Raw genomic sequence first — 72089 nt, 5'->3', positions numbered from 1 at the left:
CTATTACAGGATTAGAAATGGAAAACCAATTAACGAAAGGTACATGGACCATATTCTTTGAGCTTGGTCTTTCTGCAATAGTTCAATTCTGTAAAATTATTTGTCTAACTTCAAATCGGCTCATACAGTAAGCTGTGAAACCTTCTTGTCATGCAATATTTGTTAAAAAGGACTTATTCATTCTTCTGTGTATTTGAAGTACTAAGACCTGACTGTGGAAATGAGTAGATGAAGTGAAAATCTCAAGTTTAAAGCAAAACTCTGTTAAAAGTGCTGTTAAATGCAGGATTGCATATAAACAATGAAATGCTGGTTATGTTTAAAAGGGATTGATATGTTGGTGCTTTATTGTTTGTGTTTGTATTAATGGATGCAATGTTTGAGTCAAGGGAGCTCATTTGTAGTAAAGCTGCTCATCCTCCCTCATACCAAAAGCTGAGGATTTACCTCCCAGTTTTCTCTAATGAAACATAGCACATGACCTGAGCCTGCAGCACAGCCCACACTGCACACCACTGACCAATGCAGCCAATGTCATATTTAACTCTTAAGACAAATCTCTGCTTTTCAGCTTTGACAATATTTATCCAAAAATACACAGTGAACTAAAGCATACAAACCATGAGAAACACTGCATATCAATGAGTTTATCTACCATTGACTAATGTTCAATTCAGGATAGAGACAAACCTCTTTTTTTACAGCCTGGACCAACTTTACCCATAAAGGAGTGGGTAACAAGAACAATATTACAAAACATAATGAATAAAATGATCAAAAACACTATACGCAGACTTTTGTCCTTCATTAGAGCCTTTTACCTAGAACTGCTCATCATTGTGCGTGAGTTGAATTAGTCACCCTGAACACTCTTCATATTATGAATCTAAATTACCCTGCCTTTTGTTTCCTGCCAAGAATAGTAAATGATTTCTGAACGATTTATCAGTCCTACACTGCAGACCTCATATTTATCATCTGGCAATTTTAATATTATCACAATTCCTGGCTGGAAGGATGGGGCTTCAGAGAAGAGAATGAACTTGTAAAGGTCTCTTGCATTTGCGTCACAAAGCCCAGTTTTCAAGTTGCTAGAGCTGAAAGGGAATCATGGGATTGGAGTGAGTTGTGGAGTTGATCAATAGCTCCTTATGTAGTCGCATAGATAGAAATCAAAAGCTGGGCTCTGTTGCACACTGCTGCTTGCTCCCTAAAATGCTTTGCTGTAAACAGGTATTGATTTGAGACTGGGCCTGTTGGTGGCATTAGAAAACAGTTTCTGTCTTCAGAACATCTCCATTTTCATATATTGCCATACTTTAGGCTTACGGATGGCTTTTTGTAAGCCTTGACAATTAAGAGGCTTTAGCATAATGTAATATCTTTACATAACTTGAAATCTCTGCTGTCCCACCCCCTTTAAAACATTCAGCTAGGCAGAATTTACAACTACAACCTGCCATGTGTAAATGGATGAGAATTCTATTCATTAATCCCTGCCTAATTGGGATTCTTGCTCACTTGATCTCTGCAACAACTTGCTTTGTTTGTGCTTTGATATTGCTGTAGCCAGTGGCTGTTTTTCATTGATTGTCTCAACAGCAGTCCCCCAATAAGATCTGAAAATTGTGAGCCCTGTGCTGTTTTAGTTGTAAAGATCAGCCCCTGCCTTTGAAATGGACAGAAAAATGGCAAGATGCAAGTGGGAAATTTGTTTGCAGATGTGGAACATAGAAAAAGAATGTAAAATATGTCATTAAAAAAAATTAACTACATTTTTGATACAATGCTACTATTCATGGATCCAAATCAATCATATTTAGTAATATACTGCTCTAATACCATTAATGACCTTTGTTTAGAACATTTTGAATTTGAAGATATCTTAGTAGGGTTGCAAAGGGGTGGAACATTTCCGATAAATTTTCAGTAAATTACCGGTATCTTTCCATGGGAGCTTTAGCTTGGGATCTTCCAAAATGGGAAATATTCGAACATGTAAATTTATAAATGCTTAATTCTTTCATTGAACAATCAAAAGTTAAATCAAAAAACTAGCAAAAGAACTCATGCCCCCCATGTTCAAATAAATAATTAGTATTTATTCTTGGTTACAGAGACTCATTAAAGCAAAAAATATAGGTAGCTAGCCTATACTAGCTTTGGTAAGCTAGCCTGCTAGCCTTGGTAAACTAGTCTATTAAATTAAATTGTTCATTAAGCTTTTCTAATTTACCATATAGCAAGCAACTGTCCATTGAAAAACTTGCATCTCCATTTTGGTACATTTTTAGTTTACTACATAATTTGAACAGCAGCTGTGCTCCGCTTTGTGTGAAAATTTCATGACAAATAGACCAGTAGACATGTTCCAAAATAGCCTGGCTTAAACATTTTTTACATTGATTACCACTGAAATTTAACAAAGTTTTGCCTTTCTCCTGTAATTTTACTGTTTTTGGAGATAAGTTTTTATTGGACAGTGATGATATACAAACATTTCCTAGTGAAATTATGTCAGAGGAGAAAAAAAAGCAAACAAGCAAACATCCAAACTTTAGTGTAATTAGTCAACTGAATAATCCACCAAGCAAAAATATCCAGCCAGCAGCGTTCTGTGGGTAGCATCTTGTGATTACTAATGACAAGAGGATGACCATCAGTAACAGTAGCTCATCTTTTGCTACAGACCCTCTGCAAGGTGGACCAACAAGTTAGTTGTGTCTAATATATTGGAAACCAGTGTCTAAAATCCAGTACTGCTGTCTGTTAAACTCCAAACAGTGCAACGCACACTAACATAACACCCACCACCACTTAAGTGTCTGTGCACTGCTGAGAATGATCCACTACCCAGATAGGCCTAATACCTGCAGTGTGGTTGTCCTGGGAAGGTCCTGATTATCGAAGTTGCATTGTGCTAATGAAGCATGCAGAGCAACAGATGGTCTCCAATTAAATAGTCTCTTTTTAAATCTGCTTCTTAGTGAGTTAGTGTGGCTGAAAAAATGGACAATGAATGCAGAAACAAAAAGGTGGTGTTATTGTTATGGCTGATTGATGGATGTATAGGTGCATGCCTGCATTACTGGCATATTTTGTATGTTCTGTTCATATATTCAAGTGCACATTTTATGTGACTTTTATTGGCTTTATCGAAAAGTTATAATTTATGAATATTCCTAGTAACAATGTTGCTCTCTGAAACCCCTGACCTTGTGAAAAACATTGCTGTTTCCTCAACTATTAATCAACAACTCCCTTTCCTCTTTCTTATCCATAACATTTTAAAGCTAAACATGTAATGTTAGCAGAATAAATTGCATTATGTGCTCTGATAGTATCAAATCTTAAGTCTTCACATTTTTAATTTAGCTTGTGTGTTGACACAGATCACTATCTCCTATCACTTGTCTCTTATCTGAGTGACGGAATGGAATTTTGCTGGCGTATATAGGTGATTCTCCAGGAACCTATCTGTCATAGTCTGGAAATGCCTTATCTGTCATCAGCTGGGACTTTATTCATTTTTAACAGCTTTCACCCATGTACAGATTTATGGCCATTTTGTCCTTGCACAAAGCCTCCTGCTTCTCTTCCAGTTGAGTGGAAGCTGCACTTGAAGTGCAGGATGTTTAATGCTTGCTCTCCTGGAGCCCATCAGCTTTGCGATGGGGCTGGGTTTAATCTAGGTTCAGATTAAACTACACCCAGGGGTGTCTCTGCAAGAAATAATCATTACCCCCCGCCCCCCCTTATGATTATCGCTTAACATTCATATGGAACAGAGTTAAAATTCTCTACCCAACATAGTCTGATGATAACGTCAAAGTTTGAGGCTTGGTTGGGAGGGACCCCACAGAAAAAACAAAAACGACAAAAAAAAAAAAGAAAAGAAAAAAGAAACAAGCCTCCAACCTCTGCTGGAATCGTTAAAAAATGCAACAGGAATATTTTCACTTTGAGCTAATTTGTGGGTGTTTATGCATCGGCTAAAAAAGAACTGCCTTCAATTGCAGGCAAGGATCTGGAAATTAATAATCCCATTTCTTATTTTCACCCCTACCACATATTTTACAGTGTTACCTTAAGTTTAGAGGTCAAAATCAGAGGTCTATTGTTGGACTTTAGTTAAATGTAGGGCAACATATTTTTAAAAGTGTTTAACAAATATATATTTTCAGTAATTCCTACGTGTGATTATGAATAGGGCTGTCAGGAACAGGAAAATTTAACTGATTATTTGTCATACAAGTCATTGCGATTAACGATTTGTCTGTTTTATTTTTTAATTTTTTTTTTACACCCCCAGTATTTTAGTAGGCCTCTATGCTTAATGATAGCATAATGTACATACACTAATATGGTAAAGAACGTTGGTTTATTGAACATTTTATTCATAAAAATATGTAAAGATATTTGCACCTTGTCCTGTTTTTAAATTAAAATTGTATGTTTGAAAATGATATTTGCAAATTCTCAAAATAAGCAAAAAATCATGTCAACTGTACTATGTCTTAAACATCTATTCTTTACTGGCTTGGCATATTCTGGGCAAGGAATACTAAGGCTACATTCACACAGCAGGTAAACAGGCCCAGTCATACGTGGCACGGATGTGTCATTCATGTGGCTGTGTGAACAGCACAAATCACATTGAATCTGACAATTCATATCAGGCCACTGTGGAAATTTGACTCTGTCTGGAAGACCAGGTCGGAATTTATGTGACTTTTACGTCACTCCGGCTGCTGAGAATAATCTCCAGACTACGATCCAAAGCATTTTTTTCATTTTAGTTTGAGGCGTTTAGGGGGTGGAAATGACCATGTCAAAGGATTTCCATTTTGTAAAAAAAAAAAATACTGGGAAACGAAAAACGTGTGAACCTCCTGAAACCAGGTTCCTATCTCTCATTTCTGTCTCCTGGAAATATTAAACTCATTATGTATGTGCTCGTCGTCTGCTCTTTTGAGACTTGTGTTCGTGAGAGACCCCTGAAATTTGCGCTTAGAGTGAAGGAAAAATCAGTTCAGTCAGTCTTTAATACTCTGTTTTTAACATAGAACTCATTTGGAATAAAAAAAGGGAGGTTCTTTGACGCAGTGCTGCAGTAAAACACCAGTCTGGTCCTTGTTCTTTGTGTGTGCGGCTCAGTTTAGGAGCGTGATCTGTTCACACTGATGTCAGATATAGGTCATTTTATATAGACATTGTGAACATCAGAACAAATATCTGATTTGGTCACAAAATCAAAGTTGGTACACTTTTACCTGTTGTTTGAACGTAGCGTAGCAGCTGCCGGGAAGAATCTGTTTTCTTTCCAAGTTCAGCGAACTGCGGTGGTGGATCTGCAGATCATTTTGTTAGTTTTATTGGCACCTTTTACAATCACCGTTTAATAACAAATCCGACTGTTGTTGCAGTGTGCCACATAGTGTACTTGATACTTGCAGTTGCTTACATAAAACACATACTCTGGTAGATGGTGTATCAAAAAAAAAAAAAATAATAATAATAATAAATGCTGCCAACAGAAGTATAAGCAGGAGCCTAAAGCTCCTTACTCATTTGTCTCACCATTTGTTTAGAAATACACGTAATTGATATACTGTTTGTTGGGATTGTAATAAAATATAATATGATCATGGTCAGCGCAAATCATCAAGGTTAGCTCAAATAATCGCGATCATGCGGTTATGTAATAATCGTGACAGGTCTAATTATGAAGCTCTTTTCTGCAAACATATTTATTTACATACAAAAGGGGAGGTATAAAAGACCTAAAAGGCTATAAAAGGTATAAATGGGCCTTAATATGATACAATCATTATCATAGTCTTTAAAGGAGAAACTACGTATTTGTGGGTCGGTTGTGCAGACATTTTGCTGGTGATTCACAAAGCAGTCATTTCTTTTTAATCAATTTATTTTAAACATCTGGATTTATAAAGGATTCACTTTAGCGATGGAGGCTTAGCTCCAGGCCTTTGCAAGTAGGTAACAATGCATGAGAATATTTCCTGCAGCCAGAGAGTAATGTTTTGTTTTTGTTTTCAGGAGGGAAAGGAATCCTTATCATGGATTTCCTGGAGAAAAACTGTTTCTGAAAGGCGGTGCTGCACAGCAGATAAGGAGTTTAAAGATGATGAATACAACAATGATGCTCAATTTCATGCTAAAGTGGGGACACAAAGCCAGACTGCTAATTTAGCCACTGATAGCAGCCGGCAGCAGCGGACGAAAAAACCCTCCAAGATTAATAGCCTGTCAGAACAAGTGGAAGCCAATAACATGGATCACTGAAATCAAAAGTTACTGGTTTGTGTTGCAAGTGCTAGATAAATATGTTCATGGTAGTGGACCAAATGTTTGGACGAATACTTGAAATCAGGCTTTCTACAAGCAATGTGGAAATACGGCTTGTATCCTAGAGTGCAATGTTAAAAACACTGAAGTGAAAATAGCATGTGTAATGATGGAATATAAAAACACTAATTTCACACAATGGGTTTAGAAGAGGGGTGGGGTTAGGCATTTCACTAAAGGAGCCAGATTCCTCCTGCTTCACATGCCGTAATATCAACTACTACAGGATTAGCAGAAACCAAAAGCCAGATGCACCCTATTCCACATTATCCTGATCAAACTGGCAGTATTCCCAGATGAACCTGTGCCAGGCCTATAATCTAGCCCTTATTAACACCTGTAGTATGTACAGAGAGGGACCGTTTTGATTATTTTTGTTCTGAAATGTGTGCATGTTTTTTTGGATTTGATTGTGTTTTTAAAGGAAAAGTATGTCAGATTTGGCTTTTGTCTCTCCTGGGCACCCCCTGTTTTGCTGGGTTTAGTTTATGTTTGCAGCACTGTCATGAAGTCAAATCTCTCACATCCATTTCTGGCTCACTCTCACTCAGCTTCTGAGTCAAGGGATATTCACATGGGTCACAACTGGCTCCTGGGGCTTCCACACCCTCTCCCTGTCACACAGACTAACAGTTACCCAATGAAATGAATGAGCAATAATAATGCCAGTTTTACAATATGCAAAAAATTGCTTGCATTTCCAGCTTATTTAGATGAGTCTGTTAACTTTTGAAGCTTAGGAAGTGTTTACAATTGAATAAAACAGTATAAAGACATATTGCTCATAATTCACTGACCCATGTATTACAAAAATAAAATGTAACTGTTTACATTTCCTACTTGAGCAATTACAACTACACAGTAACTGACAAAGTTATCAGAATTGATGTCTAACCCTAAGTACCAACATGTTATTGCTTACTAGTCCAACAAGAAGAAAGTGTCTGTCTTGTATTCTCATGTCCCTATCAGCTTCCTCCACTGAGGTACCGCTGCATAGTTTTTTTGGAGAGCAATGAGAAAAGCGCTCGGGATGTCAAGATACCAGAAATGTGTATGTTGGTACCAAAACCATTAAAATTCCACAATTTTGATACCTTGACAAAAAATTTAAAATAAACCAATGAAACAAATGCTTTTATTAAAATATTTTTTTTTCCAGCAATTTAGTTTTTTTCCATTTGTTTTATTTATTCTTGTTTACAAACAAGTACTCTACCACTATAAATGCCGGACATATTGGAAGGTGGGACCTTCACTCTGATTGGCTGTAGAGCTACTAGGCTCCCTCACACCCCTCCTGTATTTAAAAGGTCTCAGTGGGAGAAAGGCAGCTAGTGAAAGAAATAACCTTGAAAACACATTTATTGTCTTGATTATTGTTGTTGAGCTTGTGGCTGCGAAATAAACCCGTTTAGTTGTCTCTCGTTCTGTGTGGGTCATCTTAGTCGCTGAAACTGAATGTGCTCTGCTGAAGTATGAGTTTTTGTCCCTTCTCCTTGGTTGCGCATCGCTATAACTTGGCCCCTGGTTGGTCTACAGAATTTACTGATATGTCATTGGAAAACAGCAAGCCTAAGCTACACAGGGATCATGTTTTAATTTTACTTTTTGTAAACCTTTTGCCAGTACTCATTACACAAGCCTGAGGGTTACCTACGAACAGTTTGATGGAAAGAGTCAAATTTGGTCTCATTCTGAAGGGACCAGACTAAGGTAAGCGCTGGTATGCTTTCTGGGTTTTGTGATGCAGCAGTTTTGTTTGGTCGAATGTCTTAAACACTAAGTATTTCCACACGTAAATTTTTTTTTAAAACCACTCGTAATGAGCCTGCCAACACCGTTCCTTGTGGTGGTGTTTTATCTTTCTCTGCTTATTAGTGTGTAGGCTTATTATGGTGACCTTGTGTGGTTTGGGAGATCTGTGAAGTTTTCAGTAACTCCGGTACCACAAGAACAGTATAATTTTCAGAATTTTGGTATCAATTTGGTACTGAAGTATCGGCTCTTTCGACATCTCTAAAAGGTGCTATTGTCCTTGTTATAAGTTGGAGGAGCATCGCAATCTTTTTGAAGCAGTAATTTTATGGTAAAATACTACAAAATGTTCCTTTTTAAAGTCTAATTTCCATATCAAACAACTTCTATGGTTAACCAACACTCCAATATTGTGTGAAAGTTTAGCCTCTTTATCGATCCTCCACAGGTACCTTTTCCATTTAGCCACAACATGGACCCATATGTTGAAAATATATTGATGCTTATATACTAATTGCTCAATAGTGGATTTTTTAAAGATGTGAATCTATTCAAAAAGTAGAAAGGGGCTTTTTGATATAAAACATCTTTAACACTGCACTGTAATTCTGCAATCCTGCTCTGTTCACTTTTGTGGTCTGACAGCTTACCTCACAGACTTGTAATTATACATTATTCCTTTTTGTTGCACTCAAGAAAGACCTTGGCCTTTTGAGAATCCTTTTAGAAAGGAAAAGGTGAAGGTATATGCTTAGAGATAATGTCACTTTTACATTTCACTTCAAATGCAGCCATGCTTTAGCCACAGCTAAACTCACCATTATTAAATTGTTCATTACAGTCATAATGAGAAAAGTAGAATAGTTTGGAAGTTATGTAATTTACAGAATAATTCTAAATAAACAAATGTTAATATTTTTACCTCTTATTTGTGCTTCTATGGCAGTGTTTAGTTATGTTTCACATCATAATAAGGATGTGCATTCCAAACTATTTTTTATATTCAAGTACCCATTAATAAGCAGATAACCAAAAGGAGATCCTAAGGTCCAAAGCATGCAAAAATAAGAACTGCCCATCCTCTTTCCTGCAGTAGGGGTGTAAATGCTTTTTTTTAAATCATGTTGTTTTGTGAGCCCTACAGATACTGCTCACTGTGATCGTCTTATGCAGCATTGTTTTTGTAAACAATTCAATAAACTTTTCAGTTTCCACTCATGTATGTAATGAAAAATTATTATATAAGATGCTGGGTAGGTCAGTCAAGACATTAAGTTTCATTTTTGTGGCATTTGCTCTCTTCGTATAGCCTCTCTGCTATTTATAGTTTTTACCACTCTTGTCTCCACATTGCTCAACCTTCTACAATGTTGAGGGTACTGCTTGGTGATATGAGCACAAAACAATATCATGATTAATTGTACATTTTATTTAGATTACGATTAATGAACGATTATTTTGTTTATGTTTGTTATTTTTGACCCTCATAGTTCAGTGGCGAGGCTTGTGCTGTAAATATGCTCCAGAGTTAAAGCTGGGATATTTTTTCTAATGTTGCTGGGAGCTTGTTCCTCTCTTATTTTCTGAGTACTGTTTATATTTGGTGTGTGATTGTGCTTTGATCATTGAAACTGTTTTTTCCCAGTGTTTACATTTGACTTCTTTTTGTGTAGTGTCATCTTAATTATAGACAAAACACAGCACGTCCAACCCATGCTGTGTTTTATTTTGGTACGAGCTGCTCAAGTTGCTTGGTTGGCCTCGGCATTTAGGTTGCTTCCTTGTGGCAGATGGGGGCAAAATCACGTGCCTACAGCTTGGTAACGTGGTTTTAAAGAGACTGTACATGAACACACATTGGGAACATAATAGAGTAAAAACAGTTGATATAATTGATATAGACAGGATTGACGATTAGAAGTTCTGAATGTCGATTTCGATTAATTGCCCAGCCCTCGTTGAGGGGCAGGGTATCTCCCTGCCATTTTTGTGATAAGTTGTGAATGTATTTTAGAATGAGGAAACCACATTTTTGAGGTCAGCAAGTAAACATCATCACTGACATATGCTTAGCTGTGCTTTGTCCTTCTGCTGCCTCAAGTACCTCTGCAGAATGTTTTAGTTTTAAACAACTGACGATTAAATTTTCATTTTTGTAAGTATTGTAAGCAAGTTTGGTGCTACACAGATTGCACACCACCTTATTGTTTTGTAAGTCAAAGTGCTGCCAGCCCCGTTTTTATGTTAAAATGTGAATAAGGTAGAGCTCGGTGAAATGGCCAGAAATGTTAACACAATGCATTTTTTTTCGATATTGATCAATCTCGATATTTATCACAACCTGGAATAGAAATGAAGGTTTGTTGAGCTCTATTACCCTAAGTTTATCATCGATATCGAGCAAAAATGAATCATGAAACAAATCAATATTGTTTTATTGCCCAGAACTAGATTATGGTAATATTTTTATCAACAGTATCCAGTCGAATTAGTATATGTATATGTTATGTGAACATAATGGGTAGAAGATATGAAGCTAAAACTAGAAATACAATACTAAATATATTACCCGAGTACAGTTTGTCAGTCTGAGAGCGAGACCAAGATGATATGTATGTTATACTAATTGAAAAAGGGACCACGCTTCAGAAAACATCTTGAAAATTAGTTATCAAAACAACTTAGAATTCTCAGTTTTTTAGTGTATTTGTTTCTTTTTTTTTAATATTGATGTTATTAACAAGAAGCCAATTAATATAGTGCCTTATTGTTAAATATGTGGCAGGTGTTTCAGTAATCTGCCACTGAAAGTGTGCTCTTAGAATTTTCATCACTGCTGTTTTAAGCTGATATTTAAACCTGTGCCATCAAATGCTACAGTTGAATGTCACAAAGCAAAGTATAACATTTTGCTAGCCTCGTTATTACTTACACGAGATACTGGGAAGAATATTATATAATACACTTCAATGGACATAATGCACAGCTCCATGACCTGTGAACTAGAGGACCATTCAGCTCTCTGCTGAAGGCTGTGGCTTACCTGAGGAGAGGAGGGGGAAAAAAAGAGATGAGTTATAGCTCATGAATTCACATGAATTATAGAACAGTGACCTCTCTTCATCTTTAGCAATAGCCACACACTTTGACGAGAATGAGGTCCCTCTGGGCCTTCAACCAAGTTCTGAAATACACACACACACACACAGGGAGAGAGGGAGATCTAAGAAATTATATAGTACTCTAGAATCCTGCAAAGATGTATTTAGCCTTGATAAAATGGTCCACTTGATGTAATGAAAATAAATGCACTGGTGTTGGTGAGTTTACTTCCATCTGTAGATGAAAGTATCTATTCGACCACATGATCTCTCTGTAAGAAAAAGGGCATGTACTTTACCGTCAACTTAAACGTGTCCCTCTTTCCTGACTTTCAGGAGCTCTTAATCGACACATTAATGGTGTAAATCTACTTATCTCCAAGAATTAAATCTGTAATATTTCAGTGGTCAATGCACATCTATCATAGGAGAAAGGCCTAAACTTAAACTAGAAATTGTGGAAATCCTCAATTCTCTTTGCCTGTTGTGCTTTGTACTTGGATTTTGAAACTCAGCTATAAATTACAGGCTTAACATATCAATTCCTAGACCCAGGCAGTGAAAACACATGCATGCTAGGGTACTAGGATGAGTGAGCATACAGCTGGCCCTGTGAGGCAGTCCTCCCCAATGCCCCATTAGTGGTTGGGGTTTAGGTGCGTTTCTCAAGGGATTGAGAGAGGAGGACAGTGCTGTTCATTCACTCCAGCCAGATGTCGAGTAGATCAACCTTCCTCTTGGCTGCCTCATTTAGGTGTGATCCATATTTTTTTTTCTTTCTTTCTGTAAAATATTCAATATAATAATGAAATTAATCAAAAGGAACTAAAGAAACCTGAGGCAGAAACAGTTGATGTTACCGTTATTTGCACTAAGAATATTTTTAGTAAAATTTTATTAGCTCAATAAAATAATTTTTACTAACTAATCTATTGTCTCTCCCCCACCCCCTTAAAATGATGCTCATCTTTCAATGATATTTCTGGCACTCTGATACACACCAAAGAGATAATGATCGTATTAAACTTAACTTAACAGCTGTATGCAATAATGTTTATATTCCTGTTTTGATGATGAATAAGCTGCACAACAGTAATAGCTTTGAAAACTGAAAGCCAAAGTCATTTTTTCCAAACCTTCTCGTTGTCTTGAATTGCTGCGGACGGTTTGAAATATGCTACTGTCCACTCTAAGCCTAAAATAATACTTTTTTTGTAGCTTGTCATCCACCCTGCAGTAGGTGGTACAACTGTTTTTCACTGCCAGTCCGTTCATCAAATCACAAACAAACCCAGAGGAATCCAATTAGCTGATAATACCATGCAAATACAACAAACAAGGATGACGGTTGGAGAGCCAAATGAATCTTGTGGAAAAAAAGTATTAGAGCTGGACTTGGAGGAGTGTGTGCGCTTAATGATGAAGGATGCACTGAGTGGCTGGAACTACGGCTGAATGCGCAGCGGTACAAAAGAGCCTCACTAACAATGAGCCATTGAACAATGAGGGCACTGGCTCTGTGTGGATCCAAAACTCTGTTCCTAAAAAAGACTTATTAGGTGTGGATTGTAATAAATGACCTAACACAAATATCACATTAATATACTCATTTTTTTTTGTTCTTAAGGCAGTGGGGCATGCCAATCTGCATCTTATGTTTTACATTTGGTTCATATACTGACAGACCGTTGATGTTGTTTATGCTTTATTTGCTCTGCCGAGTGTAATTAATGCTACAGATGTAAATGCATGCTGCTGACATAATGCATCATGTACAGTCTTTTGAAATGTACAGAATTTTCTGTACATATGATACGTTTTTAGGCATGTCTTTGTTTTATCTGCATTTCCAATTCTGTTTCTGTTGCTGTGTTTGTGTGGGTCTGCGTCCATTCACCCAATCTCTACAGGCTTGAGAGTTCCTCGGTTGAATAAATCTCCTATGTCTATAGTCATTACGGCTGTGCTGTAAACAGAATAATGCACCAAATCAACAGCGCTGGAAAAGCCGGCTGCTCTAGTGCTCTTCTCAACCCTAGGGAGATTTGTGGATCTCTGCATTTAGGGCCTTGTATTAATACAACAGAACTTTTACAGGCCCTATTTGACTAGACAACCGGGGGCAGGATGGAGCTTCGAGGTCACAGAGCTTTAACTCCTCTCTCCCAGTCTCAAAGCACAGGCAAGTGCCTTGTTAGTTTTTACTTGGCTCTCCTTTCGTTTTCTAGAATGTAATGCCAGCTGTATAATAGCTCTCAGAGGAGTTGAGCTGTGTAGAATGAGCCTGGCATGTATGTCACACACACCAGTAATTAAAGCATCTGTTTTGGCAGATCTATGGTTCCACACACTTTCCAGTCAGCCTGATGAGAGCTTCCGTAACCACTGTAATCCTTAGACCCTTCATTATTCTGCTGAAAACCTCAAAAGCAACTCCACATCATGGCACAACACAGGTTTGTTATGCCTCGCCCACTTGTGAGTGTAAATGAAGGAAATTTGCACAAATAATCCTCATATATATATATATATATATATTTTAGAGATGATTAAGTGTAGGCCTGTCACTGGGTATTTTTGTGGTCGATATATTGTCTCAAATAGTTGTGATAAAAGATTGTCATTTTAGGACCATTTTATTCCACTGATATAATGATAATGTAATAGCATAAAAATGCAATTACAAAACAATGACAAAATTTAAGTATACTGAGACATTGGAATATAAAAATATCCTAAATAATATTTAAGCATAGCAGCAATCCTTCATTGTGTGCACATTTCATGATGAATAGACCAATAGAAATGCTCCAAAATTACTTTAATAAAAAGTATTTGGAATAAAATTCTTTGACTTCCATTTGAAAGGTAAGTTTGTCCTTCTCCTGTAAACTTCCTGTTTTAGGAGATGTGCGTTTTTAACTGGACAGTGACGATCAATAAAATAAAACCACTGTTTTCAAGGTGACCAGAAAAATCCAGAGAACAAAACAGATCAAGCAGCTAAAATACTGGTGACATTCTTTGTGAACATAAACACTAGTAAATGATGGCTGATATTCAGGTCAGCAAAAATAAATTGTACATAAATTAACCTAATCCAAAACTGCTCTTCCTGGAAGTAGTAATCTCTGCTTGTGACCCATAAAACATTGGCTGGATTTAACAGGATATAAGCCTAGTGTTTTGGTGGTGATATTAATATATATTATGAAACCAGTGGCAGAGAAGACTGACATTTGACCAAAAGTTCTGGTTCAGTGCAACTGAAAAGAACACACCAAGTGTGGAAATGGACAGAGTGGAAGACAGGAATGTGACTTCCATGTACTGGAGGGATCAGAGAGATCTAATACATTTTAAAAGTCATGTCATACTTCATTTGCTTCTGTTTGATTGACTGGTGTAATTTGATTCTGTTAAATTTATACCTTAGTGCATAAAAAAAACATTGCAATCAGAGATGGATGATATAATATCGTTCACGATAATACCAATATTTTTAATTTATTTTTTAATTCTATAAGACTTTTGCCATATCACGATATTGTGACATCAGCGTGACCTTCTGACGCAGACGCGTGAACGTGACTTCAGATCAAGCTAAAGCTGAGGCATATATCGCAAATATCGATACATTCCATAGTATGTTTTTACACTATTTTGAAAATGACCATATTTGATTATGCAGAGGATATGCAGGTTCAAAAAAAATATTCCCCAAAAAAAAGCACTGTTACAACCCTGAATTGTTTGAGACACTCTGCTCTCCCTCAGCCGAAGGGAGGGGCTAGATTCTCCATGGATCCCAAACAGAGAATACGCTTCTCATTGGTCATCACTTTTATTTATCTAATCAACAGCCAGACTTAGCTGACCATCATTTAATGCTGTGACCATTAGAGCCACAGTCCCGCCTACAGGGGTTTGTTGATTTTTGTGGCGCTGAGAGAGAAAGATCAGTGCTTAAAATAAATAATCTTAGTGTGTCTCAAAGAAACGACATATTTTTTCCTCAACACATCTGTGATGGCAATAACTGACTGACTTTTAGAATCAAAGTATTTCTTAATACATAAAAATCACATTAGATAATTCAATATAAGATTAAAAATAATATTAAATTATGTAAATGCACTGTTTGTGAAAACAATTTGTTTACTTTTTTATAAAAAAAAAAATAAGCAGCAGCTTGAATGCAGGAAAATCTAAATATCAGATCGGGACTCAGTATCAGCAGCTACTCAATATTTAAAGACTCCTATTGGGATCGGGGCAAAAAAACATTATTGGGACATCACTTTCTTATACTAAGTTTGATAATTACGGTTAGATAAGGCAGCATGTTCTTTTTGGTGTTAAAAATGGTCTTCATAATATCGTATTGTATATGGCTCTTAGGCATATCAAGAGATTTTTTTGTTCATATCGCCTAGCCCTAATTGCAATCCTCATTAGTTGATATTCATTATCATAGTGGTAATGGATGTACTGTTATTTTACTTATCTTTTTTTTTCTTTTGGAAACATTAAGTCAACAAATGTCCTACTTGGAGAAAATCCTGTTAGGTCTGATTTTCAAAACAATGCTGTTTAGTTTCCAAAAAAAAAAAATCAACTTAACATTTATTTTGTAATGTTACTGTGTACATATGCACACATGCATTTTATGTGACTTTGTGGAAAAAAAAAACTTGAAAACATTGATCTAAATTGAGGACATTTGCCAGTAAAAGTATCTCTGATGGATTATTAGAATGAAACATAAGACGTAAGAGAGATGTCTTAATTAGACCAGAATACATGGCTGTCTGTCATATCCATTCATCACTACAGTCATGCTCCCTTAAATTCCTTTACACAAAGGCTAGAAATATAGTGGTAATCTGGCAGTTCTTTTAGAAAATGCCCCACTTCTCCTAGTAAATTATTGCAGTTTTTAGAGCTTGGGTATTCATGTTAAGTTTTCTTTTTTGTTTTATAAAAACACAAATTACAATCACAATTTATTACAATTAAATTATTGGCAAACATTATTTTGCTTGCCCTTTGAAAGATATTTACTCTTTGGAAAAATCCCTTAAAGCAGTTGCTTCCTTTAACCATGAATAGGTTACTTGAACATCTCTACTGGAATTTTGGGCCACTCTTCTTTTGTCAATTGCTTATGGTTTCACAGACTTTGAAGGGTGCCTTTTCCCAAAGGTTGTTTTGAAATTTCTCCGCAGGTGTTCTCCACACAGTCAAAGGCATTCAGAACCAGAAGCAGTAAATGAAGCCCTAAACATCTGTGATCCACAGACATCGGGTTTTTTTCATTCTCTGCCAATGGTAATGACATGCCATTAACATATTCCCCGCCCATGAATTTCAAACAACCGCCTTATAAGAAAGCACTCGGACTCAGGATTCACAGCAAAAAGCTTTAAAAAAAATCTCTAAGACAAAGCAAAAGAAAACAAATGTTCTGAGAGCAAATCAGTTTTATTGAAGTGCATTAAAATCTGTACTTTTCAGTTTCGTTCTATGTATATTTTTTGCTCACTTATGGGAAGGTATATTGAGGCATTAGATGGATTATGCTGTTTAAAAGCTAAGTTACACGGTAACTGTGCAAAGTTTTTAGGCACCTGAAAAAATGAAATTTAAGCAGCTATTTTGAGCAGTAAGAGATTGTGCTCAAACAAAAATAAATAACATTTGCATACATAGTAATATTCTATGTTAATGTATTGGTTTAACCTGTAAAAACCTGTCCTTGTGGCTGTGCAGTTCACATGATCAAGAAAATCATCTGGAAACAATTTTTTTTTCTTTATTTTCACTCCGCACCCGCTCATAACACATAGTTTTAGAAATAATATGTTTTGTATTTATAATTATATATAATGGTATACAAGCACCACTCTTATTTAGAAGATACATTCATTTAAAATAATGATCATTTAAGGTGCCTAAGACATTTGCACACTGCTACAAGTTCACTCAAGTCTGCCCTGCACAATTCTCCTTAAGGTGTGGGAAGCCGCACTGAAGCTCCTATGAGTTTTGGCCCATTTTGACTCTCACTGCGGTCTCTCATAGAGGGATAAATGCCTGTGGTTTTGTTCTTGATTTGGAAGAGAACATCTTTAAATGTGTTCGTTTTGTATGAAGCAAGTTATAAAACACCAGAGGTGCACAACTGCGTGCAGAGTCAGGGCACAAAGTAAATGCACTGCGATGTATTATTTTGGCGTGAACACCCTCGCTCCAGTTGTAGTGCGTTGAGTATAACAGCTTAAAATTCCTGGGATGATCCTTGGACGATTGAGGGCTTAAAAGTTCTTTGTTAATTAAGGGCTTAAGAGTATCTTTTTAACTCTCCAGTGTCCAAGGAGCCAAACAAAGGCAGCTCCTGCACAGGTTCGGGAACAGTACTGGTTCTAAAATTTTGCATAAATACAAAAAAAATTATCTCGATAGTGAACTGACCAGAGAGACGTCACTCAGCAAATAAGCCATAAACCTTTATCATCTCCATAGACCTTAAAGTTCTCTGTGCAGAGCTGTCTGTTAAATCCAGCAGCAGCACAACATCAGCTGTCAACACTGGTTACAGACTTTAAATTCTTTTATATTGCAATAATTCACATTAAGTAACTGTCTGACTACACAAATAACAAAATAATTCAGCGAGCAATTGCTTTTTAGCTACAGGAAGTTGCTCCGAATTCCTGTATTAGGAAGAGGAGTGTCTTGTGAAATATTGTTTGATTATTAATTAATTTATTGTTTATTATTTAGTTCCTGCATTTTAATTATTTTTTATTAACTTTAGTTTAAAGTTCAATCAGGTCAGATGATACGTTCAACGTCTTTCGCACATTACAAACACTTTATGTATTTTCAGGAGCAGGTGTAAATTTCATTTGTACCTACAAACATTTTGAGACTATGAACATTTTGAATCTGGATATTTACAGAAAAAAGTTTTTTATGAACGCTCCCCTTTCATGAAAGAGGCCCTCTGTTTTGGTCTCTTCCATCCACAGTGCTTTCTCCTTTAAGTATTATGGCCTCCTCTGGTATGTTCTTGCAAACTCCATGCTGGATTTTGTCTCTAAGCAGTGTTGTCCTCTTGGGTCTCCTACTATGCCATTCAAATTTATTCAGAAAGCAATGGATGATGTGGGCTGACACTGCTGTACACCTGTGTTTGGATGTCAGCTTGATTTTTTTGGAATTGAGGTTTTTTTAACAAGAACAATCATTCATCACATTTTATCCATTATTACATTACATTTATGTAACTTTTTGCATGTAACATATTCCATCTCTTTAAAATGAAGTAAACAATTCTGGTAGAAGGATAAATGTAGGTAACAGGAACAGCTGTTACATTGCCTTCCGCATATTTGCTCTGTGTGTGGAAAAGACACACACCTCTTACCTTACATGATGCCATTTTTAACTAAGCAAAAGGGAGAAAATATTTTAAGAGACATTATGTATTACATTTTGCTGTTCGGATTGAAGTCTCTTTGACTGTGCGCCCCTCGGCAGACGAATGGTTCCTTTGCATAAAACGTAGCCTCCTGCAAGTTTGTTTTACATTAAAAAGCCAGTATGCATGGCCAAATGCCAAGCTCCGCATACATTAGCATTCAAAGTGTGGCCGCAGCCCTGGCAACATAGAACATTAGTCCATTTTTTATCAAACACAATCTAAAACACCATTTATCATGGCATAACATGGTAGACTTTGTGTGTGTGTTTCTCCTCATAGTCAACAGGGTTGTTCAAGGTCCCTGAGAAAGCCAAAGTATGTAGTAGGTCTATAAGGACTAATTAAAACAGATTACTGCATGGGAAAGAGAAATACATTTTAGAGGTGTGCCCAGGTCAGTAGATAATGGTGCTGTATTGCTGGTAATTAGTTGTTAAGGGTGTTAAGGTTGGTATATCCTTGTAGGAAATGCTGAAAAAATCGAATGTACAGTACCATTGTTCTTTTTGCATAAGGTACTGATAATGTAACAAATCATATCATTACTGATCTCCTGCTGGATGACCATAAAAGCCAAGCTTTTATTGCTGTTAGATGAAATGTCTATAGAAATGTTGTTTGGTTATGTAGTAATGTTTGGCAATATTTTCTTTTTCCCCTTCCTCCTGAACATTCACATTCACTTGAAATTAGGCTAGGGTGATATAGACAACTATGTTATCATGTCATTTTTCCTGCACTGATCAATATCAATAATTATAACTATAAACATTTTTTGTAAAACTGTACAAAATGTAGAGTGAATATATCAGTAGTTTATAGGATAGATTTCACAGATATTTGTACATTTATATTTTGATTTTCCTGCACACATAATGAAAGTGATACACTGAAATTACTGTAATATTTCTTATACTGAAATATTAGGCCAAATATGGTGCTATACTCCAAAAGTAAACGGTTAGTTTATTTCATAGAGTTACCGGTTCCATTCGAAAGGAAGAAGCTTAAGTACGTGGACTTGGAGGCTGAGGTGAGTAAATGTGGGTGGCAGGCACATTAGACTAATGTATCTTAGTTAGGGGATTTGTAGCCAATTCTGCCACATCTCTGCTTGTGCAGTTCTGCATCAGGGGCCGGAAACTAAGGGCAGCTGTGAAGGAGCTGAAAGGTCAAGTCAGTGGTTGTGGATAAGGAGAACACAGACTAGCTGGGGAGAGGTGCTGTTGTGGTGGTTGGTGATGTAGCACCTGAAGATCACATGGAACTGGTGGCACTGAGTATGGATTAACGGTGCCAGTGGGGCTAGGTACAGCCTTCGTCACCAGGGAGCCCAGTGTGGATTTACGGTTGTTGATACTTAAGGGTAAGGTAGGACTGTAAAGCTGGCACTGAAGGGAGTGTGTCTGGGACGTCAGACCTCACTGTTGAGCCCTCTGGAGGTGTTGGGGGCTTAATTCAGTGAAACATTGAAAAGGGGAGGTGCCTACCTGATGACACCTGTGAAGAGCTAGTGATGCAGTGGGTGGTTTGGGTACTTGTGTGATGGGTTCAATGAGTAACCAGAGATGTTGAGGGTAGCTGGTTGCTGATCGGATCATAAATGGCCACAGCAACCTTAGGGTGTAGTTGTAGGATTGGAACAGTAGAAATTATGTGGAAGAGAGTGGGGTGGGCCCTGTGTAAAGCTCCAATGGATTGTTATAGGATATTTGACATCTTATTTTGTGTATGATTATAATTACTGTAGAAAGTGAACTGTCCTGTGCCTTGAATACGTTATTGAAATATAAACATCTCCACGTTTGAGTGTGCATGGTCAGAAATGGAGGAGAGTTCAGAAAGAAAGGTAGATTAAACTAGCTAAGGTTAAATTTAGGTTTAACACTTAAATATTTAGAATGTTTGGCACATACTGCTTAATGAATGGAGCTTGTTTAGATTCTACATTCTAAGCTTTAAAACTGTGCTGTCAAGGCTAATATGTTCATTTTTAACCCAGATTAATCATATGTCGAAGTTTGACCCCAAAATTTATTTAGCTCCTCCCCATACAGAGAATTACTAGTGTTTTAACTTGTAATCGACTTGTAATATACGTTGGCAGAGTTCCGGTATGATAGATCCATGGAGCTCTTTTTTTTTTCCCAGACACTGAAAATTTTATGAGTGAACTAATAGAAATGCTCCAAAATTACAAATCTTTTTATGTTGATTTCCACTGAAAGTTAAGGTTTTTTCTTCTCCTGCAAAGTTATTATTTTGGGAGACACTTTTTTATCCCTCAGAATTAGACTTTTATCATGTTCTCCTGTAACATACAAAGGTGGGGTTTGACTTGGGAATTAACTGGTTAATGACTTTGGCTTGTCTTAGATCTCATGCAGAACACAGACCCATTTCCCAAACCTTTCTGTTCATTACATGGAGTAGCTTATTTGTATTGGAGCTGTCAGGAAACTAATTACTTAATCGTACTATTATTAATTAAGACTATGTCTTATGAGTTTTAAATGTAGACGTTTTGGGTGATGTTTTGCTGCTGGTTGCACTAACAAACTCTGTACCTAGCTCATGCACATCTCTGCTTCAGACACTGAGTGAACTTAACTTTTCTTAACTGATCTCGCTGTTCCAACTTAAATGGGACAGTAATCACATTTTGATGCCTGCAGAAGTTTCCTCACCAATTTAAATGATACAACAGCGGTCTTGTTACCTGCAGATGGTCCAGTTCCATCTTTTAAATGGTGCAACATTTATATTTTGTTACTTTCAACACTTTACACCTTACATGGAGCAGATGCTGTTGTCCCACCCTTCTTAAGAAAAGGGAAATGAGAAATTAAGGTACACTAGCTATATATATGTATATATGTGTATTTTTTAGCCCAGGCCACCGTGGAATATTTACCCATATATTCACCAATTTAATTACATATAAGATGTATTTTTTTAATATCACCAATGATATTTATATACTTTTTAGTTTTAGTTCCAAAATCTAGTGAATCTGCTTAATGTAGAAGTATATGTAAAATCTGGAAAGCTAAAATAAAATAAAAAATAATAATCCCAGTACTCTTCACTGTAGTTGTATTAAAATACTGCTGTATGAAAATAAATAACAAGATTAAATGACTTATACTCTAACCCAATGTGGATATTTGATCCTGCACCAGAACTGGTGACTTCAATGAGGGGAAAAATAAAATCTGTAAATATTTTGTTTTTATTAACATCAGATTACTTTGGCTTTATTTCAATAGGACACACAGCCTCTGTACTGTGTAGCTACGCCAACCACTGAATGCACTGTAGTATGATCTGCTCCATCTTGCTGATGCGCGGACAAGAAAAGGCCATTCACGCACTGGTGAAGAGTCCGATAATCATACAGGCAGGAGAGAATGGAAAGTTGATCTGTTCCGGTGTAGGCCACATCACTCAGCTGTTCTTGGACTCTGTGGCTTAATCAATAGCAGAAGGGCGGAAAGAACAGGAGAATGACTCCCCCTCTCTCGCTCTGTTCACCGCTTTTGCGCCTGAGCCAAGGCCCTGCCATCACAATCACCGCACATCTGTCACCACTGAATGGGAAAAGATGCTTTCAATAATTTCCCCTCTCAGTAATACCCTTAATTAAATCACATTGAATATTTCTCTATTATGCTAATGTGCCATATTGGAAAACTAATTCTTTTTAGCTGCAATTTGAATCTAAGTCTTTCTGATTGATGTCTTCTGATGGTAGAGAAGGGTGTGGTGATTTAAAGTGGTAGACAGGAAAGAAATATCCATTTTACGAAATGTATTCAGAGGAGAAGGGTACAAAGATGGGAAGGGATAGTCATAAGATATCACTAGTATGTTCGGGGGGGGAGTAGGGGTGTTGTGGGGGTTCAGTGGCTGTGCTCAGTCTAGTCATATCTGCCTGGTTGAAGGAGAAAAACAATGATAATTCAAAGCACTGCTTTTCATATTTCATCATTTAAAGTTGCTTCACAGTGGTCCCTTTCACATACTTCATCTCAAAATAGAGAAATATTTCAAACAAGATCTCCTCTTAATCTTTTAGAGACAGAGGTTTTAGCCGCTTTCTCAGATCTGAAATTCAGCTCCTGAAAAGGAACTCATTCTCAATTAAATACTAGCTCTTCAGACATTTGTCTCAAGTTTTTCTCTGCTATTTCTGTTGTCCAAAATCTGCAATTATTACCAGAATCAGCTTAAACTAGACGGTCTTAAAGATGAGTCTTAACACAACATTGATTCTCTATTTGTCTGAAATTACACAGCTCATTAGATAACAGCAAGATGCAAAAATAAACATTATTGACTTGATGACACTGCACAGAATTACTTTTTTCCTTTAGTGCTTTTAAGAGTAGCTTTGAACTTCCACACACAAAGTACTCAAAAAACTGTATAAGAATTCTTCTAAATATAGCCAGTGAATTAATCTTTTTATATTATGTGTGTGTGTGGTTTTTTTTTTAAATGTGAAGAGGAAGATCCCAGTTTTCATCAGTTGTAGTCAGACACAGTGCAGTTTGAGTGTATTCATAAATTTCTCATATTTTGTAGCAGATAATATAATTTATATATCATGTTTCAGCTGACAGTGAAATTGCTGCTGTAATGTTTGTCTTGTAATACATGACTCTTTAATCATCCGAATTATGTTTAGAAGTTATTTATATTTGAAGCTTATGGAATAGATGAGATTTAAATATTATTTCTCTCTAATATAGTGTTGGGAACAAAGTGGACCATTTTAATAACACTAAAAACTTTAATATTCTTTTCATTATAGCTGCAATTACCCAAATGTATCTGCTATATACAGAAGTATAAGAAAATCTGGAAAGCTAAAATACCCTAGTTTAAATTAAATAGAAGCACTGAATACACCAGTACTCATTTACTGGTTCTGTATTAAAGAACTGCTGTAATCATATATCATATGATGCTCTAGGAACCCCAGGTGGATATGGTTATACATCAGAACGGGTGACTACAAATTGGTAGGGGGAATGTTATTAGTACCATCAGGTTACTTGCAGTAAGACCCTAGGCACATGGCCTCTGTACTGTAAAGCTGTGCCAACCGCTGCCGTATTGTATGGTCTGCTTTGTCTTGCTGATGCGTGAAATAAAGGGCCATTTACACACTGGTGAAAGGTCTGATAATCATACAGGCAAGAGAGAATAAAAAGTTGCTCTTGTGCTGGGTAGGCCATATGACTCAGCTTTTCTTGGACAGGAATTTATTAGGTATTATTAGGTACTTATGGACTTAACTGACTAGAACCTCTGAAGGTGTAAGGGTTACACTCTGGTTAAATATAGACATTCCTTTTTAATTTTTATTAATTATCTTTCTTCAGACATGATGCTTGAGTCAAGATGAGCAACGGCTGAATAACTAGCATAATCGATTGCAGAATTTACTAATACATTTTCAAAGCTTTTTGTCTAGTCTAATATTTAGTCAATAGTTTTATAAAAACCTGTTTGCATCAAAACAATGTTATGTAGACACCCATGAGTAACACCGCTGCAACAAATGGTTAAACTTAGGCTTGAAAAGCCTTGAACTACTGAAGAGCTGTAAAAATTCCTATGGTCTATTAACATTATTCAGTAGATAACTAGGAAAGCAATAATCCTGCTGAAATGTTCCCAGAAACAAGACATGAACTTTGTTTGGAAAGTGTGAATCTTGAATGCATGCAGATATTGTTCAGTACTCATTTTAATTTCAGTGATATTTGAATGATATGGCAATGTGGCAGTGTATGCATGGCAGTGAGGAAAGTGATGGGAAGACAAAAGAAAGAAGGTGAATAGGGTATATTTATCTTATTTTCTCAGTTAGTCATGCATTGATGGCCAGCAGGAAATAAAGTGTGTTTTTGACAGAGTCTGTGACTCCAGAGTGGCTCAACATGGGCTTTGCCGTACCCTGGTGCCTTTCTCTAATGTACCTGTCATGCCCTTGATATATGGCTGCATGTATATTTTAAGGTTCACCTGGCATGCCTGTCACCTGCAGTCTGTTTGTGGCATAATGATTGATCAGCATGGCTTTCTGCCTCTTTTTCTCAGATGGAGAAAAGGGGCCTAAGAACAGGATTTACTAGATAGGTAAGGAGCTCTGGAAGATTCCTACAGAACTGGCTCAATAGGGTTGCTTGTGTAATCAAATGTGCACAGTTGTATTTCATCATCCATTAGAACTGTTTGATTTTAAACTTTTTTTTTCTTACGGAAATTTGATGAAATTAAATTTCTGGGAAATACTTACAGTTTCATCACAATAGCTCATAGCTATTGGCTACTGGAGTTGCAGACAGACAATCCTGAATATATTTGATTTAATTATGGTCTTTTTTTTCCCCCTCCAGCTTTTCCAGCTTTTTCCTATGGAGATGTCAGTTACTCAGCACTGGGCTCCCGCAGAGGAGGTGCCTGGGTAATGATCACCCAGGGCTAACTGTTAATGCACAGCAGATTGCCGCCATATTGAAGGCAGCACAAAGATCGTAGTTTAATTATCCCATGAATATTTGCTTCCTGCAGACTTACATCCTCCCCATGTTGCGCTCATGTGTTTTCAACAATTGCTCAGAAAGTTTTAGGGACAAGAACACAAGTGAGTTTTTTCCCTCTTAAATTCTTCTTCTGATCTTTTTTTTTTTTTTTTTTTTTCTGAAAATGCCATTTTTAGCTCATTCTTAAATGCATATATAACATTTGGTGTGTCGTCACTCATCTTTACTGATTTCTGAAAGTGTCAGCACTTTCTGGACTGTGTCCAACCGCTCAGCACTTGGAGATAATAGAGTCCAGAATGGTGCTCTGGTGATTGAGTCAAAGTTATTGAGGTAAGAACGTTAATGGAACAAGCATATTTTCAGCTCCCATGAGGCTGTGCATAAACGCACAACTGAAAACCACTAAAATGGTAGGGCTATAAAGGCAGCTTGACAGGTTGGGGATCATAGCTCTTTTGCTGCTGCATAATGAATTGAGATGAATAAAGTGCTAGATGCCAAGCTAGATTTTTGTTTAATACCTAATACCGTCAACTCCTACCTATACTATGACTAGGGAAAGCAGTAAGTTTCCCTAAGTAAGGAGTAGAGTCCAGTATGGTTTTCTCAAAGACTGATTTATACACTGGATGAGGAACATGTACCTTGTCCACTGACCATACAGAAGCACTCTAGTTCTACGATTACAGACTGTATTCTACCTCTTTTAGTTTCTTATCCTCATGAATGGTAAGGACCAACCCAGAGCAGGCATAATTTGGGTGTTGGATCACTCTCAGCATGGCAGTGGTGTTACTGTGTGTTGCTCTGGTGCAAGTGGATCAGACACAGCTGTGCTGTATGAGTTTCTTTAAGTTTTCCCACACACTGTCCACTCATATTGACACCTACTTTGTTGGTCCATTTTATAGACATAAAGTCAAACAGAGACACCCTTTATTACACAGTTGACATGTCCAGTTTTCAAGAAGACCAGAGGTTTTCTTACATTTGTTTCAGCAGCTGTTTTGGTGACCCTTGTGTTAGAGCTACATATGCATGCAATGTTTAAAAATGTGTTTCTCTGACTGCTTCTACTGGGACAGGACAGATTTATCTGTTCTACAAAATACGATTTACTTCATAAATTATAATGTGGGGCTTCTTTACAGGCATGAATTAAAAAAATAAATTAAAATCTCACATAACACATAATGCAGCCATATACCGAAATTAAGTCATTACCTCCTATCACCAAATGGTATTTTGACCACATCTTTATCTTACTTTTCTGCTTCATACTATATACTGCCTCTCAGAGCCAGTTGGTATTTCTGGAATAACCTACAAAATGCTAGGAAACATTCCACTACTTTATCAAAGGCTTCCCTTGCTACTAAATTTAACATTCACCGCTTCAAATGAATTATCTATTGTTGTGTGCACACTAATACCCATTCCCTAGACTATAGACTGTTGTATTTTAAGCCTCCAGGAAAGGGTAGGTCACCATATTGATTAACTACAGTTACACTGTACCTCATCCTGTGCAGCTGTGATTAAGAAATTGTGGATTGTCAATTAAAGGCAAGATGTATTACAGAAAATGTAGAATTTGAATAAAGAGTGGCACATCTAACACTGATTTCAGTTTGTTTTAAAAAATAGAATCAGCAAGATGTTTATTAGCATTCTGCACACATTGCTAAAATATATATTCTTTGAGCCAATGGCAACATTTTCTTGTTAAGCACTGATAAACTGATGTGAATAGATATGTTCCATTATAAATTACTCTATACATTAAATTCTTAAACATGTTGCTGTTAAACATTGTAAATGTGAACATTTAGAAGTCTGTCAAACACTGACAAAGTAGTGTCTTATTTTCTATAAATGTTAATGACTTTATATACAAGTATATAATTTTATTTTTGTCATATATGCATATAAAATTGGGGCTTTCCCAAATACAATTGATGGGCTGCAGAGCCTCTTCTGGGATATTCTATGAATATTCGGGGAGTGGGGTGGTGTGTATTGTTGTCATTAACAAAATCTGCTTCTGACCCCTGCTTTAATATTCCTCACTCCAGGCTGCGCAATGGCTCACAGCGCGGCTCATCTGGCTTGCTAACCTGCTAACTAAGGGTACAGAGTATACACAACCAGTTTGAGTGGAGGTGCTCTAATTTCAGGCACAAAGATGACAAAATGGACTGTTTTATTTGGCTGAGCTTTAGGCTTCATTTGTACAAAGACTTTTATGTTGATGACCCTGAATATGGGTGGAGTGGGGAGAGCACTGTTTTTACTGCTTGAGAGCCTGAATGTGGGTGGAGTGCAGTGTTAGTGTCTGCCGATACAGAGAACCGATACCAACTCTACCCCTTAACTACTAGACAAATGCCTATGAATCCAGATATTTATATTGGTATACTTAGATTTTTTGGTTAAAGCAGTGTTCTGCATTACTAATAAGATATATTAAGCTTCAATGAACAAAATTTACTTCTTAATTAAGTGCACATTAAAAAAATGGAAAGTTTCAGAGCCATGGAAAAAAATAAACCAATATTTCCACAATGCAGTAACAAATACAAATAGGAAGACACATCCTCAGGACAGTGTAAAAAGCTGTTTAGTCAGGCTAGACTATTTGTCACGACTGTGAGCATTTTCTAAGGACTGCTGCTGACCCTGTATTAGCATGCTGCTTTGTGGTTGCTTGAATAAAGTCCGTGTTCTGTGGCATACCTTAAGCTGGGGTTACACTGCACAACTTTTAGCTCGATTTTAAATATTTTTGCCTCAATCATGTTTCAGACCGGTTACGGCATATCAAACGTTAGATTTCCCACCCCACCCGACCCGACCCGACTTTGCAAGTAGTGACGTAGAGCCCTCCACCAACTCTAGGCTGAACTAGTCCCTTCAACGGCCAATGAGAACAGAGCACAGAAACTAATCACACGCGCTTGCAGTTCTGCTGTGGAGGACGAAATGGTAAAACTATGAAAAACTACAATATATTACATTGTGCTGGATGCACATATCCCCAAATAATGAGTATTGCCCGTAGGAGAACATGGCACACCACACAAAATGCTGTTACAGGCTTTATTCCAACTGAAATCTAATTTTCCATTCCACCTTAAATGACGCAACACTGGCACGCGATGGCGCTGTTTCTGGACCATTTTAAGGTGGAACATAGCCGCAACTATGTGCTATTCTACTAGTCTCCAGCCCCCGCTGCAGTGTGTAGAGACCGCGCAGACTGTTTTCCCATCCGTGACCCAAAAACATTTATACATGTTTTTTCCTTTGTGCATCTACACAAATAGCAGCACACATAATAACTGCAGCAAGTTGTACGTGCGTATTTATGTCCCTCTAAGGAAACGCGATTTACATGTTTGTTGGGGAGTTTGGGGTCGTGCAGTGTTATCCCCAGTCATGTAGTGTGTGTGATATATTTCTAGTCTCTGTAAAAATGGACAAAAACAGTGTAGTGTGAAATACTCAGTCTGTTTATAATCTGCCCCAACTTTAAATTGAGCTGCATCTAGTGGCGTGCATGTGCGTCAGTATCTGTTTCATGGGATGTATCCCGAAAAGGGCCCCGTGTAATACATGTAGAGAATAGTGAGCAGTGGGCCATTTCCAAAACACACCTATGGTATCAGTGCACTCTGTAGCGGATACAATACTGTGTTTAAATGCCAGTATCGTTGCCAATACAGATACGGTATTGGTATTGGTGCAACACTAAAATGTATATCTGAATCTCAGTTAGAAATCGAATACATACCAAACAAACAACATTTGAATACCTCTGTACTTGGGGCCAGCCCTGTTGTTCAGAAAATCAGCGTTCCGCACCCACTTTAAAATTACTGCTGCACTGTGGCTCCTAGCATGGCTCCACTCATTCGCTAAGTTGTGCATAGACGGTGCCACTAAGAGCACAGAGAGTACACAAATAAACCAGAGCTTATTGGAGGTGTTCTAATTTGAGGTGTAAAACTGACAAAATGAAATGTAGCTTTGCCATGCTTCATTGTAAGTAGGTTGCTGTAGTGTGTTGGGCATTTTTAGGATTTGTTCAAGACGTTTATTTTGACAGGGCTGAAAAAATGTGGAGGGGAGAGTTGCCTTTGCACATTTATCCAAAAAAATGAATATCAAAAATCTCAAAATTATAAACTGAATTCCTACCCAACGAATGAAAAGCTGAATATTCGGGCCCAGCCCTGATAAATATATTAATATATATCATATGGCAAAAATACATTTTGGATAGATAGAGGTCAGAAATTGACTTATTGATAAATGTCTGTTAGCCGGTCACGTTGCTATGGATATGAGTTTACAGAATATTCTACTGTAAGTGGTTGCAATGAAAGTCTCTCCAGTGCTGTGTGTAAATGCTGTCTTATGTGTGACACGTACATTGACGGGTTCAATTGTCTGTGCATGTTACTGCCTTATGTCTTTATTGAATGAAATGCCAATGATCTTGTCTGTGCTTTAGAGCTATGTTCTTCTTAAATTGTTTTGAAAGCCGTGAGGGACTTTAATATGTATCAGAGGTCAGGCTGTACTTCATGTGGAGTATGAGGAATCCTTTGTGCAGAATCCCAAGGTGAAAGAGATCTTTTGTTTTATGTGAATTGGACAGTAGTTGGTGAGGCACAGAGGACATGCTGCCACTAGTGGTGCAGTGAATGAAGAGCCTAGCTAATTAAGAAAACATTTGTTGGATGTAAAATCCCCAAGAACAGACGCATACTAAAGGCCATGAGCCACAAAGCTGCATTGAGCTAGAATCACACCACAAGGATCCGTGACAGCTATTCTTCAGACTAGAATCAAACAATGGTCTGAAAAGAGGCAGACAGAGATGTCAGAATGAGACTACAGTGCTGGGAGAGTGTGATAAAAGCAGGCCTGCTGGCCTCCTTTATAAACCTTCCCATTCCGGAATGACAGCAGTGCTACACTTGATCCTTTGGATTTATCACAGCATGTGCCTGTGTATACAAGGGGCATAAGAGAAAATTATTTCATAGGAAATGTTGAATATTAGAACTCCTAAGAACTGCCAGTTTAAAACACTTAAACAGGAAAACACAGTCATTTTATTTATTGAAGTTTTATATATGCCTTAAGTAACAGATTTTGCCTTGCATCATTGTAGGAAGGACAGAAATGCACAACCTCATGTGGCTTATTTCTATAGACTATTGGACAATTGCAATAAGACATACATAAACTAAGAGCTAAATGATGGAAGAGCACAACTTTAAAACTTGGTGTATAACTATCCCAGTTATTGCTTCTACATGTACATCATAAATGAATTGCATTGTGTGATTGTGGGGAAATGCTGTTTTGTATATGTATTTCATTGACTCTTGAATAACTAAAGTAAATTTATCTGAATATATTTAAATGATATTTAATTGAATGTTGCATTTTATTTTTATGGCTTTTTCTAAACTTAATTTTGAAATTTGAAAAATTCAGATAATGAATATTCAGATAGAAAAAACAAAATCAGATTAAAAAAATTCAAACCCATAAATTAACGTCTTAAACATTTTAGATTGCAGAAATACAAATCTAGGCCAGAGGTCAAACATCGGGCTTACCTGGTAAAGTAAACTTTCACAGAGTAATCAATGTTTAACTGTGTGTTTATGCACAGCTTTTATAATCTGATGTTTATGCAGAAATGTATATAAATGACAGGTACCCAGCCATGCCCTGTTCTTACCATTTGGTTAAACAGTATATAAAGGTATTTGCATTCAGTAATGTTAAAAATATCACAGTTGAAATGTATTCATGATCTGACTATTTCTTGTGAAAGGAATGTCATTTCTGTTGTCTTTTTTAAAACATGCTCTGTTCTGAGAAAAGCTGTTTAAATAGCCATAGTGATATAATTAGAATGTCAAGAGTTTATGAACATGGAAAGCCTGTCTTTTGGTCGAAAACCCTATGAAGACATGACACTCTTCTTTTACACTACAAAACCCATGATTATGGCAGGAGCTAAAAATATTACATTTTAATAGTGATGTTTAACGTCATTAAACACAAACACATTTATATATAATTAACCAGAAGTTTTAAAAAAAAGATATATATATATATATTGGTTTTGTAATGCGGCACGGTGGCGCAGCAGGTAGTGTCGCAGTCACACAGCTCCAGGAACCTGGAGGTTGTGGGTTCGATTCCTGCTCCGGGTGACTGTATGTGAGGAGTTGGTATGTTCTCCCCATGTCCGCGTGGGTTTCCTCCGAGTGCTCCGGTTTCCTCCCACAGTCCAAAAACACACGTTGGTAGGAGGACTGGCGACTCCAAAGTGTCCGTAGGTGTGAGTGAATGTGTGTGTTGCCCTGTGAAGGACTGGCGTCCCCTCCAGGGTGTATTCCCGCCTTGCGCCCAATGATTCCAGGTAGGCTCTGGACCCACTGCGACCCTAACTTGGATAAGCGGCTACAGATAATGAATGAATGGTTTTGTAATGGGATAATTGTCTGATTGATTAAACGGTGACGTATCCAAGCACTCACTTTCTGAAGTTTGTGTGGGTTAAGGACAGAGGAGGTGACTTTCAGTCAAAGTGTAAGGCATGTGTGTCAGTTTATGGGTATGAATATCCTTAATCTGAATATTTTACTATCACAACATTAGAACTAAAACTATAGGTGTAAAATTTTCAGATAAATATAATTTAATTGTAAAAATATCAAGAAGGTGAGAGAAATGTAAATGAAATATCTACCTTCTAGAGTCAACATTTGTAACACTGTTTACGTTGCTAAATTAAACTTCTAATACAGGGGTAATTAATAAAAATTCATTACGATCTGGTTAGAGAATTTTCTTAAGCCAAGGTCCGGAACATAATGTATAACCTGCATTATGATCAGTGCCATTTCCTGCATATTGAAGTAGCCTTGTAGTAGTGCTGCGCGATATACCGGTTTGCACTGAAAACCGTTTTTTATTTTTATGATATGTATTCTTTGATATGTACCGACCACATCGGTTTAAAATGCCTAACCATGTCCGGAACGCAGTGTGGTGGTATATTGTTTCATAGGGGACATTTTTCATTGCTGCGCCACTAAACACGCATGGAATGGAACCTCACGTGATATGCAGAAACACATGTGATTAATCTGGTAATTTCCTGGAGTGCTAAACCTGAACCATAATAACTAAAAGTCACACCATGCACATATATTGACAGTGCTATGTTAAATTTGTTTGTCCAAATCAGTGATTTATACATACCATACACCTCATGAAGCTGGCTTACAACTCTCTCTCCTGTTTTTGAGTTGCATGAGAGGTGTTATTTCTCACGTTTGGGACTGCTCCTCAAGGGTATGCTATTGTGCTTTACATCAGTAATGTGATGTTCTTGTTTGTCTATGACTTCTTTTTCAGTCCTTGTTTGCATCCAGTTTAAACACTAAGACAGTCAGGATGTACACTTTAAAATGTGTCCTTTTTCTGCCCCTGAACTTCAAGAAATTGCATTACATCACTTACTGATTAGTTTTTGTGAAGGAATTTTGTGCTGGCATTCATATACCAAATCCAATAAATACTTTGTTACATTCTTAATCTGCTTTAATTATTATGTGCTTAGATATGGTCATACTTTTGATTTACCAATTTGAATAATATTAGTAAATATCACTCAACAACATATTTAAGGGATTATCTTATTGTCTCACTTTGGCAGTCATTAGTGTATATATATGTGAGGAAAATACAACCCCTGTGTTGATCCAGAAGAATTGCCTAATGCACTCTCTGTACTTTTCGATTTATTCTAAGGCTGAACAATATTTGCATAAATTTAGTGGTAGGAGACTGTAGGAGAAAAAGTGGAACAGCATCCAGAGTTGTTCATAGCAGTAAAATCCTAAAAAAAAGTTTGTAAAAGTTTGTCATTATGTTTTACAGAATCTGTAATTTATCTGTCAGATTATTTCTAGACGTTTTTAAAAATGTTTTTGTATTTTCCAAAAATGACTAAAGTTTAATATTTTATAATTGTGATCCACTTTATTTTAATCAGCTGTAACAGAAAAAAAAAACAAGGAAATAGAAACTATGCAAGCCTAGTTTGCCGGACAGCCATTTCAAAAGCAGGAAAGCCCAAAATACACATTCTTGTCATCGAAAGGTCTGGAGAAGCTTTGGTGGTTCATATCTATGTCTTTGTTTACATGTGGTTTTTACGTGATTGTGTTGTACTGATAATATGGAGGGCAGGACTAATACTTGCAGAAATTGAAAAAAAGGAGCACAAAGTTTGTTCATAATATATAAGGCATCAGTGTTTTTTGTGTTCATTTTATTTAAAAATAAATACTAGATAAACTACCACCAAAGAATAAAGACGACAAAGAACATTTTGTTGATTTTAAGAATTATAATTACTTATTTATTCAATGTAACTGGTTAGAGTAAAATATGTGAAGTTTAATGTGGCTGTGTGCAGCTACATGGAGTTTTATAAACACACTAATGCCACAAAATGTCAGTTCCCTTTACAATATTTTAGGCAAAGACACAGACTCACATGAAACAAGACAAATTCGGCAGTCCTCCTCCTTGTGAGATATAATACGTGTGTTCGGAGCCGTCCAGCTGAGAGAAATGTAGCTGCCTAACCAACGCGCATGGTGTTACCCCAAACACAGCCCCAGAAACACAAACAGAGTGTGTTCTTGTCTTATTTCCTACTGTTCAGCCATGGTTCGTGCTGAATAACCTGCTACTCTTTGGTTCCAGCTGGGAATTAATTTTTCTGGTTCATAAACCAGTTTGTCGTTGGATTTGTGAAAAATGTCTCCAAGTATACTTCACGAACTGAAACTGTTCCGGTTCCTTTTTGTAGAAAAGCACTATGTGAAATATAGCTGAACTAACAACAGACATTGTAGTAACACCACCTTACGTTCTCTCTGTGAAATATGGCTCAGTCAATGACACTGCATGGTTAAAATAATAAATAAAATTAAATAATTTACAAATTTACTATGGAATTCTATCAGCAGCCTTTATCATTTCATATGTATTTTCATGCAGAATACCTGTATTGATGACAGGAGAGTCAAACCGTTCTGTAATATCTTATGCAGCACATCCCAAAGACTTTCAGTGGGGCTTTGATCAGAAATCTGTGATGGTCAAGTTGTTAAAATGTTTCATCATTCTTCCAGAACTCATTCTTACTTTGAATATGATCAATACTGGTATAGTCATCCTGGAATATGCTCATGGAATCATGCCATGAAGGACAGAAAAATCTAACGATGGGATAACCTGGTATATTCAACACATTCAGGTACTCAATGGACTTCATTTCAATGCTGTGTAACAATTTTGAGCCAAGACTTGACCAACTGCAGTAACTCCAGATAAAAACACTCCCTCCAGAAATTGTATTGTGGGACACAGCATAATGGGTGCTTCTTTCCATGTACTACCTTTCTTACGCTAATGCACTCATTGCTCTGGAATAAGCTCCTTAGTTCAATAATATATGCTTTCATATGAATCACCTTTATAATTTGACCCTTCAGAAAAATCCCTATGGCCATGGGACACATCTTCCAACATGGTTATTTAATAAATGAAAAGCTTCTCACTGCATCAGCCAAACAATTGCTGTCAGCTGAATCATATTATTCATTGCAGTAATCAAGCACTTGTAATGAAAAAGATGAAAAATTGTTACTTTGTGTATTTAAAAAAAAAGGACTGTCGAGCTGCAGAGCCTTATATCTGTGAGCACAGTCGGGAGAAGGGTTTTCTGAGTGTTTGTGCTGTGCAGTTTAGCTCAGCTCAGCCCAACAGTGCACACCACGCATTGAGGATAAAAAAAAATCAGTTTCTTGGAGATCAAATTTCAGCGACTGGCTTTGGAGAAAGAGAAAAGACATATAAATAAATAAGCGAACTAAGACGGTTCTACAGCATTTAGAAGAGGAGCTGGCCAGCTAACAGGAATTTGGTTTAGCACACCACAGCACACAATTTTCCAGCGAACTGAGGCTCAGAACAAACATAATTAGATGATAAAGCCTCATATGAGCACAAAGTCGAATGAAGAGCCTTTTGAGTATTTTGTCTGTTTTTCATTCTTCTACCTCTCTTAACCCAACCTCTCAACTGTGGTGGGCTACTGGGCTTATCTCCCTCCATTTTGAGATCTCCAGTCAGTGGGCTCTCACAGCGCCCCCTCCCTGTGGCTCACAAAAATGTTTCACAATTTTCTTAAAGACGCAGAACAGAAATTTGACACAAATACCGCCCTCATTTTGAGATACAGTCCAACATTTTTAAATACTGTGGTATACAGTATGAGTATGTGGTTATACCGCCCCACCCCACTTTTAATGTCATTGTAGGAGGCAGATCTTTGCTTCTTATTAATAAATTTTGTATACAAACATGTAGTTCCATCTTAAGTAGGTTCCTTTACATGTCTTATTGGTAGTGTTTGCTGGCTTCTTACTTGAATACTTCATCCCACGACTTTTCAAAAATCTTTTCTTTTTTGAAGCAACTGTTCCACTTTATCTGTTTAAAATAAACAAATGAATTGTACATGTCAATTAAACATCTACTTAAGTGAAAGGCAAAAATGAATGAGCCGCCACCTTTCCCTGCATTTACAAGGCTTTACTGTCTAAATCCATCTTAAATGTTTAGACAAGACGAGGCTGGTATTATCTTTATTTTCCCCATCAAAAATAAACATTTTGGAGGCAGATCCTTCTTGTTTATTTAAAATTTTCATATTCAAACGTTCAGTTCCATCTTAAATGGGTCCATGTATGAGTCTTATTTGTGTTATTCACCAGCTTCTTACTTGACTAATCCATTCCACCTTAAATAGATGGCTATATGAATTTTAACTAGGTTTTATAAACAAAACAATTCTTATTTCCCAAATGTACCTCATATCATTAAAACATTTACCTACTCTAGTGAAGTTGTTTTATTCCAGCTTGAATATTGTTACACCTTAAATAAGTGGATATGCGAGGTTTTTCAAACACATCTCTTACTGCTTAAAACACACATTCAATTTCTTTAAAACAAACTGTTATTTACACTTTTCAATAATGTAGGTATTCAGCTTTTTGGTATAAAACACACAGCAGCACTCAAACTATGGAGTTTCCACCTTATAATAGTGTATACAGGGCTCCCATTTCTAAATTGTACCCATCCCTTATATACCTCCATTATCCTTCACTGTACTAAACCAAAATGGATGTTTCTAGATTAGGGGTAGAAAGTAAATTAATATTGTACTACAGACAGATAAACATGACCGGTTGAATTTCCCAGCATGCATGCCTTTCCTGGTGTTCCCGGTAAGTATATTTACATAATAGCATATAAAGATATAATAATTAACATTTCTCTTTTCACAGGAACACTGGAGCCCCTGCACTGGTATTTTCCTGAAGTCCATTTTAAACTAAAAGATTTGACCTGCATGCTGCCAATCCTATAAAGACACAAGTAAGTGCCAGTTTCCAATTCATAATTGTTCATCTAAGTCATGTTAAAGGAATTGTCTTTGGTGAGGTGTTTTAGAGAGATGTTAGGTGGCCTACATCACACACCTGTAATGTATACATAGGCATGTACTTATTTTTTGGGGAAATTGCATGCTTTAACCTGTTCAGGAGAAAATTTGCCAATTCTGTATCAGTCATGTAGTCTTACTGCTTCAAAGCTGTCTCCAACTTTCAAGCATATAGATATATTTCCTTTTGTTTTACTCCATGTCTGGTCGATGGGATTTTTAGAAGGGTGATGGGGCTTTTAGGGTCTGGTAAAATCTAAAATTATATCTGTATTTGCTTTGTCACTTCATGGCTGAAGTGCTATGTCTGTGTAAAATATTGTACTGGCAACCTGGTGGGATTGGACTGTACTGTGATTGAACAGAGGCTGGGTTCTCAGATTGAGACCCCAATAGAGCTCCGCTCCAGACTGAGCACACCTCAGATAGAATATACATTGCTCTCAGGGATGCCAGTGCTTCAGTGCTTGGACTATTTCCTTAATCTAGGATGATGCAGTCTATATATGTATCATTGAATGGAGTAAACATATTACACATTGCTGCTTTATGACTGCATGAGCTTACAGCACTACTTAAAATTGAAAATGGCTGATGTATGATTTTTCATTGGATGGGCTCAGTTTTCCAATTTATAGGCTCTTAAGTATCAGACAGTGTATAAACCTGAAATCAGTGTAGACATAAGGCTAGACACAATATAAAAACACATTTTATAATGTCCATTGCAAGAGGCAAATACTATGTTAAACATGCAGTGGTTGGTTTGACGGCCACCCCTGTATCTGTGACAGTTTTAGACATGTTCAGGGACTGAGAAGACCCTGATGGGAAGATGAGTTCCAAGTAGGGCAGAGGACACATCATTTATTTGTCTGTCAATGAAATAAGGTCAGTACCTATAAATGAACAGGTTAGATAAGGAGTTCCTGTAAATACATGGGCCAGTGTCTCTAGTTCCATTTATTTATTTATATATATACTTTTTATAGTGAACTTAGAGACCAATATTCATCTGTGTAAGAAATTTTACAGGTGAGAACAACTCATAATGCAAGATTACATTGCACAAAATTATATTTATAGCTGTCTCTGTTCGAGATGAACAGGAAAGGCTAAAAAGGTATTTTATTGTCTGACAAGTTTATAATACTTGAGAGAGATGTTTATTTAGGGGAATATAGCTTAATATCTGTATACCCAGCTCCATATTAGAAAATGGTTATGAATTTCAAATAACTTGTTCTGTGATGGACTTGCCTGGAAGAGGACCAAATATGTTTTGCCCCAGGCATGGAATATGTTTTGAGAAGCTAAAGGGTAAGTTGCATAATTCAATAGCCTTAACACTTATCACAGTAACTTTGATTGGACCTGTGTCTTATGATCAGGTGACACAAAGCTTTTAAATGAGTAGTTAGGCATTGCAGCTTTCAGGAGCCATAGTGCCAAATAAAGCAGGCAGTATACTGAGGAAGGTACGAGCTTGTGACCATATCACAATAGTAATGTTTTCTCTGACTGACATTAATTTTTTAATAGAATGGGTGGTACGATTTTCCTTCTAATACATAAAGATATGCGATTGACCTACCTTAATGAATTTCCTAAGCCTTGTAATCTTAAGTCCAAAACAAATCAAACTGCATATGATTGATCATTCTTCTGGTTCAGATCCCCCTCCTTGATTATTTAGAATACGAGTGTGTTCTTTTAAATTTAACTTTTTTAAAGTTATATATTTGTCTTCAAATACAGTGCAGTACTATTACTAAAACTAGGCCAAATAAATGTAACCCACTAATCCCCACTATAAAGTATGGTGGTAAACACGGGTCAGGGTGTCCTTTCCACCCCAAAGCTTATGGAAATTTTGACATCATGGAATGATAAAGCACACCTTCAAATCAGGCTTAAACATTCTCTCTGACAACAGCTCATCAAGGTGCACTGTGATGTAGATGCTCCAGACATTGCCCTATTGGACTGGAACCATCTTTTACTGTTTTTGGCTATGGGAAATATGTTCTGAGTATTTTTCATCTTATAAATTATATAAAACCACATTTACGGCTGTTTGTCAAGCTTTTATTTTTTTTGCTTGAGCATATGGCGAATGCAACTAATCAGATTTTCTCCACTCAATTCTCCACTAAAACTGTACCAGATCTAGACATCACCGCACAAGTCATGACAGCTGCAATCAAGACACTACACTAAACGAGCTATTATCCTGCAAAACCAAATTTAGAATCTGTAACTCATTTACGCTCTCACTGAGGGAAACAGGTCAACATTGCAGAAGCACTTTGGAGAAATGATAATGGAGGAAGTAAAACATTTGCATACTGTACCCATATGGAGAGAACACTCCTATACCCTTGGAGATCTTCTCCATTTTATCTGTTACTGATTTGTAAGGCAGTACCTATTGTTCATCTAAGTATGTGGGTAAAAAATTCTATATTTTACTGTTGTAATGATATTAGCTGGAAGCTACATGGTATTGTTAATTGATTATTCACAATAACAAATTCACTATAGAGCAAAATCTGCTGGAAGGCTGTCTTCTAAAAGTTATAGTGCAGTTTCTGCAGTGCTGAGCCCAGAGTAGTAACAGAGGGTCTGTTCTCCCTACAGGTCAGTGAAGCATCGCAATGATTCTGAAGCTGTGATTTTAAGGTAAAAATACTACATTGTGATCCTTTAACTGGAATAAATTGTGTAAAAGAAACAATACAGGGATACACAGTAAACTGAATGAATGTGTCTTGAACTGAAGGAATGGGAGTTTTAAAAAGCACAGTTGTAATTATACACAGGGTCAGATATAAAATATCTCAACACAGACCCATTCTTCAGCAAAAATGGCCTCTGAGATAGTGAGACAAGACAATCAACACTGGATCTGAAGAAAACTGTAAATACACGATTAAACTGAGGGTCAAAAGGTTAAGTTGAGATTCAGATGAATAAATGATTGCGTAAAAGGATATGAATTGTTACCCTGAGCTGCAGAGAGGTGTAAATAGTTAATAGGAGGGAGGGATGGTTAAATGTGGCTGCAGATGGTTAAATATCAAACTAGAGGTATGGCTGTTTACATGGAGAGGTAAATGGTTAACTAGAGGGAGTGGAAGGATATCGGTGGTTAAGAGGGGTTGCAAAGGAGCTGCAGAAGAAATCTTTGCTGCTGGTATCAATGCCCAGACAGTAGCAGCAAGCTATTGAGCTACTGTGTGTCCTTTTGTAGGGATGACTAACTTCTATTGATTTTTAACACTGGTGCTGTGTCCACACGCAGTTAAGTGATATTGAGCCTAGAAAAGAAAGGAAATTTGATGACAACTGAAACAAATGAAAAATCAAGATAAGGAGGACGTCTTCTTCCAGTTGAATTACAGTGTACTGTGCTTTGAATGCTTGTTGATTTTGACTTTCTAATAGCCTTGATGCAGGGGAAAGTGTAATCCTGATGCTGTGTGACAGGTATAAAATGCATGCCACTGATACCAGATCAGTGTACCAGTGAAAAGAGGAGACAATAGCTTTAGAACACCAAAGATAAAACCTTCTCTTAGATATGCAGTGGGTCCACTTGAAACTTAAATAATGAGTTAAGTGTGGGATATAGATGAATTGAACACTTCATACTGATATAATTTGTTCTTGAACTAACACCACAGAGGAGCATCCTTTGAGAATAACCAGAATTTTATACTTTCTTTTATGAACCACATGGATACATGGGTCTCACATTGCACATGTTATCTACCAATAGAGTCTGATGTGTACTTGAAGTGGGGTACGCACACACGTACACGCACATGTGATAAGAGACAGTGTACGTCCCACTCCTTTACAGATTACGGGCTCAATTATGAAGAGAGAGATACAGAATGGACATCATCTGCATATAAATTGATTTGAGAACCTAAAGGGATAGTGCCTCATAGCCCATAATGCTTCAAACCCATCAAAGTAAGCTAATGGTGGAAAGACTTATTAAAGCACAATCACTGACAATAGCATCCCCTGCTCTCCTCTTTCCCATTTGGAGGGAAATTAAAAAAAATGAGAAAATTATCACAGGCCTTTAGTTGACTACTTGAATCAGCTATTTGTTGTATTTCACAGTTCTGATTAAGGAATGGCAGGAAGGCGATATCAGAGTATGGTTTTCTACATAATGCTACTCAATTGATTTAATAATCTTTAGTTATGAATAGTTACATTTTCAAAAATTCTGAAGATATAAATAGCCTCGTCTTTATCTGTAAGCGTGACTGTGCTCTTCATGTTCAGTGCTACAGGTGATGTGACCAAAGTGCTGCTAAAAGGCTCCAAGAAAACTCGTGTTTCTTTTTGATGAGCTCTGTTGCCTGGCTGGCTGCCTTCTCCTCATTGCTGTGGTATAATGGTGGACTGGGAGAGCAGTCTGTGAAAACATGCTCATCTCTCGGGGTGGTTGGGATAAGCCTCTTGGTTACATATCAAATCACTACATAATATCCTTTAGAAATCAGGGTGAAGCCTGTGGCACATAAAACTGAATAAAACTGTTGACATTTTATTTCAAAGAAAACTGGCTGCAGATGCAGGTAATACACCTATCAACCATAACATTGTGACCACCACCTTGTTTCGACACTCACTCTCTGTTGTCTCAGTTTTATTCATTGTACAGAAGCACGATGTAGTTCTATAATTACATACCTGTTCTTCCATGGTCCGGACCCCCACTGTACCACTACAAAGCAGATATAATTTGTATGCTAGATCATCCTCAGAGAATGCGGTGACACTGACGTGGCATTGTGCTGGAACAAGTGGATCAGACACAGCAGTGCTGCTGAAGTTTAAAAACCCCTCAGTGTCCGCTGAACAGCGAATAGTCCACAAACTTAAAAATCCTGCTTTCTCTGACTTTACATCTACAAGTTGGACCAACAAGGTAGGTTTGTCTAAAAGAGTGAAGTGAGTGGACAGCTGTATAAAATTTCAACAGAACTAGTGTCTGAACCACTCATAGCAATGCAACACAAACACAACCCCACCACATCAGTGTCACTGCATAGTTGAGAATGATGCATCAGCCAAGTCATACCTGCTCTGTGGTGGTCCTGTGGGTGTCCTGACCATTGAACGGGGAAGAAAGAGGGTAAACATGCAGAGCAATATATAGATTAGTCTGTGTGGTTAGTGTAGCTGTAGGTATGAAGACTGAGTGTCGAAACAAGGTGCTCATAATTAAAGTGGAATGGTGTATACAGTTAATCTTTCTCTGATTGTGATGGGGAAAAGTTCTTGCAGCTAAATCTCTGCCTGTCAAAAATGTAACTCAACCTACCCCAAAACATGATAGCTGTCTGGTAGTAGTCTTTCTAACTGCAACTTCAAGAACCACTAAAAGTTAAAGGAGGTATTTCTAGGCAAAAATGATTGATTTCTGTAAGGAAGAGTATAGTCAGACATAATAAACATACATGTGTTACCAATATGAGTTTAAATGAAGCAGAAAACTCTACCAACTTTTTAAGACTGCAATTTGGAGGTTTTCATTTGTTGATATTTCTTCTTAATGTGTCTTCAGCATTTTTCCCGAATGCTATGGAAAAGTTAATAACTTCTTAAACTTGATATGGCAGTTTATGTAACTTGTGCTGGAAATTAAGGTAAAGTAGTAATATGTACTTGACGATGATGGGGTGTTTTAAAACTGACAAATCTTCATTCTGTCACTGTGATTAAGTTTAGATTAAATGTGACCTATATCCAACAGCATTTTCACTGACCATATGCTTACTTACCAGCCATTTTGAGAAATACATGACATTTTTATTAAATTATTTCATAAATCAATCTTGTTAAAAGACTGTATTCAGTGTTGGTCTATTTCATATAAAAATTTATTTAGTGTGATATTTCTGCTAAATTGCACTCTATTAATTGCTGCTTTTCCTGAGTTTTACATTAAAAGAAATAAAAATATTAGCCTATTCTGCACTAATGTCATTATCTGCACTAATGATAATGACCTGCTATATTCAGTGTATTTCCAGATTCATAAAGTATAACTATTATATGAAAAATTATTTACACACACACATCCTCAGTCTAATTCATGCACCTTGAACCAAACCATAGGCTACTTTTTTCTGTTCAGAATCATGACAGCACTCTTATCAGTATGTTTCCAGAATAGAATCAAACTGATCTTCATTTTATTGATGTTGTTTCAATTGAACTTGTTCAAGGCTCACCAATGAGCAAAGCATTTCATTCATTATTGTGCAAATAGCTCAACATTTAATAGGTGCAAATAATTGTATGATTAAATTTTAGGATGTGGATTGGCAACTCAAAAAGTGTCCATAGGTGTGAGTGAATGTGTGAGTGTGTGTGTCACCCTGTGAAGGACTGGCACCCCCTCCAGGGTGTATTCCTGCCTTGTGTCCAATGATTCCAGGTAGGCTCTGGACCCACCGCGACCCTGAATTGGATAAGCTGTTACAGATAATGAATGAATGTATTTTAGGATGTTATAAATTTCTAAACTGAGTGTCAGGTAGTGTCGCTGTCACGAAACTCCAAGATCCTGGGGTTGTGGCTTGGGGCCCAGCTCTGGGTCACTGTGAGGAGTTTGCTGTGCTGTTCGCGTGGGTTTCCTCCAGGTGCTCCGGTTTCCTCCCATGGTCCAAAAACACGTTGGTAGGTGGATTGACGACTCAAAAGGATCCATAGGTGTGAATGTGAGAGTGTGTTGCCCTGCGAAGGACTGGCATCCTGAATGGGAACACTCCCAACAAAGTATCTTTATGCATTAAAATGACTTGAAGTATATTAGCAAGCTGAGAAGTAATACTGTTTACACTAAGAGATTATATTGCTTTGAGGGTGTGATTGTTTTTTCATTTATAACAATTTTATCACCATCAGTATTGGATCCTTCTACTGTCCTTCAATGTCAGACTGAGAGAGAATCTTTTCTGACCTTGTCTGTAATGGAGAGCAATTTCAGCCATTTTCTGATCTCCACATCCAAGGGGCCAATCTTTGATGCTATAGTCCCACTGATAGAACTTTGTTCCCATGTAATGGCTCTAAACTCAAATTTTGGGTAAAATATAGGCTAAAGTTAAAGGTAAAGCTCAGCTCCACCTATATTTAAGTTATCCAGAGGTGAGTAACGGAGTGGGGAAAAAAAGACTATTGAACTATATTTTTTTACATAATGGGGTTTTCTGGCCTCAATTCTGTTGTTTTTATAAATTAGCCCATCCTTACAGAAATCTTTAAACAGCCATGGATAGAAGCTGTTACCGTAAATGAGCCAAATATCTAAAGAGACGTCATTTCAGAAGAAATGTTGGACATCTGGTGTCCACAAACTGCCAAGTAATACTATTCCAAGTTGAATATTTTAGTGATGTATTCTACTAATACCTGCTTTTGTTTTAGTAGTGTTCTAACTGGACAGACATGGCCCCTTGAGGTCCACAATAATAGACCTCCCTAGACACATTGTTGACAGTACATCTTCGTACCTTTGTAGTGTATATTTTGGGAGATATGAAATGCCAGTGCCTCATGAAATGAATGTTTTGAAAACAACTGTTTAAAAATACTTCTGTGCCAGTTTTAAAGATGATAGAATGCTGGGGTGGTCATTTTTATTCATGGCTAACAAGTGCCATTATGTGAAATTATATAGAGCTGCCTGGATCGTACATTAGATGAGTGTATGCTTATTAATAGCTCCTCATGGCACAACATCTCAACTACAGTAACAGCTTCTTTTTTCCTTGTTGCTGTTTGATCTCTATGCTCAAAGGCAGCTCTCTGGCTGATTACCTTCCCATAAGCTGTAGATAGAGATCTCCTGATAGGAAAAGGTCCAGCCTGCTATCTCTGAATCCTCACATAATTATGGGGAGATCCTGAGATAATCTTATCTCTGTCCTACAAGAGACACCTTGTGAGACACAAAAGGAGAAACAAAGGAAACACTGCTTAACACACACACAAAAGTTGCCTAAAAGATTGTCTTCATATTGTCTTTAATTTTTTCATCTTTCAAAACCATTCTCAACATTAATCAATGTTACCATGCACATATTTCTGTAGCTTAAATTAGGGGGCATTCAGTTTAATGTATTACATGTAGAAATTAGTTCAAAAGTGTGTGGGGTTTTTTATGTAACTTTACTGTAATTCAAACATTCTCCTGCTCTTTTGTCATTTCATGGTAACAATTGCTTATTCACAATAAATCTTCTATTAATGTGTTCACATAGGGTTTTGGTGGGAAAAAAAATTCTACAATAAATATAGAACAGTATACACACACACACACACAGAGGAATCAATGGGCAGGGGAATGGAGAGAATCAGCAGTAATTGGGGGAAATGGGACAGCTGATCCCTTTCAGATATGATGTTGACTAGTGATGAACTGAGCTTCTCACAAGGTTTGTTTTCAGAATACCTTTAATACCCCAGAGCCAATTGCAGGAGAAGGGGTGTATAGGTTCCTGGATGCACCTTTTGAATGAACACTTATCATGCCTGTTACTACTCATGCACTATAATGTTCATCAGTCTGTTGTTCATGTTGTTTGAAACCCTCTTTTAAAGCTCAGTTGACACGGTTATGTAATTTAGAGGTGGGCATTCAGTATCTTGTCCTCTTTTTTGCTGTACCTTTTTCGTTCCAGACGTTTTGCCTCTGCCATAGCCTTTGGATTTTGTGCCGTTGCTGGCTCACTTTGTCTTTTCCCTGCCTTTCCTTTTCATTTATCACCCCAACCCTTTCCTTATTCATTCCATCCCTTCCGCCTTTCAACAAAGTCGTCTTCCATTTTCTTCCACTTCATTCCATCTTCTTTTTTCTCCTCAATCCTTTCTGTTCATCCCAACCCTTCCCATTTAGCCTTTCTCATTTATATCTGAGCTGCTGCCCATCATCCCAAGCACTTCATGATTCATTCTAAACTTATTTCTATTCTTCCCATCTGTGTCCTCATTATATCATTCCATATTTCTTCCTTGTATCAATCAGTCCTTGATGCCCAATCAACTGATTGCTGTGCTTTCTATAGTGTTTTCTATAGAGCAGTTAGTTTTCTATAGCTGCAGTTGGTGCCATAGCAAAGCATTCTCTGTAGGGATTTGCTTCATAATCCGGCAGTCTGATTAATGCATCTGATGGATGTCAGTAGAGCACAAATGCATAGCACCAACTGTAAAAATGTTGAAAGAAGAATAATAGTCTGAGAACTGTTTCATATTTTTCATTTTAGCTCAACAGTGCCCCAAAGCACAAAACAGGGTCTATAAATACATATTTTTTTGTTAGGTTAGTGTGAAAGAACATTACTGGTCTGCACTCAGCACTTACCTCAACTCTATCACATATATTTAGGAGAAACTGGATATACACCGGTTGTGCCATCAGGGATAAGGGTTTTATCTTCCAACACCATCTAATAATATAATGAGTATTCCAAACACTTGTAAAGATGCCACTAATCTGTTTCCTCTCTTCCATTGGTTAACATGAGTGCCTTGGGCACACCAAGCAAAAGAGGAAATGGATATACCTGTCAGGAGTTGAGTGATTATGCCATGTTCTATATTGGTGTTATCAAAACACCTTCAAAGCTCTTGTGGCTTTGCATTTTTCCATAACTTTTTTAAAATTTGATATTCAGATACTGTTTGTTTAACAGACATTTCAATTGTAAAAATTGCATATCGGCAGTGATAACAGCAATATCTTTGCCTATGAGGAGATAATTGAGGCTATTTTATTTGTGCTCTTTTGAGTGTGTCATTTTCTCACTCTGCTCTTATTCGTTTCTCTCCCTGTTCGCTTATTCTCTCTGACGGCTGACCGCTGACGCAGATTCAATGTGTTCACTCGGCCAAAATGGCACTGACGAGATGGCTAAAACCAGGGATGCTGAACACGCTGTGGAAATTACAAGCAAAGTCTGACTATTATTGATTATTGACCATATCAATAATACCAATCAGCGGTTAACATGTGTCCAGACCCCTGTGTGGTAGATCTTCAGGGTTGAGTCTAGATCTCTTCAAATGACAGCTGACTATTTGAAGGTACAGTCTATCCTTGGCTAGATAATATTTCATATTTCATGCCCACAGCAAGGATTAATAAAGGTGGTTCCCTACTGTTCCCTACTGCCAGTGCCACTCATTTCAGGAAAGAATATGGAAAATGTTCCTCTGTATGACATTGCCATTAACCAATGTTCGTACGTACTTGACGTTTCAATCCTGCAAACGTCAGGTTCATCCCTCTTAAAGTAAATTGTGCCATTATAGTGTTGGCTCTGGCTTTTTGATAGCACCTCAAGCAAAGCTGAATAGAGCGCTTTTGTCTGCAGCTTAATGTTGTTTCCTCTTCTTTTGTAATTTCCACGCTTCATTAACATAATGTGTAAAAAGAAGTTTGATGACTCACTAATGACAGGAAGACACCCTTATAGCCAACATTTACATATTAATGAGGGATTGGAGAGGGGCTTTTACCTCGCATGGTAACCACAATGGCAGTGCACTATGCTTACTAAGTCTCTGCACCTTGAGCTATGTTTGCAGAGACCACATTAAATGCAGTTGGTGGATAGTTAATCAGAGTAGAGTCTCATGATTGCTATCACTGGTGCAGTGATTGAAATTGAGGTCCTCAATAAGAATGTGCAACGGAATTATAGAGTGATTGGGCAGGATGGAATAATGATGCAAATTACCTCAGGATGCCAGGAAGCCAGAACTACCCCTAAAACTTATCAGGGAAGCTCAGTAGAACTGATGAAATGTCACGGCCATTACAGCTCTCAATTTTGTTGGCACTGGTGTCCTGCAAACTTTGCTACTGAAAGCATGGTGGTATTGTAGTTAGTATGTTTAGCACAATCTCAAAACAGAATTAACCCCCGCTGTATTTATTTAAGTCTGGCGTGTAAGTTTCATCTTGGCACTGAGTGTTTTGTTGCTAAGGGATGTTGACTGTAATTTTCTGAGCAATGATATTAAATTGTAATAATAACACATTGTCACAGGGCGTCAGCGGCATTGCACACTCTGGCTTGTTTCCATGACAAATATGTCATACCAGCGACACCTATTATGGAAAAGACATTTTCACATATTTGTGTGTGTGGAAAGGCTGTCTATTAGAAGCTCATACATCTGCTCCAGCTTTTGCCACTGATCATATGACAGACAGATAACAACATGCAACAGTTTGAGGTCTAGAAACATTAATTCATCAAGATTTTGACACTTCCCCTACATTACCAGCCCTGTATGTAATATCCCTGTCTCTGTTAATGTAGCAAATTCATCTCAATGTTTATAGACTTGTGAGAAACTGTTTGTGGCATGAGTGCTGAGAAATAAACAAAAACAAATACCAGCACAAATCTGATGTACTTGTTTGTAGACATGGGAGTCACCGATACTCTGAATGTAAATGGTTTGGAACTATCAGAGTTATCAGAGAGATGTGAATAAAGCGGTGAAGACTTCACTGCACCATCACAAAAATGCAGTGTTAAAGGAGAGATCACCTATTTTTTAAATAATCGTATTCACTTTAGCTTTTAAACCTTGGTATTTATTTTGTGTTACCAATATTACTTATGTTCATATACATTATAGTCTTTAGAAACATTACAGAAATATTTTTAAAGCTTAGAAAAGTAAGCATAAGCTAATCTGTCTATAGGAATGTTTTATAAAATGCATTATTTTACCAATTTTGAATATCCCCTCACCATCTGGTTTCCACAGCCCGCCTCTCCCACTATATTGCATATTGTGCTTTTACCTTGGGTTAATGGAAATTTAGATATTCATGCTTCAAAACACTGAGGTGAGTTACTACAATTCTTTTCCAAACATCTGCAATTTAGTTAGTTACAATAGTGTATGTTTACTGTCACTCTCCTGTAAGTTTTCTTTCACCTCATCTTTCTGTCTTTTACTGAGGATTTTGAACTGCCAGTTTAATGACAATTTATTCAGAATTAAGCCTCCAAATGGATTAACATTTTTTAAAATACATTTTTGAGTGCAGGGCGTATTTATCGTTAAATCTGTTTAAAATATTTTTTCTGAAGACTAAGGAATAATGAATCCATTTCGGTCTACACACTTTCTGCTTACGTGCTGCAGAGTGAAATGGGCTAATGTGTTTTTTCAGGAACACATTCCCTTATAAATAAAAGAGCATATTTTGCTTGGTAACAGAATGTGTTGTGCCATATTGGCTTGTGTAATGGTGGCAGTAGGTAGCAGGCTGGGTGAAGGAGAAGCTCATTTTTGCGGCGGTGTCCCCGCTGATCTCTGCGATTAGGACACGCAGACGCGACTACACTCAGCCACACACAAGCCGAAATGAGTTTAGCCTTTGACTGGCTCCTGCACCAGTGGCATTACAGCAAAGCACAGTGCGTGGAGTGAGGAACACCAGGGGAGAGTGGAGAGACTTGGCAGGAGAGCACAGAGCAGAGAGGCTGGCTGTGTGTGAACTGTGAAGGATCCGTGTAGGCAGATGAGAGCTGACGCTGGCAATAGAGCCTCATCCTCCGAGTCTGTGTGCATCACTCCAGACCCGCAGGGGGAAGGCCAGTGTCTGTGAAGTCAGCCTCATCATAACACTCCACTGTATGAGCTGAAGAACACACTCACTGACACTCTCCTCCAGGACTCATTTGCTCACAATTTGCAACACAGGCCTCAGTCCAAATCTATAGCTTTTGTGCTAATGTTAAAGTCAATGAATTTTTCACTGGCAGTGTACCGCTGAGTGTTTGTAATGAGTCTAAATGAAGACGCTGTTGCATGGCCAGTTCAGGGGTCTTCACTCTGTCTCTTAATAATTCAGCACAGTGTTAATATTTAACGCAAATATGCCATATAAGTGAATTAGTCAGCAAAGTCCAAATGTCATGGCACATCTCCCCTCTAATCTAGCTCATGCAAAAATCCTTTCCTGAGATTTAAGTGTGCCCACCAAAGGAATGTTAACAATTTTCACATGCATGTATTTTTTAATTGTTAAACAATAATGTTACAGTAGATTTAAATATTAGAGGGCCCTTACACCATATGCTATTCATGTAGTAAAAATTTAAGTCTTACATTTGCCTTAAGTTGCAAACACTGACACGAACTTCTTTCACTCTGTAAATTTAGTTAAATGTAATACAACCTAGAGATACACATAGATTTTTTTGGGGGGGGGGTTGGGCATAATCTATATGCAAATACTTTCCTCAGCGATGACTAAAATTGGATTTACTCTGACACATGACAGACAAGATGGCCACGATGAATCTGAACATATGACTACAGTGTGCCACTCTGCCGTGTCTGTGTATTATGTGGCTTTAAAAATCCACTTCTGCTCAGAATGCATTTCTTATTTTAGAAGCTTGTTTTGAGCGACTGCCTCTGGAATTAAATGAAAAGGCTTGCGTAATAGGTAAATTAAGTAAAACGACCCAGTTTTGCTTAAGACAACATTCAGCAGTAAGATGCTTTTTTTTTTTTTTTTGCTCTTAAAAGAAACTGAATAGAAAGCATTCCAGCATATTTTCAGATTAGCAGGATCGTTTCAATATGCGTCTCCCTTCTTAGACGGTAATAATCCAAGATGTTCTTTTGACGCCTTTTAGTCAAATGATGAACGAGATTGTGTGGATTTGGTGTGTTATGTGGAAAATGAATGTTACTTTTTTTTCCCCCTGCCCCCTTCTCTGGGCTTCCTGCCCAACTGCTATAAAATCTAGAAAGGAGACTTTGGTTTTCTCTGTACACAAATAGAACATTTGTCTTTGTACATGTCAAATGTGTGAATGTGTTTCTTTCATGTTTTTGACAGGAAGCATTAACTCAGAGGTACACTTTCCATCTCTTTTTAATGGATTAGTAATAAATTCTATGAACAAATTGTAAATTGATCATAGACGTAATTATTAATACCATAGTCAATATTATAACAATTTTCACTTAGTGGTCAGATTGCAATTGTAGCAAAAAAAAATGACTGATAGGCATGTGTAACTAATCTAATATGCACATTTTTAGTTTGTTGACTGTATTCAGAAAACATTACATAGCTTTACCACAAGAAGAATAAAACCTGGTTTAGCATTTGCACGTCCCAAATTATTCTGTGTTCTAAAACAATTTAAAAAAAGGATTAAGTTTTTGTAAAAAAAAAGTGCAGCTCCTCGTAAAACAAGCTTGTTACTCACATGTAACCACTCACTTAGGGTCTGCTTACACAATGGGGTTCTGTGGTACTTCACATCTGTGACACATTCTTATTTAAAACAAAGACCCATTTTAAATAACTTCTTAGAATTAAACAGGAGTATATTGGGGGCTAGACCACTCGCATCATATTGGAAATGTTTAATCATAGGATGAAGTTTCTGTCATGATTACAAGGGGGACATATGGACCTGATACTTTCCAACCAATAGTCTTCCCCAGCAAAAGAAATCCACCAGATACTGTTCAGAGAACAGTAAAGAGAAAATTTCGGCGAAAGTTGACTCAAACCTTATCACCAACAACTTACAAGGTTACTTGTATTACAGGTAGGCCCATGCACTGTTAGGAGCCTTGTCCAAGGATTCTTATTGGTCACAGACTGGTTGCCCAGACCTGAAATTGAACCCAGGTCTCTCACATGGGAGCTAATGATGTTACCACTGCACCACACCAACCATGTTTGTTCTACAGCTTGCTCTTCTGTGTAGTAAATGGACTTTCTGCTGATGTAGGTGACCAAGACAGTGTAGGACATGATCTGACCAAGTTTTTGTGTCTTTTGTTAAAGCTCAACAGTCTGTGTAACTTAATCTCCTGCTGTCCATGCCCCACAACAGTGAACCCTTTTTCAAAGTCACTTTAGATCTTTCTAGATCTTTCAAAGCAGTCTTGATTCAAAATTGAGGTCAGCTGGGCTTTCTCAGCATTTTATACCTGCCACTGTGCATAATGCAATGTTAATTGCTCTTATTTCACCTGTTTCACCCAAAATTTCATTTGGGTTTATCATTAATAGAACTGAGTTAATTTTACAAATGAAGTAGCTGTTTGCAAGTGATTTAAATTTTTTATGTTGTTTCTATAAATTGCAGCTCATTTAAGAATTATAAAAATGTTTGTGCTAAAAAGACTGGTTTCCCTGATAGGGTGGCCATGTTATTAAATTAAACAAGTTTAGTGCAGAAACTCTGACACATTCAGGTCTCTAGTTGTCAGTATAATGGTGGTTTCATAATGTTTTAAAGAATCTTCAGAGAAAAGTGTTTGCACATTTATAGACTTCATGGACAGCTTTGTTGCAGATATTGCCATATTACCACAGCATACAGATTTTTGACATGGAACCAATGTAAACTGTAACCTACATTTGTTGAAAGCACAGATTGAAAGCCCATGCTTTGTTTCCTCTCCACATCTTTCCAGTGTTATAGTTTTATGATTTGTTGGTGACAATTTGAAGAACTAATTCCACAATCAGCCATCACCTGTGGCCTAATCTCCTTATTGACCAGCACCAGGCTATGTGCGCTTAACACTCTTGGCGATTGATTGGCCAATCTGTTATCTGCTCAGCACAGCCTCTGCTTTGTTCTGAGGAGAAACACCTCTCTCTGTGCTGCTCGTCTCTTTGTTCCTGCTCGGCTGATGAGCAGGAGTATTTCTCCACTAAGGATTTGGTGATGGTGTTGAGTGGAGCTGTTTGAGGGTTACAGTTTGTGCAGGATTTGGCAGTAGATGAGTTTGTTTTCGAGCCTGTAAGCAGACTCAGCTGAGAGACAGACTGCTGCTGATGCCATGCGCTCTACCCACGGGAGGCTCTTGGCTTAGTTGTGTGCCATAGACTGTGCACAAAGAACAAGTAGCTGCTCAAGTAAGCCCACATTCACCAGCTCTGTGTGAGTCCTTTTATAAGCTTGATTTCAACATGATTTCAACCTTTTTTCCCCCCAGCTTTCAAAATAAACTGAAGTGAAAACAGCACAGGAGTAAGATAGATGCTTATTGATATCTAAGGAGTATCACATACTACTTACGAGATATTTGTAAGAATTTTGGCTGATTTCTGATATAAATTCTTACATTTTTTTATTGATTTTTATTCTGTTAACAGATCATTCTTAGAATGACACAAACATTGAGCGGTATTTGAAACAATATACTACTAATAAAATTATTACATTTTGTGTGCTTACTTTAATGGGGAGTCTAGTTTTAATGTTTTCATTAACATATTTTCAAAATCTATGTGTACTTCATATTTGTTATGGTTAATGCAATTAACTTATGGTATCCCCTGAGTCATAATTATGCAAATTATTTGTTTTGGTTTTGTCAAGCTCTAAAAGATTTGTTAATGTTTTTGCTACTGAACTGTAAACTATAACATTTATATAAATTATAAATAAATTTGATTAATTACAGGTTGTACAGAGGTTGGTGATGGGCCTTGTTGCATGGCCAGATCCATTTGCTTCAAGCAGTCACATAAGACAACGTCTGCAATAAAGCTCTAAAAATAAACAATTATAAAGATTGATTCATAAAACTTCATTACTGACAGTGGTTTATTACTGATGTTAGAAAGATCCACTGCCATAACTATTGCATTCTTGCAGGAGAACCAAACATTGAAACCAATAGTGAGAAGTGGAATAGCAGTGCTCTGTCAGCTGATGCAGCAAATCTGCAGTTGGACTGATTCAGTTAAGTGCTGGAGCTAGTAAATGGAACTGTATAGACTGTGTGCAGTATGCAGCTATTGCAGTTCCTGGGTAGATGTGTTCTCTGTTAGAAATATGCCTGTTCATTTACTACTTAATTCATTTAAAATGGCTTTGATGTTTAAAGCTGTGTATGTTTCTTTTGACACAATATACACAATATGCCTGTTTCTCTAACTTTATACATTAGTATATGGAATGAGGACTGGTAATAACTTGTCAGTAGTCTTGTCTCAGAGATCATCACTATATAGCAGGGTTAAATGTTTAAAAGGGTAAAGTGTGGCTCTTTTCGGGACACACCCCATGATGCGCATGCACGCCACTAGATGCAGCTCAAAGCAGATTATAAACAGACTGGGTTATTTCACAATACACGACTGTTTTTATCGATTTTAACACACTACAACTCCCCAACCAAACACACAACTTGGGTTTTCTAGGAGACACAGATAAATACGGACGTACTCTGCGGTTATTGTTTGCACGCCTGTTTGTATAGATTCACAAAGAAAAAAAAAACATGTAAAATGGTTTGTGGATGTGAAAACTCGGTCAGCACGGTCTCTACATACTGCAGCAGGAGCTGGAAATTAAGAGAATGGCACATAGTTGCAGCTACGTTCCACATTAAATAGTTCAGAAACAGCGCTATATAGATTAATTTAAGGTGGAATGGATGGAAAATCAGAATACAGATGAAATAAAGGCTGTACCAGAATGTTGTGTGGTGCACCATGTTCTCATACAGGTAATACTCGTTATTTGGGGACATGTGCATCCAGCACTATGTAATGTAGTTTTTCATAGTTTTACTGTTTAATCCATCCTCCACAGTAGAACTCCACTCCATGCGTCTGTGTTTGCTTCCTGTGCTCTGTTCTCATTGGCCATTGAAGAGACTCCTTCAGGCTTTAGTTGGTGGAGAGTTTGCACTACGTGGCTACGTCCAAAGTCGGGTCGAAAAATCAAACGTTTGATATGCTGCGACTGGTCTGAAAAGCAATTTCGAGGCAAATATATTTAGAATCTGGCTAAAGAACACTGACTTCATTCAAGCAACCACAAAGATGCACGCTAACAGAGGTCAGCAGCAGTCCTTAAAGTGCATGTCACAGTCGTGAAAAATATCCCCATGAGAGTGTATAAAAAACTGTTCAGTCAGGCTACACTATGTCTTCCTACTTGTACTTTTTACTGCATTGTGGTAATATTTGTTTTTTTCATGGCTCTGAAACTTCAATTTTGTTTAATGTGCAGTTAATAAAAAGTAAATGTTTATTCAAGCTTATCTTATTAAGGATACAGAAAAAATCTAAGTATAGCAATATAAATATCTGGATTTATAGACATCTGTCTAGTAGTTAAGATAGTACCGATACCAACTCTGTGTCAGACCATCCCTAACAGTCCATCCCTAGTGGACACGCAAACAGACAGGCCGGCAGACGTCCCTGGCGCCTGGGGGGCAGTTGTGGGTTTGGTGCCTTGCACAAGGGCAACTCGGCCATGGATTGAGGGAGGAGGACAGTTCTGGCTGTTCCTTAACTCCCACCACCCCCAACTTGTCGGAATCAAATCAACAACCTTTCAGTCATAAGCTCTCTTCTCTAACCAATAGGCCTTGGCTGCCTATTTGTTTATGCCCCTGCATCCCTTTTTGTCCCTTGTGTTCATCAATTTCAGTCTTAGGCTGGAGTGTAGCTCCATGTACTCTCCAGTACGAAGTTAAACTATTTAGAGACCAACTGCAGTGGAAAAAGCCTGCCTGCCTCACCGTCGTCTTTGTAAACACTACAGTATGCTACTTAAAAATTTAGTGTTCCCAATTTAAAATACTTTCTGGTGTCCCAGACTAAACATGCGGTCTGTCAGAGCTGAGTGTGATTTTGACTGCACATGTCCTAGAAATGTAGGTGTTGCAGTGTATGTGATGCATGAGTGGAGGTGCCTGAGGTGTTCTAGCATCTGGAAAAACCCACCAATTTCCCAGCAGCCCATTACTGTCATGTCTAGGGGATCAGAGCAGTTTGACTTCCATCAGAGGCACTCTACACCAGACTAAATTGAAGTCTAAATGTGTATGAGCACTTTATACACATCCCTACACACAGCAAGCTCTTATTTGAGTTGTGAAAGTTGTAAGTTGTGTTTGAATTGGCACCATTTGTTGTTCCACTGCTAATGTAGCTGTAGTGTTAAGACAAGATGCCATTGCTAAACTTATTTCACGCCTTTTGCATGGCAGACATGTTTGGCAGCTTGTTCCTGTTATAAATAAATACAAAACTCTGGAAGCATTTGGGCGTCCATCTGGAAGAAATTTAAACGTAGCATGTCAAGGTTTGTCATTCTATTAAAAACAAGTCACAGATGACAGGGTAAGATGCTTTGTTATGAAGGCAGTGACTAATGAATACCTGAAACAGATGCATTACCATAATTTTATTTTGTTAATGTAATGATTTGTTTTACTTTGATGTCTCATCTGGGTGTATTTTTTAATAAACATATTTGGTGGTTTGAGAGATGATTACTGAGGAATAAAGCCCATCTGTCATAATTCATGCGCATTAGACTGAAATTTTTGAACACACTCATCTCTTCATGACCTTAATGAACATGAGGACAAACTGAACTTGTGGACGTACATGGTGAATGGCTAAACAAATTTCTTGCATGTATCTCATCTACATATTGAGAATGTGCTTTGTTTTAAATATTTAGCTGATGTAGTAGACTGCCCAGATGGAATGTCATTTTGTGGAACATTAATTCCTCTACTGTCACGAACACAAGCACTCATTGGGTGATTTGTTTATTCTCTTTTAGAGTCGCAACTGAGATCTTGATCAACATTTGTAGCAGAGGCAGCAGGAGGTCAAGTTTGAACACAGCTATGGACAAATGTGAGGTCATTAAGAGAGAACCTGTAGCAAATTGTGAGAACACATTTAAAAGTTCAAGGGACAGAAGAGGAGGAAAATGTTGTTTAAAATATACTACATTTGTATGTAGATGTATTGTAAAAATATATTAGATTTGTATTGTAGATGTTCTGTACTGATCTGTATGTTTGACAGCAAGAGTGACTGGACCCTGCTGGTTTCGGCCAAGTCCGTGCCTAGTTCAACTTTTAAAAAATGCTCAGAAATGGGAGAAGCACTTTAGGTCAAAATACTGTCACTCTAGGCTGGTATACTTCTCATATGAGAGTGAGGCAGTATGTGACATGTCATTGTACTTTATACCAAAGCTGAATCAGAGGGGCCACTGCAGAGGTAGATCTAACCACAAAAAAACAGGTCTGGATAGTGCCGGACGATAAAACTAACTAGTCTCCTATTCGCTCTGTTTTGGAGTGTATTTTGTCTGGTATGGTGACCCCCTGTCAGAGCACTGTCCTTCGCACGCAGGGAGATCCCTGTGGTTTTTTCTTCGCTAAAAGTGCCTTTTTTCCTGAGAATTTTTTTCCCCATTTGCGAGAGCACTGTTGGCTGCCTGACGTTTTCCTCGCACAACATTTTCTCAGCCTGCAAATTTTTAAATGGATCTGGTACCATAGGTCAGGCTGCTTCTTTTTAATAAACGTTCCCAAGTGCGGATCTTTTTCCGCCTGGGTTGGCTCCGGAACCACTGTCATCCTGAACTGGATAAACGGTTACAGAAATGAATGAATGAACGTGCGAACCTGTAAACCTTCTAACTTTCCATAAGTGCATTATGGTTACAGTTCAGCACTTCGGAGTGTTTATGTATTTATTAATTTATCATTTTTATCTCTTCTTAATCTATCATTTTATTTCTTCTGCTTCTTTAAACAGTTGAAGTTGTAATGTCCTAAGAATGTTTTCATGACACAAGACATGGATATTGTTACTTTTTTGTGGTAAGAAAATGTTATTGTGGGTGGCACGGTGGCACAGCAGGTAGTGTTGCAGTCACACAGCTCCAGGGACCTGGAGGTTGTGGGTTCGAGTCCCACTCCGGGTGACTGTCTGTGAGGAGTTGGTGTGTTCTCCTGTCTCTGTGTAGAACTCTGAACATACCTTTTGTATGACTAAATGTTTCCTTGCTTTATAAATGGGTTGATCAGATTGGTGGAGAAATTGCTAAGTTCTATATAGCACCTTTAGAGAAGTATAGACCTTATATGGCATCAAAACGGATTCTCCGCTTGTAACAAAGTCAAGTTTGTTACAGTAGAAGAACCATTTTTTTATATTAACTGTGAGTGGTATTATTGAAAATTGGAAGCATTTAGGAACTTCAGCATTTCAGCCACAATATGGCAGAAAATGTAAAGTTACAGAGCAAGGTCACTGAAGGAAGAGTTCTGAGAGAGGTCCTTTTCTGGTCCAGTATGACTGTGCCCCAGTGCACAAAGCAAGGTCCATAAAGGTAGGTTTTGTGTGGAAGAAATCAACTGGACTGTGCTGAGCCTTGAATCAACCCCATTGAAAACCTTTGAAATAAACAAGAATGAAAAGATTGAGCCAGGCCTTCATATCGGACATGAATGTCTGACCTTATAAAGTCTCTACTGGATAACTGATTACCTAGAAAATACCTGTCGATCTACTTTAGAAAAGGTAGCACCACTTAAACATAAAAGTATAAGACAGAAAAAGCTCGCACCATGGTATAATGATAAGACCCGTACTTTAAAACAAACATTACGAAAACTAGAGCGGAAATGGCGATCAACCGAGCTTGAAGTGTTCCATTCTGCCTGGAAGGACAGCCTTATAGAGTATAGAAATGCCCTCACTAAAGCTCGCTCAGCATATCTGGCCTCGCTGATCTCCCATAATAAAAATAATCCGAGAGCACTGTTTAGTGTGTTTTCTAGAATTACAAAAAATCAAGCAGGTTCTGAACATCTAATTCCAGCAACTCTCACCAGTAAAGATTTTATGGACTTTTTTAATAATAAAATTGAGAATATTAGACAACAAACTCTAGCCACAGGATCAAATCCATCCTGGCTGCCACCTGATGTGAATGAAATAAAACATAATATAACTGTAAAAGAAAGACTTGAAACCTTTTACCCACTCCCACAATTAGAACTAGAGAAGATTATCACCTCCGCAAACTGTACAACTTGCACACTTGATGCAATTCCCACAAAGTTGCTCAAAGAAGTACTACCAGCTATTATTGATCCTCTTTTAACTATAGTAAACTCATCGCTTAGTCTGGGCCATGTACCCAAAGCTTTTAAACTAGCAGTTATTAAACCTATGATCAAGAAACCAAATCTTGATGCTAGTACACTGTCTAATTACAGGCCTATTTCTAATTTGCCATTTCTGTCTAAGATCTTAGAAAAAGCTGTGGCCCAACAACTTAGTTCATATCTACATAAGAATCATATATATGAAAAATTCCAATCTGGATTCAGGCAACATCATAGTACAGAGACAGCTCTAGTCAAGATAACAAATAATCTTCTTCTTGCCTCTGATCAAGGCCACGTATCCCTGTTGGTGCTTCTTGACCTAAGCGCAGCCTTCGATACAATAGACCACAATATTCTCATAGAAAGGTTAGAAAACATCGTTGGAATCACAGGGACAGCCCTATTATGGTTCAAATCTTACTTAACGGAACGTTATCAATTCGTAAAAGTAAACAATCTAAATTCAAATTATTCTAAAGTAAGATTTGGAATTCCACAAGGCTCTATTTTAGGACCATTATTATTTACATTATACATGTTACCGCTAGGCACAGTTATAAGAAACCATGACATTAACTTTCACTGTTACGCAGACGACACACAATTGTATATTTCAGCCAAGCCCGATGACAAACACCGATTAAAGAAAATAGAGGACTGTGTAAAAGACGTGAAAGGCTGGATGTTGCGTAACTTCCTCCTTCTAAACAGCAACAAAACAGAGGTCCTGCTTTTGGGTCCAAAAGTGACAAGAAATAAATTATCAGACTTAATTTTAAATCTAGCTAACTTTCCAGTTAAACCTGGTTCAGCAGCAAAAAATCTTGGTGTCATAATTGACCCGGATTTATCATTTGATCAACACATAGGTAGTATCACTAGGACAGCTTTTTTACATCTTCGCAATATTGCTAAGATTAGAAATGCCTTATCCCTCCAGGATGCAGAAACATTAATACATGCCTTTATTACTTCAAGGCTTGACTACTGTAACGCACTACTGTCAGGATGCACCAGCAGCAATTTAAGAAAACTTCAACTAGTTCAAAATGCTGCAGCTAGGGTCCTCACTAAAACTAGAAAATTTGAACATATCAGCCCAGTTTTATCATCACTACATTGGCTGCCTGTTAAATTCCGCATTGACTACAAAATTTTGTTATTAACATATAAAGCTCTACATGGGCTTGCTCCTGAATATCTTCAAGATACAATTTCCTATTATGAGCCTCCACGTTTACTCAGATCACAGAATACTGGATTTTTAAATGTTCCCAGAATTCAGAAGGCCTCAGCTGGGGGAAGAGCCTTTTCTTATAAAGCCCCCCAACTCTGGAATGATCTTCCAGAAAATGTTCGGGACTCAGACACAGTCACAATCTTCAAATGTAGGCTAAAAACTCATTTGTTTAGTTTATCATTTGGTAGCTAATGCTCCCCCATAGATAAAGGCGGCAGATCCGGGGGGTCCATGGACACAGGGAATTATAGTAAACTGAGACGCTGGTGCTGTCGTCCCGCCGCTTCTCGCGATCACTCAGGTTTGTTGACGGTGGAGCGGAGGGATGCCAGTGTTTCAGGATGCTCCCGTGTCTGTGTGTCCTCCTGGTTCTCTCCTTTTAGTTAATGCTGTCATAGTCAGATCTGCCGGAGTCATTAGCCACACTCTGGAAATTTTCATATTTTCTACTTTACAAACACAAAACAGTTCAAAACTAATTCCATCCCTTTACATCTTTCCGAGTAAACGACTGCCCACCTGTCTGTCTGGACACTGATGGATGACTGTCGAGATCCTCCTCCACGCTTCAGACCAGCTGCCCACGCTCCAGCAACCACCAAGTGCCTTGAAGCTGTCCCTACACTGAAGTTCTCATGGACTACTAACTATCATCACCAGTAGATTGACCAGAGGAGGATGGGTCACCCCTTGTGAGCCTTGGTTCCTCCCAAGGTTTCTTCCTCAGCTGGGGGAGTTTTTCCTTGCCACTGTCGCCCCTGGCTTGCTCACTTGAGGGTTTTACATTTGTTTTTACATTTCATGTCAAATCTTTGTCTTACTGGAATTCTGTGAAGCTGCTTTGTGACAACATCAGTTGTGAAAAGCGCTATATAAATAAATTTGATTTGATTTGATTTGATGAATGGGCAAATGCCCTGTGATGGACTGGCGCCCCCTCCAGGGTGTATTCCTGCCTTGCGCCCAATGATTCCAGGTAGGCTCTGGACCCACCGCGACCCTGACCTGGATAAACGTTACAGATAATGAATGAATGAATGAATGAATGAATGAAAATGTTATTGTTCTAGTGAAATCTTTCCTTGTGAATTTGAGTAATGTGCATAGTATGGGCACATTTTATATATTTTGATTCCCGACTTGGGCAAGAACAGCACACTACATGTAAGACTTCTTGGAGAAGACTAATACTAGAGCAGTGTATCTCTATAACATGACTACCAAAATGCACTAAATAAATGCTAAAATGTGTTATGAAGAAGCGGGGGAATGGAGACTCAGCTAGTTGCTGCAATGTTACATGGAAGTCACATTTTGTACACAAAGCCTTTAGACAAACTCCATTGAAAGCAATACAACAGTAATAACAGCAATACAAAATACAGTTGTACAATATGTAAGAGCTTTAGCATTTATTGTAAATGTGTGTTTTAATGCAAAAGCAATCATGGTAGCCCTGTTCACTGTAGTAAAGTTTATCAAGCTGTCAGCAATTTTAAGAAAATCTAACTGGGCTTGCCAAATGATCTAAATATTTTGTAACGATAATTACACTTAGATATGATTTCTTAAATGAGAATTTGTCAATACAGTTTACCCAATTATATTTTAACAACCTGCTTAATAGCATCTTTATAAAGCTTTTACAACAGGTTCAGAAATGAAATAAAATAGCATAATCCTCCAGATAAAGTGCATAGCATTTGTTTGAGTTACATGTTCCTAGTTATGCTTTTCCCTGTTTGTCTATCTTGACTGGTTTACTAAGTTAATAAAATACTTTTTCCTAATGAAGAAGGAACTGTAAGACGTTATTTTGTAAATGGTCACATAAAAAACTTTAAGCAGCATTTAAAGAAAAGGAGACACATGGCCAGCTCTTCAGGTTTTTAAATGTAAATAGAACTAAATTATGCAGCTGAAAAATTTTGCTATTTATTAATTGCTTGCTTTTTATTTATATTTAAACAGTGGCTTTTGTAACATGCACTTCACAAAAAGCTTAAGGGTTTTCTGACTTTATTTTTTTTTTAAATAAAAGGAAATTGATTTCTATCTTTCATATTAAATTTTGAGATATTGCACGTCTGACTGTTTCTACGGGCCTATCTTTACAGACAGGAAAAAGCCAAGCAACACAGCCAAGTTCTTGGAGTCTTTTTTCTCCTTAAGAACATTTGTATGTGTTTGTTCAGGAAAGACACACAGCTTAAGAACCAGGACTTACAAAATAGTCCAAAACATTCAAATGAAACTAAAGACAATAACAAATGAATGTTTGGTAGGTTCTCACTACTGCACACTGGTAAAAGCCCTCAAGACCTGCCATTTTTGAGCTGCTCTGAACTAAGGGTCCAGTCATTGTAGCCAGGATCATTGTACTTATATAGCTGACTGTTTGTTTGCTGCCTAATATAGCCCAATCTTTACCATTTACTGATATCTCTCCCTCTCTCACATTGATTCCACTATATGTATATTAGGAATTTCCATAGATATAATGATTGCAGTGGCTAATTAACACTACACCTAACCTTAACATCAGTAACCAAAAGAAAAACTTGGCTCTTACTTTTTTCTTTTTGTTATATATGGAATAAACACACACACTGACCAACACACACCCTCTCTTACACACAAACACACGTTGTAGACACACTGTACATTTTTCTCCAAGTAATTCTGGAACATTTCTATTGGTCCATTCATTATGCACTGTTCAAATTTTGTAGTAAACTCAAAATCCACAAAAATGGAGCTACATTAACAAAATATGTAAAGCAACAGATGAACTAAAGTCTTTAATTGTAGAACTCCTATGTGTAACTGTATGGTCAGTGGAGCTGATAAAATGGACAGTGAATTTAGAAGCATCCATCCATCCATCCATCCATCCATTATCCACTGCTTATCTGGTTCCGGGTCGCGGAAGAAGCAGTCGGAGCAAAGAAACCCAGACCTCCCTCTCCCCAGCCACCTCCTCCAGCTCCTCCGGGGGTATACCAAGGCGTTCCCAGGCCAGTCGAGACATGTAGTCTCTCCAGCGCGTTCTTGGTCTGCCCCGGGGCCTCCTCCCCGTTGGACATGCCCGGAACACCTCACCAGGAAGGCGTCCAGGAGGCATCCGGACCAGATGCCCGAACCACCTCAACTGGCTCCTCTCGACATGGAGGAGCAGCGGCTCCACTCCGAGTCTCTCCCGGATGTCCGAGCTCCTAACCCTGTCTCTAAGGGAGAGTCCAGACACCCTGCTTAGAAAACTCATTTCAGCCACTTGTACCCGCGATCTCATTCTTTCGGTCACTACCCAAACCTTGTGACCATAGGTGAGGGTTGAGACGTAGATTGAACGGTAAATCGAGAGCTTTGCTTTCCTGTTCAGCTCTCTCTTCACCACAACGGACCGGTACAGAGCCTGCATCACTGCTGACGCTGCACCTATCCGACTGTCAATCTCACGCTCCATCTTTCCCTCACTCATGAACAAGACCCCGAGGTATTTACACCCCTCCACTTGAGGCAGGATCTCACTTCCAACCTGGAGAGAGCACTCCATCCTTTTCCGACTGAGTACCATGGACTCGGACTTGGAGGTGCTGATCCTCATCCCTACCGCTTCACACTCGGCTACAAACTGGTCCCGACTCGATGAAGCCAACAAGACCACATCATCTGCAAAAAGCAGACATGGAATCCTGAGACCACCATACCAGACACCCTCCGCCACTTAGCTACGCTGAGAAATTCTGTCCATAAAAATTATGAACAGAACCGGTGACAAAGGGCAGCCCTGATGGAGTCCAACTCCGACTGGAAACCAGTTGGACTTACTGCCAGCCATGCGAACCAGACTCCTGCTCTGTTTGTACAGGGACTGGATAGCTCATAGTAAAGAGCCCAGTACCCCATACTCCCTGAGCACCCCCCACAGAATACCCTGAGGGACACGGTCGAATGCCTTCTCCAGATCCACAAAACACATGTAGACTGGTTGAGCAAACTCCCATGCACCCTCTCCTCGAGCGAGGAGAAAGAGCTGGTCCTGTGTTCCATGACCGGGGCGGAATCCGCATTGTTCCTCCTGGATCCGAGGTTCAACTATCAGTCGGACTCTCTTCTCCAGTACCCCCGCAGTCCACCCCCGGGGCCCTACCGCCAAGGAGTTTCCCTACCACCTCGGCCACCTCAGCCCCAGTGATAGACAAGCCCCCCCGGGGTCCCCAAGCTCTGCTTCCTCTGCGGAAGACGTGCTGGTGGGATTGAGAAGATCCTCAAAGTATTCCTTCCACCGCCTGATGACGTCCCCAGTCGAGGTCAACAGTTCCCCACCCCCACCATATACAGTGTTGGTGGAAAACTGCTTTCCCCTCCTGAGTCGCCTGATGGTTTGCCAGAAACGTCTTGGAGCCGACCAAAAGTCGTTTTCCATGTTCTCACCGAACTCCCACACCCTAGTTTTTGCCTCAGCTACAGCCAAAGCCGCGAGCCGCTTGGCTCCTCGGTACCTGTCGGCTGCCTCCGGAGTCCCCTGAGCCAACTAGGCTCGAAAGGACTCTTTCTTTAGATTGACAGCCTCCCTTACCCAGGAATCCACCACCGAGTGCGGGGATTGCTACCCCGACAGGCACAGACAACCTTGCAGCCACAGCTCCAGTCAGCCGCCTCAACAATGGAGGTTTGGAACATGGCCCACTCAGACTCAATGTCACCAGCCTCTCCGGGATGCAGTCGAAGCTCTGCCGGATGTGGGAGTTCCTCTGCCAAACATTCCCAGCAAACCCTCAGCACACGTTTGGGCCTGCCAGGTCTGTCCAGCATCCTCCCCCGCCATCTGATCCAACTCACCACAAGGTGGTGAACAGTTGACAGCTCAGCGCCTCTCTTCACCCGAGTGTCCAGAACATATGGCCGCAGGTCAGATGATACGACTATAAAGTCGATCATCGAAATGCGGCCTAGGGTATCCTGATGCCGGGTGTACTTGTGGACACCCTTATGCTCGAACATGGTGTTCGTAATGGACAAACTGTGACGGGCACAGAAATCCAATAACTGAACACCACTCGGGTTCAGATCAGCGGGGCTGTTCCTCCCAATCACGCCCCTCCAGGTCTCACTGTCATTACCCACGTGAGCGTTGAAGCAAGGATGTGGATTTAATGCTATGGCTGATTGACTGACACATACACACCTTTATGTACGACAGCCTTTATGTTAGCATATGACAGTATTAGAAACATTTAAAAATATACATATTCATTGTTTTTTGCTCTCTAATTGCTGCCTTGTTTAGGTTGTAGCATGGTCACATATCACCAGTGACCTTTTAAGTGTGATCTTGAAAAACAAACGAATAAAAAATGTTTTAATATATTCCAAGGTATGGCATTTTGAAAGTATGTTAATGCCAGCAACTGTATCCTTTTTGCATTCTTACTAGTTAAAAACAGAATAAAGTTCCTTGTTTGAGAAATGCTTCAGAAAAGATGGCGCACAATGCAACATTTTCCATGCAGTGCACTTCTTAAACTACTTTGCAAACACACTGAGCCACAAAGTGTCCTCGCCAGCACAGAAAGTTATCATCCCCCAGTTGATGCAATTCCCCACAGTTTACCTCAGCTTCAAATGCAGAGAAACAGAATCAATTTCAGAGTATATTCTCCTGCAAAAAAAAGGTCGCAGAAAGCAGGTTACGCTGATCTAAAATAATATTGCAGATGTCAGAAGGCAGTTTCAGGGGAATTTTAATTAGCTCCAAGTCCTGAAACGCTTGGGAGCCTCAGAGAGGAAGTATCGATCTCTGTCTAGACAATCTATGGCAAGCGTGGCATATATGAAACAAAGTTCTGAATGTGTTTCACTTCCTATATACCGCTATAAAAAGAACCATGTTTGAAGGGAGGGTGGTAGCAGAAAGCCTGGTGTATGAACTGTACCCTCATCAATACAGCCATGTTCTGAATGATGGACAATCAGTGATGCTCGGCAGACAGACAGCTTTGTTCCTCTTTTAGTCAAAGGATTGTGTGTCCGCTGTGGGGAAGGTTTCATGGTTGGCAGCACAGACTGTGAGGAGAACAAAGGCAGAATACATCAGATGCTTCTCTAAAAATAATAATAAAAAAAAATGAATGGCAGAGAAAAATGCTCACGAGTAAAGTGTTGACAGAATGGGACTATAGTACAAGGAAACACTACACAACAACTATATCACAAAGCATACGCTAATCGTTTCAGTTTGTCAGATAGCGTGTTAGTGTATAGGCAGAGGGAAGTATCTTATTGAATGAATGTGAATGATAGTTTAAATTTATACGGGCACCAGATACACTAGTGATTAAACAAGCTCTGAGCTCACATTTCATCAGCCCCACCTATAAAATGCTATAAAATGAGACTTAAATAGTGCTTGAAAGCTACAGGGAGTCAGAGGTGTATATTCATGAGGGGTCAGTGAGCACACAGTCCAATGTCAGCCCAGACCCACATCTCAGTCCTCTCTTCTTAATCTCATCAGCCTTTAAGGAATATTCAGTGATTGCAGCAAATACACATTCTTTAAACTCCATAGCATCTCAGGCTGCTCACATAATTGATATGGTAATGAGCGGAGGAATTAGTCGCCGTCTGTCCTTGCTCTCACGCACAAAAACACTGTTTGAAGATTTCACCATGAACTGAGCTGAAGGACGAGGAGGAAAAAACTTGAGGTGTCTGATTCTAAAGGGTGGAAGTGTCTGTACTGATGTGCTGAGATGCTTTAGTGAAACCATGTCCATTTGCAATTCACTGATTTTATGGAGGAGAATGGAAATGCGGTTTATAATGTCAGAAACTCTTTTGAAATGGCTGTCGCAAAATAATGTTGCAGACATTAAGACCAGAAAATACAGGAGGAGGGGGGAAAAAATCATATTCCAGGCGAAGAGGAATCAAGTCCTGTTCAGCACTGTGGCTTTTGATTACTTTCCACATATTTACATATGAGGAAATAAACAAACACAAGTGCCAGTTCAATATCTTCCACATATCTGACTGTAGTGGAACATGTAAAAGAGAAGTAATGACAAAAAAGCTTTTATTTGTTTAATTGTGACCCTCCATGTTTGCTATATATGTGCCTTGTAGACTGAAAAAAAAACCCCAGCTACAGACATTATATTATTAGTTAATTTTGTACCTGCATGTTTTAATTGTTCTTAAAATTAACCTTAATTTAAATGACAATTCCATCTGGAGGACATGAAGTATTTCACTGAATTTATTCTTCAGTCTCAGGCTTGCGCTAATCTTATAAGACATTAGATTTTATAGAATATATAAATATACAGGCTTTGGGGAATTATGTGGCTATCCCCCAGTGCATAGCCTATTATGGAGGATGTGATATGAGCGGCCTGGGCCACAAAGTGCTCGAATTTTAAACTAGTGCAAAAAAGTAGGTCATGAATTTCAAAAGTGCAGATTACCATTTCCACGCTCAGTCCCATTAATCAAGGCTTCCCTGTTGAGTCCCACCAGAGAAAACAATGAATAAGAACATGTTACTTGGAAATTAATCTATTAATCAAATGACGCATGAAGAAGTACCTGCACAGCCAGTCTCTAATGGTTAACTTCATCTTACTGTGAGGGTTCTAGAGGATGCTGGAAGATTAGCAAGTAGGTGAATGTAAGTGTGTATTGTTTGTCTGTGCTCTATGCGTATGTGTTCATGTGTTTATTTTTGTGGATTTCTATTCGAGCAAGTGTTATTATAGGATTTGTGCTTTTTTTATATAAGTATATAAACACTGTTGATGAGTAATTTTCTGTTCAGATATATATTTTGTTGCTTTATTGTTTGCCTTATTTTTAAAACGGTTTATTTCAAACTTCACTATCTTTAGCATAAACCAAAAAGAATGAATAGGAGCATGTTCAGCACTGCATTCAATCTACAGGGCTGCAGTCTAGTGCTAGTACCTGAATTGATAGATAACTGTCTTAAATGAGCCTTATGCTGATGGGTGATACAATTTTGTTAAACATACAACCACACATGGACTGGCACCCTGCCCGTGGTGTGTTCCTGCCTTGCACAAAGTGGTTACAGCGGTTACAGACAATGAATGAAATGACTGAGACCTCTATGCATTTAGTTTGCACACCTTGCATTTCAGATTAGGTCAGCTGCGTTTCTGTTGACATGATCTCCACAAAATTCAAAGCCAAAGGCTTTATTTTTTTCAGACAATCAAAGAGAAATCAAAGGTCACATGCATTCGTTTATGATTTTTAAGCATAAATAATTATCCAGACTCCTTGAGTCACTTTATAATATTATGGTGAAAATATTAGTCATCGCTTGTTGAGGAATGTTGTTTTGAACTGATTTATTAAGTGTATTTTTCTCAGACTCATGTATGCTCATAGGACTAGGCCCTTCCTGGATACCTGTTGTATAAAAATAGTGTGCATCATTTGTTAGATACCATTTAAATCATATTTTAAGTAATTTTATATACATATGCTGAGTTTTTTGTAGTTCATATCAAATACAGATCAAGGCTCTTTTCACATACTGAACACTGGATTTTAGGAATTCAGCTTCAGTGTAAAACCAGTGCACCATTAATCCCCTGTAACATTCCTGTACCTGCATGAATGTACAAGCCCTAAATCCCTTACAATGGCTAGTTCATTGACTTCCTTAAAGCAGACTCCATCACTTACCTTTGATTGTTAGCTCAGAAACCTCATTCATTAAGATTTTATTTTTGCAGGAAAGCATTTTCGTAGTGTATGTGAAAACCTGAGGCTGGATGGAGATGTCAGAAGAGGACTTACTGGACTAAATGACTGTCATGTTTAAAGTTTTAATAATGGGCTGTTGTCTCCTAAAAGCTGCCCACTGCAGCCTTTCACAAGGGGTGAATGACTTGTACAAGCTCCTCATTAAAAGCTCAGCCCAGGCAGGCAGATCCAGAAACCTGAGAACACACAGGCACACAAACCAGCGAGACACAACGAGGAGGCAGACCATGCCAGCTGATCTGGTGCATTCTGCCAAAATGACGGTGGTTCAGTAGCAGGTTGGGTAAAAAGTGTAAAGTGTGTGTGTGTGTTGTGAAGTTGCAAGTCAGGCCATATCCTACCTCCTGTTGTCAAAGCTGCCAGTGGTATAGTAAAGTCAGCGGCGATCTCCTCTATGCCTCATCCTGCTCTATAATTGATGACAGATGTTGGTGTATGGAACCGTTCCTATTAGGTGGATGAAGACACTTCCATTGTTATTATCGGTGTTGGAACATTCTCTTTGACATGCTGATGAAGGTCACTGTAACTGTGATCTATACATGGCTGCTGTTGTATAGATTTTGTATAAGGAAAATGTAGTGAAGATCAAGACCCAACCTAGGACCATTTCTGCCTATATGTGGTTACGTAAGGCCTGAGTAACACGTGATCTTAACCAATATGTAGTGTTTATATCAAGCCTTTGTTATTATATTTCAGGACTAGGAATGGGCACAGATATTAAATTGGGATGGAATTCACTCATTATTAATCAGTTAATCCCTTGATATAAAATTGATCATTTGACCAAGAGAAGGAAAAAATGTTTTAACTTTCAGTGTTAGCCCCCAAATGTTCCCAAACCACCCTGACAACGTCCACAAGTAAACAGGTGGCAAGAAAACTTTTAAACCAATTTTGTAAACACAGAACAAACGTCAGGCTGTTGCTACTATGTTGATGCTGATCCTTCAAAGCATTGAATAGAAGTGCTAAAATTGTTTGAAACACTTTAAGACACCTCACCAACAGACTGTGGGCAAATCTCCAGAAAATGAGTTGTGTCTATGGTGTTATATAGAGGTTGACTACAGTGTTGATAGGGCTAGCATTCAGCAAGAAAGTTACCACACCAAGCAGGTGAGTAAGTAAATGTTGATTTTATAGCACATTTCAAACCAAAGTGCTTCACAAGAAACACAATGCCTCCGGTAACACAACACCAACAGACATTAACACAGACATCAATTCTTCAGTCCACCTCTCAGCAGATTAACACTATACTAGTCAATAGAAGTATGTTTTGAGCTTGAATTTAAAAGCAGTAACAGATGAAACAAGTCTAAATGTCTAAAAGAGTTCAGACATTTCCATTTAGCAAAATTAGTTATATTCATGTACACCAATTTCTGAAAAAGGTACTCACTTGCACACATGTCTGCATTGCCTGTAGAATGTAATACTGGGGTAGCTGCTTATACCCAATGTCAAGTTTCAAGTAGACAGATGCAGATCCTCCCAGCACTTGGCTTTGGAGTATTTGAAGTACATTTTCTGGGGTGATGGGGGTCCATGGAACACAATTGGGATGAGCTGAACTGGCATGTGGCTACTCTTTCTTTCAGTCTTTACCCAAATCTTATGACTACAAATGATGGCAGAGATTAGCTGGTAAAATGAAATCTATGCTTTATGGCTGCAGATGCTACACCTAACCTACAGTTAGTCTCTCAGCACCTTTTTTGATTACTTGGAAGCATGCCATCTGATTTTAGGAGATAACCAGATTTGGAGGTACTCATCCACATACTGACCCCTTCACACTTTGCCAAAAATTGCACAAGTGCTAACAAGAGGCATCCCTATGAAGAAGCCAGAAGAGCAAAATCTTCTGCAAGTAGTGGAAATGAAACCCCTTAATCCCTGGACAGAAGCCCTCCTGTCCCAGACTATGGCTTTGTCATGATGTCTGTGAATATTAAAAAACTGGAATGGAAACAAAGCACAGCGCAAGCAGTCAAGTGCCTACAATGAACAAGCCAGATTACTGGCAACAATGCATATGCACTCCAATTTCTGAAACATGGGCCGAATGATGAGCTCCACTGCACAGAACATATTGGGTAACACATTCATATGTCTTCTTCATATCTACAAAAACATATAAATTGGAGTAGTAAACCCCATGCCCTTTTTATTATCTGCGAGGTGTTGATCCGCTGTTCCATGGCAGAGTCGAAAGCAGCATTGTTCATTTAGCTGAAACCAGGTTTGACTATTGGACTGATTGTCCTTTCTAAAACCTTGGCATATTATTTCCCAGGGACACTGTTAAATGTGATGCCCTGATATTTAGGATATACACTCTGTAATTCTGAGACCTTTTTTTAAAATGAGAATCCCCACCACAGTTTGCCAATCCAAAGGCACTGTTCCCAATGTCCTCATGATACTGTAGAGGAGTGTCAGCACCCCCCCCCCCCCCAAAAAAAAAAAAACACAATAAAAATCAAGTCCTTTCAGCAATTCTGGGTGTATTCCATCTATTCCAGGGGACTTGCCACTGCTGGGCTTTCTAACTGCCTCAGAGGCTTCAGTCAAGGAAGTTGAATCTGACAGCACAGACACCTGTAGCCTTACTTCGGCATAGGCATGTTCCTCGGGTTTAGGTGTTCCTCAAAGCACTCCTTCCAAAAGTCCAACAATACCCACAGTTAAGTTTAGTTTCATCATCCTTGTTGCTTGAATGCCATTCCTCATTGCCTCTCTAAACTCCTCAAATGTTAGTTTTGTTACTGCAACTATCAAAGACAGTCACCTTCCCTCACCCATTGGTGTTTAACCCCAGATTCTTGAGTTGCTTTTGTAACAGGCACTAACAAGCTTTTGACCATAGCTATATGTAGAAACTTCCATTTGTGTTCCAGAATCATACATCATTTCCTGGATTCCAGTATCTAGTTTAAAGAATCCTGGAAGAGTAGTTATCACCCTTTTAAGAGTGCACACTACTTATGAATTATAACATTATTGTGCCATTTGTCCCAGGCTGCCCACCTGCTCCACCCACATTTACACATCTGATTAGTCTCTTATGTGGAATATTTTAGGTCTTGGTTTTGTTGTATTTTTTCACTTGTAGTTGTATTTAAGGATAATATTT

The 72089-nt window shown here is 38.2% G+C and overlaps 1 long non-coding RNA gene across 1 annotated transcript; it reads left to right on the top strand.

The window, feature by feature from the left end:
• Nucleotides 1-36745: 36745 nt before the first annotated feature.
• On the top strand, nucleotides 36746-56692 carry LOC136707969 (uncharacterized). The gene is made up of 3 exons (XR_010804301.1): nucleotides 36746-36836; nucleotides 39544-39585; nucleotides 56553-56692. It is a non-coding gene; the product is annotated as an uncharacterized lncRNA (long non-coding RNA).
• Nucleotides 56693-72089: the final 15397 nt, after the last annotated feature.

Source organism: Hoplias malabaricus, chromosome 10 (assembly GCF_029633855.1).
Source record: "Hoplias malabaricus isolate fHopMal1 chromosome 10, fHopMal1.hap1, whole genome shotgun sequence".
Taxonomy (NCBI): Eukaryota; Metazoa; Chordata; class Actinopteri; order Characiformes; family Erythrinidae; genus Hoplias; species Hoplias malabaricus.
Note: the sequence above shows the minus strand (reverse complement) of the source record. Positions and strands in the feature narration are given on the sequence as shown.